Raw genomic sequence first — 72089 nt, 5'->3', positions numbered from 1 at the left:
GGAGTAGAAGCAGAAAATGATCCAACAATGCACAAGTCTATTAGGCCGCAAACGTCAGGTACACTTGGATACACACACACAACTTCTGTTCATCTGACACATCTGACAACTATTTATAGGGGGCAACCAACCGCAAACATGTTCACGGCCGTAAATAGGTTCACGGCCGTGAACACCCATACATCCGCAAACACAACCCTACACCCATTACATGACCAAACCCTATCAAGACCTATACAGATTGATGCCTAACCCAAACCAACAAAATGTGACCTAACAAAAAGTTTGGTTAATGATTCCTCAGTGGTTCTATTGGAGGATATTTAGATGGGCGATCGCCTAAATTATATCGAGATACCGATGGCGATTCATGATCCGAAGACGAAAACCTTGAGGAGCCAGGTTGTTGAGTTGGTGAAGGTGCAGTGGCAGCACCGCAATGGTTCAGAGTGGATGTGGGAGCCTGAGGGTGAGATAAGGAAGCACTACCCAAAGTTATTTTTGGCAGCGAACTTTGAGGATGAATTATGATTCAATTAGGGGAGAGTTGTAACAACTGATTCAAGGTATTTTCATTTTTGACACTTGGTATGTAAATACTTTGCAGAGTTGGTCCCTGAGGGGCAGCTTTGCCACTTTCAGAAAACTTATAGTAGACGAGGCGTACTCCTCGTATGTGGGGCATACGCATGCAGGGAGAAACGCTAAATTTTAGGGTTTGGACCTTATTTAAACTACATTATGAATATTGGACATCTTATTTCTCATCCTCCAAAGCCCTTTAAGTCACATTTCGAAACCCTAGCCCCTTTTGAAGAGATTTGACCCTCTTGTTTGTGTTTTAGTGTGTGTTCAAGAGATTTGAAGAAGAAGGACTTGGAAGAGGGAGCCTTGATAAAAGGAGAGCTTGTAGATCCAGATTTCTCACATCATTTCTAGCCTTATTGAGGTATAAAGCTTAGAACTTTCTCCTTGTATGCTTAGATCTAGACTTTATGAAGTTTTGGTCCCTTTTTTGGTCATAAGATGAGATCTAGTGGATTCCTTCCACTCAAGAAGTTAGGATTTGCTTCTCTTGATGTTTCTGAGGTCCTTAGTCCATAATGTTAGCATCTTGATGGTTGTGGATCAACCATGTTTGTGTTTAGGTCATTATGGTGAAAGTAGGATGCTAAAAGTGAGGTTTGGGTCCTTTTGAGCCATACAAAGGCTCCAAGTTCATGACTTGATGGATTATGACGTTTGATAAGATTTGGATATGAAGTTGGGCTTTTGGTTGCAAGTATTAAGCACTTAATGAAAAAATGCATAATAGGCACATATGATGGGCGTACGTATGTGTATGTTGTGCGTACGATGCCCGGTCCCCGATCATGCTCGCTTGGTAGAATGTTGGGCGTACGCAGCTCGTACGCAACATGTAATGAGGATCCTAGGAGAACGTTGGGCGTAATCCTGAGTATGCCGGACGTACTCAGCTGTTGTTGACGTATGTTGACTTTTTGGTTTGGTCTACATTTGGACTAGAGTAGTTTTATTCCTTCTTGGATTTAGGCCCATGATGGGTTTGGGCCCATTTTGGAAGTAATACCTTATTGGGCTTTTTGGTTTTATTGGTTTGGGCCAAGAATTTTGGGCCAAGTTTGGAAAGGATAAAATGGTCTTTTACCAGAGTGTTGGACAATTGGACCAGGATTCTAGTTATGGGTTGTAACCCAATTATTGATTGGATATTATTTGATGGTGTTAGCATGGAGATTTTTCCGGATCAGCAGTCTGAGTCTTTATTTCAGATATTCGACAGCTTGAGGTGTGTTTCCTCACTGTGCTTGGCCGGTCGAAAGCACCAATGCCGACCAATGGTTTATTATGATTAGGATGGTAGTCGTGTGCATGAATCTTTGATGTATGTGTTTATATGTATACCAGGAGGGGCCTGATGAGTATATTTTAGGTTATTTATCATTGTGATTCTTGCATGTGTTTATGTGTTATATATATATATATATATATATATATATATATATATATATATATATATATATATATATATATATATATATATATATATATATATATATATATATATATATATATATATCGGGCGAGGCCCGATGCCAGGCGGGGCCTGATGAATGCGATAAGGCGGGGCCCATCTCATATTTCTGAGAGATCTGTTTCGAGCAGGGCTCGATGTCGGGCAGGGGCTGTTATCTTTTTTATGTATGGTATGTGGTGTTTTGGGGAACTCACTAACCTTTGTGCTTACAGTTTTCAGTTTATGTTTCAGGTACTTCCGGATCCAAGGGGAAGAGCTCGGGGTGATCGTATCGCACACATCACATTTTTCCTTATTTTACTTTACTCTGATGTATTTTGATGTTTTGGTCATACTTGATTCTATTGTGGTTTTACGAACGTGTTTTGAAAGATGGTTTTATTATTTTAAAAAGTGAAATTTTTGGACTTAATTTTTTGGACGTTACAGAAGAGATCCGAGTTCCACTAGTTGGCATCGCATGTATGAGCCGAATTCCTTCCTTCATGCTCTTATCAAATGTGTTTATGATTATATGGTTGTGTGTGATACGCTATGTGCATTCTAACTAAGTATCCACCTAGAAAATTTGATTTTTCTTCATGATGGTCTTAAGAATCTTCAAATGCCATTTTTCATGTTGTGGGCCGTGTTTAGAAGAGGATTGAGTATTCTGAATAGGAGACCAGCAGCCGGTCTGATCTCTAGTGGTATCAGTGAGAATTTAAGGAATCCTCAAGGTAGGCATGCCGGGTTTTGAATGCCGGATGTGGAGGGTTTTTCATGGTTTCAAGGAAGTAAGGAATTGGTTCGGTCATGGGTGTAAGATCAGTAGTCTTCAAGTTCACACCTTTGAAGCAGGGTCAGTTGCAGGTTCTCTTGGGAATCGGTCTAGTGCAAGTAAGTTGTTGAACAGGTTGGGTACCTGTATCGATAACTGAAATTTTGTTCTTCGTCAACCGATCAGTCGTCGTGGACTTGTAGTGGATTCAACAGAAATTGCTTAAGGATCTGGAGATTCGTTGAGGTATTGGGAATGATCACCCGATCTTGGAATGTATAAGTGCTAGGCTTAGCGGGTCAAGGAAAGCTAGCGATTGTAAATCTCAGGTTTTTGACTACTACCATCAGTAGGAAATGAGCAGTGGTAATGTTTAAATCTTAAGTAATAGGAAAGTATTGTTTGCATGGGTTGATTCAGCCATTGGGATTGTCAGCAGAAATCGAATGGTATCTATTGATGAACTTTCAGTACATCATTCGTTCGGAAAGTGAGTTGTTAAATGAGTGATCCGTCCGTTTCGATCAACATTTCATCAGCAGATTGGGTTGTGAGTTGGTTTGGAACTCCAACGATTATGGGGTTGGCAAAGTGTAGTTGAATCCAAGTGGGGGACAACCGTTGGATTATTGGGAATAAATCCTGGCATGAAACAAGAAAGAATTTTATACCGCATGCAAGTACATGGCCAGTTCTAATTATGGTGTGGACTGAGATTTTCCCAAGGAAGGAGGATTCAGGTTATCTTATCCAAATATGTGAAGCATCATTCATGGCGCCTAGAGAAAACGTAAGCAGCTACAGGTGGAGGGATTTGTGTTAGAGCCTCTCTTCCTGTTCTTATCTGATAAAGGCTTTAGGGTTTGAAGCATAACCCAAACACCTGGTTCGAATTCAATCGATATGTTTTTTACTCGTGCTTGATTATGGCTAGTATGGTATATGGAAATTAAGAGCATGGGTTGGGTCCATGAAAATGATGGAAATGTTGTAAGGCTGCAACGTAGCCATAACATTCACTAGATTGGCAGATAGTGATGGAGGTGTTGTAAGACTGCGAGGTGGCCCGTAGCGTTCACCTGGTTCTTAACTAGCTGTGGGAGCGAGGTTAATCTATGGTTTGGTCTCATAGTTTCCTCTAGGTGGGATTAGTGTTGGATTACTGTCTAAGTCCATAACTATAATTGGTATGTACTTGACCCGACTTGGCATGGTCCATTTGGGTTGCACTTCACCGGAACAATTTATATGGATAGTCTTTTGAGAATAGTATGTTTATGATTTATATTAATATATTATAAGTTCTAATATATTAATATGGAATCATATTATTTAATTAGTATTGATCAAGAATTAATTTAGAATTAATTTAGTGATAAAAAAGGAACTAATTAAATATGGACTCTTATATATATATATATATATATATATATATATATATATATGTGTGTGTGGAATGGGCCAAGTTCATTTAGGTTGGGCTAAGCTTTCATGGATAGTCCATGGAGTGTTTAACCCATGGATCATATGGAAATGAAAGGTCATGGGTATTAGGGTTTACATGAATGTAACCCTAATCATCCATACTATATAAAGAGGTATTTGGGACATGAAATGGCACTAGTGTGTGAGGATACAAGAGTGGGCCAATTTCTAGTGTGCTTACTATTCTCTCAAGTTTTCCAAGGTGTTTTGGTGATTTGTGATTCCACTTGAGGCTTCCACACTATTGGGGCTAAGCTCTTAAAGTTCAAGACTTCAAGCTTTATTAAAAGGTATGTCATCTAAGTAGGCTTTTGTAGTATAGTTGCTTCATATTATGCTAGTTAGAATGAAACCTTGGAATATTGAATATTTGCATGAATAATAGAGAAAACATAGATCCAAGGTTTATAGGGTTGCTTGCATGTACACCATAGGAGTGTTAGAATGCTCAAAACCCATCAGTGGTATCAGAGCCTAGGCTTGTTTTCATTTATACTTGATGCAAATTGCTGAAAATCGAAGTTTGTATGCTGTCTGAACAGATGACTCGCCGAGTCCATTAAGGGACTCGACGAGTCCATGCCTAAATTCATCCAACTCGTCGAGTTGGTTCATGCACTCGACGAGTTGGACCCCCTGACAGCATACCTTCGAGTTTTATGGCTGGAATTGGTCTAGAATCATTACCCTTAAACAGTTTGGGACCTATAAAATCTGTTTTTGATGTGGTAATGATTATGGTAAACCAATTTCAAGGTTGTTATAAAAAAATTCAAGTTTTATGTGTGTTTATGTAATTCTTGAAATTGTTGATATGATTGTTCATACACTTATGAGTTTTGGTAGATCATAGGAATTATTTGCAAATTGGCTGTTAGTTAATTCTTGATCTAATTGTATTTTAATGGAGTCCATAATTTGTCCTCAAGTTATGGATTACCAAAAGACATTTCTTTTAAAGATTCATTAAAATGCATATGTTACAAAATTGAAGAGTCCTTTTGTTTTATGAACTCCGTAACTTGTCCTCAAGTTATGGATATTCAAGAGTCTCTTCATTAAAGTTTTTAAAACCTTAATTAAACTCATAAGTTATGAAAATCCAAAAGTTTTTGAATAGTTCAAAACTTGCCCTCAAGTTTTGGAATTTGTAAAGTCTCACGCACACTTTAATTCCAAACCCTAGAGTTTTAAAAGTTAAAATTCAACCCTTATACTTTATGGTATTATAAGTTTATAATATATATATATATATATATATATATATATATATATATATATATATATATATATATATATATATATATATATATATATATATAAGATCAAGTCAGTCTTATCGTTAGTAGGCCTCATTCACGAAGCCGGTCTATAAAGGGGGTATAAGGTTGTTGCCTATAAAATGGCAACTTAATGGGTGTCCACTCTCACCCACCGCTTCCTTGACTGGTGGAGGGTCGTTAGCCGAACGGGTAGGACAAGGACTATAATTCTCCCTTCATTAAAACTATTAATGATAGATACTAAGTAACTAAACTCTTATAACGTCCCAATCTTAGTTACTTAGGAAAATGTGAATTTGGTGCTAACCCATGAAATTACACTTTGCACTTTGCTTAAGTCGTTAGTGGAGCGTGTGTGGTTAACCGGCACACTAACCTGGATTTAACAAGGTAGGCAAAGGGTAACTTAATTTTTATCATAGGACCGGTGGAGCGTGTGTGGTTAACCAGCACATCGAGTAAGTGATAAATATTAAGGGTACCAAGTATATTTGCATGGTTATTCAGACCTTGTTTTGTGATCCTCGGCATCCCAGTCACAAAAACTGAGAGGGCACAATCGAGATTGAAACATGCCATTGAAAAGTTCAATGAATCTCAAAAGATCTAGGAATTTCAAATCCGATTAAAAACCTAATAAATTATTTCGTTTTCTTGGTGGAAATTGGTGAATCATCATTCCCCTACCTTCAAATATTTCATAGCTTGGATTACGGCATCCCTCTTCCAAGTTATAAAAGTATTGTGTTGGTTCCTAGCCTTAATATTTCATATTGGGTGTTATATTAAGGACTTAAATCAACTAACTTGAATACTCCCATTGTAGATGTCTGGTTCAGACAACTATGATCTTCCCAAATCCCTAGGAACAAGCTTTCCTAATTAAGATGATGTCCCATGGTTGGTTCATGGGAATCATACTTCTCTTCCTTTACCTCCTCTAATTATTCTCCCTAACCCACAAAGTTCTTGAAAAGTTCAAGGTCACTCAAGCCCTATTGGCAAGAAAGGTCTATGTGTGCTCACATCTTGGAGATGAAGTCACATATTGACTGGTCGGGATAGTTAGGTGTCAAAGTCTTGAGGAAGTTGGTTGTTGACTAGGTTCTTCAATCACTTTCTAAGTCACATATTGAGTTCCTTTGGGACTACTATGTAATAGAATATGACATGACCCTTAATGATCTTATCTATTTGCTTGGTGCTGCTGAATCAGCAATGATTTGGAGCACTGGTAAAGCAAATTTGATTAGAAGATGAACTTCCCAAACCTCCATGGATATTGACAATGGTAACATTGGATATCCAGAAAAGCTTTCTCTTCCCAATGGAAAGGGATTAGCCATAGTCAACTCGGTTGACCAAATGGAAAGGCTAAGTCTGAGATAGTCCCATGTACAATTACCAAAGAGTCCATATGTTTCTATTGCCAAAGGAAGGGGCATTGGTTGCAAAGCTGCCCTATTTACCTGAAATATCATAAGGTTGGTCAAGTCAAAAAGTTTGACTCTACTTCAGGTAAGTCCACTATCTAACTCTGTTAAGTTCCTATTTGGAGATTCTTATTACATGATGTGACTGGGTCACATGTTGAAGTTTTAAGAATCAAAGAAAAAAAAGGAATCTTAAAGAAGAGTAAGCTGATTCTGATCGCGAAGATGGTTTTCGATCGCATGGTTCGGTGATCAGAATTTTTGAGCTGCTGCTTAACTTAGGAATAGATAACAACATAGTTTTCATATGCATTTACATTGTAAGGATAAGTTTTTCCGCAAGTTTTAAATAAAAGAAACGTTTCGTTTTATTTATTTTAAATATCCTTACAGTGACATTTGTGAAAAATTGTTGTTTATATGATTCCATTGATAGCAGCATTGGAAAATGGATTTGATTCTTTCGTTTATGGTAATGTCATAATTTACCAAATAAGGAAAAACTCTCATCACCCAAGTTTCAATTAGATAGAAACTTGGAATCATGCAAGTTGTATTGTATGACAAATGAGAATTTTCATCTTTGGAAAAATTAAGACTAATTCCTTGTTGTAACGCCCGTGTTTCTAGGCTAGGCATTAATATTGACATGATAGTCTAGGTTAACCTTTGTGACTCATTTTGAAGAAATGAAAAGGAATTATGTGAATATTATGTGTTTTATGTGTTTTATGCTTAATTATTAGGGTTTAATTAATTAAGACTAAAAATGAGCGTCGAAAATAAATATTAGATAAATCCGATATTTATTAAGAAAGTTGTAGCGGTCGTGACAAGGATTGCGGATATATAAAGAATGCCGAAATCCGAGTTATAACGAAGAAGTTATGACCTATCGAAGTTTCGCGACAAAATCGGCACGGTGCCGAATGTCGTAAAAAGTGAGTTTTTGATAAACTACTTTTTAGCCTTAGTACTCTAAACGAAAGTCGTAGTGTTCGTTAAACCGAGAGTATGTATAAAAAGAACGTCCAAATCTGACTTCGTATGAGGAAGTTATGATTTTTCGAAGTTTCAGCTTAGTAGTAGACAGCTAAAAACTCGAATTTTAGATCGAGTGATTTTTAGCCAAGACAACCTAAATGAGAATCAAAGGTCTCGTCAATAGGAGTACAACGGTAAAAAGACAGACGAAAACGGACGTCGGATGAAGAAGTTATGAATTTTTAACGGATTTCCTGTCCCGGTCTGTTAAAAATAATAATATAAAAATTAAATTCAAAATTAGCCGAAGAATCTAAACGAAAGTTGTAGAGCGTAATTTTACCTACGCGTGCATATAAAGAACGTCAAAACCGGAGCTCGTATGCGAAAGTTATGGATTTTAGAAGTTTTGGCGCGAAAATCGAGAAATATTGTCAAAACCGGGAAATTTCGCATACGTGGACTTCGGCCACGTCACCCTCGCTTAAATCATGCCACGTGTCCGAAATTGATGTGTCATCAGAAGCGTGTCCGAACTGGAGAAGCCATCCGAAGTGGTCCAATGAAGTTACGACGCGTGCCCCTTTCCTCGTGCATCCGAGCTTCGTAGGGTGCCACGGACCCCCCCTCGTCGGACCCGGACTTCGGTCAAATCAGGAGCTGCGAGCGAGGCCCTCGCATGCGCAACCCACGTGACCTCTTCTCGCATCTGATGCCGCGTGGCTTCCTCTCAGCCGTCCGATCAGCAGCCTCGCATACTATAAATAGGAGGGTGCGAACCCTCCCGGCTAGAATTTAAGAATTGGCAATTTTGGCCCCTTTTTCAATATTTTGGCTATTTTCACATCCCCCGAATCCCCGGTATCGATTATAGCACCCAAAACACGTCCCAAAGTGCCTAAAGACCCGGAAAATTTATCTTTTCGGTTTTGAAGCCCGACCCTTGTAGAGCCCGGTTTCTCAATAAAACTCCCGGTTTTATTAGAAACGATCATTTTAGGAAACGAATTTATGCCCGATTTTCATTAACTCAGGTGAGTGTGTAGTTACCTTCACCTTACACATAGATATGAATTATTTTACATAAAATACGTGCTGTGTGAATATATATTGTTTGTTTATTTGAGATGGATGTTGAAGGAATGATTATACAGGTTTTTAAATAATTTAAATTGTATATGTATTTTTATCTACAATAAAATGTTGGGTAAAACATGGGTGGATGAAATAGTGGGTGTGTGATGAAAGGTGAGTTGGATAAATGAGATGATCAGTGATATTGATCATGAGTTGAGGGTGAGTGGTGAAATATGAGAGAATCACTAACCCAAACGTTGGCCCCCGTCATTCAGCAGAGTATGGATGACAACCATGGACTATTCTAGATGATCTGTGGAACACTAGCAGGCTCGCAACCTGTAAGTGTGTAAACTATATGTTCATCTGCTGTACTCTAAAAACCCATTGACATGTATTGCAGGGGGGATTCCTGTGAATAATACTGTCGATAAATAAGAGCTATGGACTTAGCACATGTTGAATAAACCTTGGCAGCTATGGACTTAGTGCCTGTTGTATAAACCCTGGCGACGATGTGACTTCGTGCTTGTTCCTTAGGATGAATCCTTAGGAAGGAGTGATAGTTGAATCTTAGGGTAAACCCTTAAGAAATAAATAAGATAATGGGGTTGGGGTAATTTGGTTGATTGATTGATGTTTAAGTACAATAAATTTATTTATTGTGGGTTGAAAACCCTATATGCTCACCAGGCTTCCAAGCCTGACCCACTCAGCTTTTTTTATGTTACAGGTAGTGGACCCCGAGCATAGTCAGATGATGATGATGAGTGATTTTTGGATTATAGGCCAGTAGTTGTAAATAACTGTTGAAAGGCTTATAATGTCTTGTTTATGCTTTTGACCTGTATCGGAACATGACATCCCGAGGTTTTGATATGAAATGAAATTATATATTTCTTCAAGAAAGGTTTTGACAAACTTTTATCATGTTTTGTATTGGGGACCAATTCCGCAACATCTTTTAAAAGGATTTCTCTGATTTTATTTTAAAAAGCATAAATTTAATCGGTCTTTTCTGGCCGAGAAATTAGGGGATGTCACACTTGTTCACATGTATATGTGAGTTAAGTGAAGGACTAAGGGATCGAGTACACATTCTTGTGCACTGGTCAAGTCCACAACAAAGATCGATAAGATTATATGTCATGATTTACTGGAGTTTAATAAATATGGTTATACTTACAAGTTTAAGGATAATTCTGAAACATTGGAAAAGTTTCAATGTATGGCAGAACAAATGAAAATAATCAAATTAGGCAGAAAGATAAAAGTTTCTCCAATCTGAAAAGATGGGAGAGTACTTTAGTATTGTGTTTTGTGATTATCTTAGTGATCATGAAACCATATCACAATTGATCCTCTAAGGACATCTTAGTACATTTGTTTGGCTAAGAAGAGGAATCATGGATTGTTGAAATGGTTAAATCAAAAGATGAATCATACTTCGTTCCAAAATTGAATCTTAGAGTAATACTGCAAGATTGTAACTTGAGTGACATAATCTTAAGAAGGTTTATAACACTTGTCAAATGTAAGAGTAAAATGTGTTCTACTCTTGTACATTTGAAATTGGTAAGTTGTGATGTTTTGGATAAAACAGAGACCAACTAAGGCCAATTGTGTGAAGTGTTTGTCTTGATAAGAATCCACACTAACTCCTGAATATTTGATTTGTCAAGGAATGGTTCTTGACAAGAGAATCTTATATGTCAAGATGTCAGTGGGAGTCTTAAAGATCTTGAAAAAGTTTCAAGAACTAATCAAGAATAAAACCTGTAGTTTATCACTAGCGCACGACTTGAGGTTTGTAACCTATCGTGTTGATATACTTCTATTTTTGTGTCCATTCCAGTTTAAATTGACTATACATCTAAGTTATACAAGTTCTCAGTGTTGGGACAACTACTTGGAAGCAATGGCAGGCCCTTGTGCTGCCAGGTGACAAGAAGTTAAGATTGCATAAGTTCGGTCCATATGAGTTTGGATTTGTCACTAACCTCCCCTTGTGGTTATGAAAAATTCACATGCATAGGAACATAGACACCATAAAATCTAAGTGTCATAAGGTTTCTCTCCGATTCATGAAAATGATGGTGAGGAAACGCTTTCACTAAGAGGTTTTAAATAGATAGCAATTATGATATTTGCATTCTCAAAGTCGTTAGTGGAGCGTGTGTGGTTAACCGGCACACTAACATGGACTTGTGAGGAATGGAAAAGGTCTAAACAATTGAGACTATGATTACGACATCTCTTTTCATAGTTCTGAAATTGTTTAGACACACATGTGAGCTATCTAAGGAAAGGTGTATGATTTTGATAAGTTTTTATCAAAGCATCTCGTATCAGGAATCTGAACTTCGGTAAGAAAGTCAAAAAAGTATTGATTTCTAGAAGTCCAGCTGATTTCTGAGTACATGTCAAAGCTAGTGGGAGCATAAGTGTTATGCTAATAATCCTCATGTTAGTGGGAGCATGATAATTATAATAAGTGTTGCAAGTTAGCAATGTTAATTATAGAAAACAAAAGTTTCAATTGGGAAAAAGTTGTTTTGCTATAATTAAGGGAGAGGAAACTATACTTCATTTCAAATCTAAAAGCTTACGTCGTGAGATTTTAATCAAAGTTAGTCAAGTATATATATGAATGTTATGTTGGAATGGTTCAACATAAGGAAATTCTATATATGGGAACATTATTTGCGTTCTAAAATTCGATTGTGATTACGGCATTCCTTTTCATAATCTGAATTATGAGAACATGGCAAATAGAAATAGAAATATTATAGCAAAACACTGGTCTAGTATCATGTCTTTATGTGAGACATCATGAATCGTGTCCCATATGCTTCGGATATAGGATCGATTGTATGTGCTATAATATTCATATGTTCTAAATTTTTCAAAATGCCTATGGCATTAAGAGGGAAAAAGTACTAGAACTGGACGTGACTAAAGTGATTAAGCAATTGACGAGGACAATCTAAGGTTTACCAAATATTGGTTGCTCAGTGACAGTTGGAAGTATAGTGTAAATTTTGGAAGGACCATATTGTAGCATATTCTGAAAGGAGGCAACTCTTGATAGTCAATATGGGAATATGGAAATATCTCCATGGGTGGAAACTATTCAATCTGTGTAAGATTCGAAAACTTAATGCAAGAAGGGTGTTCAAAGCAATGTACTTTGAATATGAGAATTCGTTTCCATGGAGTTGATCTCCATTGGAATACTCTGTAATGTCTGTTGACAAGTCTTTGTGACTTTGTGCATAATCATTACAGAGGATCAATGCATATAAGTTTAGAATCTAACAGATTTCGGTAAATGGCAGGAATTTGGAATTCCTGCATTTGCGGTAAGGATTTGGAATTGTGAAATGAGAATCATTGGAATTATGTTCAATCGATCTATTCCACAAAGTAAAGATCATAGACAAACATAGTGTGCATACTTGGTGTATGGCATGACTAGTGTTCAGAAAACACAGAGTACATGCTTGGAGCATGGGACAACTATTGTTTTAACTCAAGTATTAAGTTGACAAATTTGAAACATCATACAATGAATAATGTGTAATCAATATGGTGATAAATAAAAGGTGTTCTATTTATATTCATAAGTTCTGAGACCATATTGGATTCGATTATTCTTGTGTTTCACTTTGCATGTTTTGACTTCCAGAATAACTAGGTCATTCTTCCTGAATGACTAAGTTATTCAAACCATCCACATTCGATAATACGTTGGAAGTAGGTATTAAGGCAAGACTGCCATGAAATTAGTTTGTAGATGTCTAAGGTATTGGACATAGCAAGAGTTGCTACAACATTCATGAGTTCTCATAAGTTCTGAGTATTGGATTAAACCCACGCTCATTTGACTCACTTCATGGATTTTATCACGAGTGATCATGAGACGATAATATCTTATATTCTTCAAACCTAGAGATATGAGTTGTTGACTATGAGTTGGTTATACATTGATTGTACAAAAACGCATTGGTAACTCGATGTTATTAAACTTACCTTTGTGTATGATTCAAGAAGTAGTAGAACAAGCATATGAGTCGAAGTTTATCCATTCCTTTTACCCTTGATGGGATAAAAGCGATATTTGTGGGCCCCTCGATGATTTACTGATGACACCCCTAAGTGCTTGGCCAAGCCTGGACTGATTTGATTTGTTCAATTAGTCGGTCGTCATAAATCGGAAATCGGGAAACAACAAATGGACAGAGAGAATGATTATAGTCCATGTCTCAGTTCATATGATATCTAGAATGGAGGAATATATGATCCCTTATCTAATGGACAAGTCATTGACTAGGTCAGAGTTCGACAGCGGCTTTAAGAGCTACGATTGCTACTCGGGTTTTGGAGTCATACACAATAATAGTTTTAGACTTATCTAAGTGGGAGACTGTTGGATTAGTGTCTAAGTCCATAACTATAATTGGTATGTACATGACCCGACTTGGCATGGTCCATTTGGGTTGCACTTCACCGGAACAATTTATATGGATAGTCTTTTGAGAATAGTATGTTTATGATTTATATTAATATATTATAATTTCTAATATATTAATATGGAATCATATTATTTAATTAGTATTGATCAAGAATTAATTTAGTGATCAAAAAGGAACTAATTAAATATGGACTCTTTTATATATATATATATATATATATATATATATATATATATATATATATATATATATATATATATATATATATATATATATATGGAATGGGCCAAGTTCATTTAGGTTGGGCTAAGCTTTCATGGATAGTCCATGGAGTGTTTAACCCATGGATCCTATGGAAATGAAAGGTCATGGATATTAGGGTTTACATGAATGTAAGCCTAATCCTCCATACTATATAAATAGGTCCTTGGCACATGAAATGGCACTAGTGTGTGAGGATACAAGAGTGGGTCAATTTCTAGTGTGCTTACTATTCTCTTAAGTTTTCCAAGGTGTTTTGGTGATTTGTAATTCCACTTGAGGCTTCCAAACTATTGGGGCTAAGCTCTTAAAGTTCAAGACTTCAAGCTTCATTAAAAGGTATGTCATCTAATTAGGCTTTTGTAGTATAGTTGCTTCATATTATGCTAGTTAGGATGAAACCTTGGAATATTGAATATTTGCATGTATAATAGAGAAAACATAGATCCAAGGTTTATAGGGTTGCATGTACACTATAGGAGTGTTAGAATGCTCAAAACCCATCAATTAAACCATGGTTAGGCAGGCCGTGAGAATGTGGGAAGACCACAATCTTCGTGTAATTAAGGAAGGTTGTGGGTCGTGTGAGACTGGTGGTGATATAAGACTACAGTTAGGCATGTCGCATTCGTTTATAGCAAGGTGGATTTTTTTTTCATCGATGTAATGGTTGGTTATGTTATCCATTAGTTGGATCAGGAGGGCTGTTGGAGCCATTATAGCAAGCAAGCTAGGACAACTCTTTCCAGATAGACCCTCGGTCAGGAGACGCGTGGTACGACTGCGTGAGGCGATCAGCCTTAGCAACTGTTTTGGGATCCGTTTTATCGGTCAATTGATGGGTAAGTTTAAGACTAGGGAGGTCTTGGCTGCATCCGAAATGTAAATATAGGTCGACAAGATGAGTCTGGGATGGTACTAGTGTTGGAGACTCATGTTAAGAATCACCTTGTTATCAAGTGAAGGGTTTTGAACAATGATGAATGGTCATGGATTCTGTTTGCCAGCGGAAACAACAAGATTATCCAGGGTGGGAAGTGTGTATGCTCCATTTATATTGCGAAGTGGAATCAAAATGGAAGTGATTTAGAATGGTCTATCTATCGGGGAGTCATACAAGGTTTTAGGATTTCGGATTTCGGGTAGAGTAATGATGGTTCTTCTTTAGTGGTTAGCGCTAGTAGGGAAAGTATCCGTTCATCGTCGGGTTTTGAGAGCCATGTTACGGTTGCGTTCGGTTATTGCTTTAGAAGCTTGTTGTGTGTATGAGTCAACTTTTCAGTCTGTATCGAGGTTGTGAGAGTATCATCCAGGTTTTCTGGTGTATCTAGAAGGTAGTAAGGAGTGATTTCGAGGACGAAATCTAATTTAAGTGGGGAGAGTTGTAACACCCTGTTTCGGGTTGTTTCATAATTCCCTGTCGCGACCCGAAAATCGAGTATCATAAGGTTTCGAGCTTTGGGGAAAGAAAGGTTTAGACCTATTTGGTATTAGATAATGTAGGTTGTGGGTACCAAGTGTTCGGTTTATAGTTTTGGAGCCCAAGGGTATAACGGTAAAGTGATGGTGCTGGTTTTTCATGAAATTTGGATTTAAGTTCGGAAGGTTTTAAGTAAAAGGAGAGTTGATAAGATTGTCGAGCTTCTCATTACCTTTCCATTGATAACAGGATTGTCGAAATCGGAGTTAGAACGAAGAAGTTATGGCCTTCGGAAGATAAGAGGATTATGGGTTAGTCTAGTACGTCGGGCATACACAGGTATACGTTGGGTGTACTGGATTAAGTCATCGCAGGTTGGTCCATGGAGTACGTTGGGCGTACCAGGAGTACGCAGAGCGTACTCCAGTTAGGTGCAAACCCTAATTTAGGGTCTTGGACCCTATTTAATGACCTTACCTCATCTTCAAACCATTTTATCTTCACCTCTATCCCATTAAACCTAAATACGAAACCCTAGATTGTTCTTGAGTGTTCTTGAGCTTTGGTGGTTAACCTTTGGTGCTTTTTCTCACTTTGAAGAAAAAGGAGCTTGGTGTTCAAGCATTGGTTGGAGTGGAGCTCATAGATCCAAATTCTTCATCCATTTTGCTAGAATTTGAAGGAATAAAGTTCTATCTTGATAACTTTATGTGTTTGATCAATTCTAGGGCTTGTTTTGGGTATATTACGGTCCCTTGAGTTTTGCTTGTAAGTATGAGCTAAATGTTGGATCTTAGCATTTTTGTAGTTGGTGTTCAAATTATGGACTTAGTTGGATGAAAATGAGTTTTGGGTCCCATTAAGACATGCAATGGAGTAAAGTTTCCAACTTTATGGATTAAGAACTTCATTCAAGGTTAGATATGGGTTTGGACGTTTTTGTATTAAGCATTAACTGCTTAATGTGAATTTTGGTCACCTGGTGCGTACGCTTGGGGTACGTATGAGTACGCTCAGCGTAATACATAAAGTCCCTGTCTTCCCTGCTTTGGCGAGTTGTACCTTGTGCATCAAAGAGTTGTACGTGAGGCGTACTATTTGGTACGCATGGCGTACGCTGCATGGACTTTTCTTTATTTTGGTCCACCTTTTAGGAATTTAGGGTTTTGGGATTTTGTTGGGCCATAACTATTGTTGGATTGGGCTATTTTTAGTGGTTGGGACTCTATGGGATTGAGCCCGTATTGGGCCTTGAATGTTTTATGGATTTGGGTCATCATTAGGCTTTAAGTACCATTGAGTTTGGGTCTCAGTTAATTGGGCCAATTGAGGGAAATGGTAAAATAGTGTTTTATCCTAGGAGTTGGGATCAGTGAATTAAATCTTGATTATGGTTTGTGACCAAGTATTGATTATGTTTGTATTTGATTGGTTAGCGCGGGGATTCTCCGGTCCAGTAGCATGAGCATCATAGGATTGTCAACAGACTAAGGTGAGTTTGCTCGCTATATTGTAGGACACTAGGATATGTTATGTGCTTGTAGTCTTTCTGACTCCTGTTGTGTTTGTTGTATGCATGTGTGCCTGTTTGCTATATGTGTGTGGGGTGAAATAGACCCGGTACAGCCTTGTGCTAACATATGAGTTGAAATAGACTTGGGGGTGAAATAGAACCAGTATTGCTTTGGGCCAATGCATGAGTTGAAATAGACTCGGGGGTGAAATTTACCCGAGGGTGAAATAGACCTGGCACAGCCTTGAGCTGAAGTACATGTATGGAATGCGGTATTTTGCGGAACTCACTAAGCTTTTCGCTTACGATTTATGTTTAAAATGTTTTCAGGTACTACCGGTTCGAGAGGGAAGGGCACGGCTTGATCGCAACGCATCCACCCATGTTTCCTCACTTTATGATTTTAGGATTATACCCTGATAACTATTTTTACTCTGATATACCTTTGAATGATTGAAATGATTAAATAGTGTTAATGGTTGAATTAAAAATGAAACTTTTACTTTATAATTTTTGGGATGTTACATAACGACCCTCCACCACACAGGAGAGTGATGAGTGAAAATGACACTCATTCAACGATCATTTTATAGGTTGTTTCCTTATAACCTCTTTATAGCATGACTTCGTGAATAAGGCTTACTAACGATTCGACTGACTTTTCTTATACATATAATAATTAATCTTATGATATATATATATATATATATATATATATATATATATATATATATATATATAAAGATGTATTTTAAAACATTTAAAATTAATTATTTAATAAATTAATTAATTAATTATTTAAACCAATTATGGATTTAATATTTATCTTTTAATTAACCATTTAATTAAAATAATTATTATATCCATAGTGATAATATTAATTAAATTCATAATTAATCATTATCTTGTGAAAAGATATCTCCTAATATTTAGGGATTTTATTTACTCATCCAAAGCATGAAAAATCGGATTCTAACAATTTTCTAAGCTGATAAATATCAAATAACAATCAAAAAAATCAAATTAGGCAAGAAATCCTGAAATTCTGGATTTGTACTGAGTTCACGTCGAGAGTTCAGTTTATTCGAGAAAAATTGTTCAATTCAACTAATGTGCTTTCAATGCAAGACACACAAATTAGCTCTGATACCACTAAAGGGTTTATTAGGTTACAACAACATGCACAACGCGAAAAAAAACTTAACAATTAAGAAGGGCACATGAAAACTAAAAGGATCTATGTATTCACATTAAGGAGACATACTTTGAATAACAAAATCTAATATGCATCCTAGTAATTTCGAAAACTAGAAACTAAAGTGTAACATCCTGTTTGAGGACGTTTCTCAGTTCAGGATTTGGTGATTCAAACCCACAGCTGTCTACAAGGATCCAATTAAAATACCAGATGGAACGGTTACAAGGGCACGAGCTAAAGCATTCAAGGAGGCTTTAAATGGGATGATTAGAGAAGTTTGTACTCAAAAAAGTGCAAGGAGACCCATTCGACCTCATCAAAGTTGGATTACCATAATTCAAGTACAAGAATGATTTACAAGATCCAATAAGAGACTTTAGCAAGCCTATTTTGTTTTTTTTATTTTAATATGTAATTTTTGTTTTTATTTCTCATAAATAAGTGCTGGGAACCTAATAGGGTTTTAGGTTACCTGAACCTTGTGATAAACCGTGTCTAGATTCATAGTCTTAACTTGGGGGTTAAATGCCTTAAATTAAAGACATTTTTGTAATTCATGGCTCTTTAGGTGCTTTCCCCCATAAAAATGTGGTCTTGTATCCATTTTGGAACCAATCAAGTTTTGAATACAATTTGTGAGTTTTAACTCTTTTCTTTCTTTGTGAACTTCAGAACTTATCAGGTTTTTATAGCTTGTGGCGTTCATAACTTACCAATCAACTTGGTGGGTTGATTGTGGCATTTTTTACCAAGGTTCTTGTCTCTTTATAGACAACGGGTCACAGTTTGCACCTTTTACAATTCAGCAATTAATAGAACGATCGGGCAAAGCATGTTCAAACCTAATCTTCGGGTGAGATTACATCATTTAGGGACCATAATTCGACCATGTAAAGGCCTTGGGATTCAATGGAATGGAGTTTAGCCTCTATTGGAAGGGGCAAAAGGGTCTTTTGCCAAATGAGGATTTAGTTTTGGTATGTGGACTAGTTGAGCCGACATTATTACCTTAATTGTTGATTGGCGTTTGGTTATAGATGTGTTTAGTATGAGGAGTTCTTGTGCCAGCAACTTGTGTGCGCAAGATTATCTATCAACGGACTGAGGTGAGTCCTCTCAATATACTTACCTGTATGGTAGAATATATGTGTTGACCAGCTGGGTATATTTGTTGTTTGTGTGATATAAGTTACTCTGTGTGCTGAGACTTCATGTGGTCTCCAGGATTGTTGATAATCCACAAGGTGTGCTCTTTCCCTACTGAGACTTTGAGTAGTCTCCAGGGTTGCTGATAACCCATAGTAGTTTATTTGTGTTGTGTTGTATGTGGTATGTTAGGGGAACTCTCTAAGCTTTGTGCTTATGGTTTGTGGTTTAAATGTTTTCAGGTTTTCTTATATTAAAGGAGGGGTAGGACTCGATTACACACATCCATGGGAGAATTGTGCACATGATAACTTTTGACAATACTCTAATAATGTTTTGAGTTAAATAGTTTTATCTAATAGTTTCGTAGTTGTGAGTTGAATAAACACTTAAATTTTTAAATGAAAATTTTGTGTTGAAATTCAGGGCGTTACATAAACATACATCCCTCAAAATTGTTATAGTAAACAAGTTACTTCAATCCTTCTTTTAAAGAGCTTGGAAAGCTAGCACCAAAAGGATGATGCATCTAATGGCTCACACCCAAACCCTAAAAATAGAAGACACTTAAGGAGAGAGGAATAATTTTGTTCACCACCTTTGAGGGAACTGTGTACACGAATTTCAGGTCCCAAGGGGTCCTATTGATAATATAGGTAATTAGGAATAAAGCAAGATTTGAATAATTAAATAATTGATTTAATTCTAATTCATATCATTTCCATATCTGCTACCACGAGGCTTTTGGAAACCCTAAAAGTCCTCCCAAAACCGTCCACCTGATGGTAGGTTCTAGAATTGTCTTTCCTTACTCAAATAGGAACAATTATAATTCACCCATTGCACGTTTAATTAATTCCAATTAATCCCAAATAAATTTTAGATTAATTCTGATTAATAATAAATTAATTCTAATCTATTTCTCATTAATTTATTAATCATATAAAGTAACAAATCAATTATTTTAACAATTGATCTCATATTAGTTTATTAATCACATAATAAATTAATAAACCAACTGTCTATTTCCAATTAATATATTAATCATATAATATATTAACAAATTATTTCCTCATAATTTTCAGTTAGTTTATTAATCATATAAAAATCTAATAAATCATCATCTCTCTATAAATGCCATTCTAATCAAATTCTAGTTATGAGGTATAACCCAAAAATGATTTTGCTTCTAATTACAAGAGCATACCAATTTAGTTACTAGCTTAGACAACTTAATGCAACAGTTCCCAGAGGATTTGGGAGTGTGTAGTGAGGATAAAAGGATAAAATTCAAGACTATATATAGATGTTTTGAAAAAGCACGTCGCGCTTGGTGAGAAGGCCAATTCTTCTTCTGCCATGTGTCGTAGCCTGCTTCGTCCGCATCACCTTGTCAGCCACCTTCTACCAACCGCCACGTGTCACCATTTTATGGTGCCATGTGTTGCTTTTTTTCTTGGACAATGTCAAAATGTCACCCGAAGGAGTCGGCTTTCCGACCAGGCCACATGGCGCACTCCGGTGTTGCCACCTCATCAGCATAGGTAAATTTTCGCAGATCTTCGGACGGCCATAACTTTCGCATACAAGCTCCTCATACGAAGTCAAATTTTGGTGTTCTCTATATTCAGACTCTTGGTTTTAAGATTACCATGAATTTTGTTTAGATTTCTTAGTCTAATAAGAAACCTATCTAAAATTCGATTTTTATGTCGCGCACAGTCGTGTCGGCTTAATTGCGAAACTTCGAAGACACATAGCTTCTTCATATGAAGTCGGATTTCAGCGTTTTTGATATGTACGGAATCATTGTCACATATGCTATAACATTGGTTAATATTATTTATCCTAAATAATCTCCTATATAAATTTCATTTTTATCGCATATTATATTTAAGTTGTCTAGTCCGAATATACAGGCGTAACAAGATGACAAAGTCTTATTTCTCTCATTCGAGTGGAAGGGCGAGTGTTTTATTAGGCATCATACACACTGATCTATGTGGTCCAAGGTTGTAAAAATCGATCGACGGTATCTCGACAGTAGATGTCACACCCCCAAACCGGAACGACGGAAACGTTCGGGGGCGGAGGACGACATGTTTAGTATCACAAGACATGCATCATAGTAATCAAAGTAACAAACAACCATTTCATTTGAAAGAAAGTGTTTACAAAGTATGTGGTTTACATAACATAGAATACAAAATAAATAACAAAACAAGACATGAAGCTACTATGCTCCATCTTCTGAATCCCAGTGTGTGTACCTGTCTAGTAGTTTCCTGAGAATACAAGTTATTTCGAAAGAGTAGATCAGCATTTAAGCTGGTGAGTTCATAAAATTTTAGTGATGAAAGTAAGTTGAGAGTTCTTTTAGAAAAGTTCGTCTGTTCCTCCAGAAAATCCTATATTTCCTGCTTTGATGAAAGATAAGTAAAAATAACTCTACAATCCTTTCTATGAGTACTAAATGGATACAAGTTATATACAACCCAGATTAAACAAACAATCGATTGTGTGTATCTGCCCTAAGCCCACAACCAAACAAGGAACATGAAATGAGGCGGAAGGCACACATCCCATTGTTTCTTAGATCATCATTGTATATAACCCTGGCGTATTCACTTGGTACTCACGGAGTTAACTATAATAGTTCCTTTATATTTGATGAAAACGTTCTTTAAGAAGACCCTTATTTCTTTTAGTAAAAATGGTAACCACAATGGTTCCTTTTATAATCACTTAGTTTATACTAGCTATATATAATCTAATATCGAACGGATAGTTAATTGTGTGAATCTGCCCTAATCCCACAACCAAACAAGGAACAGGAAATGAAGCGGAAAGCACACATCCAACTACCTATCGGATATTATATATAACCCTGATGTATAAACTAAGGTATTATAGAATTAACCACTAAAGGTCCTTTCAGTTATACTGGTTTAATAAAATGGACTAAACCCTTTACTCGATAAGTTTCTAGTTTTGTCTACCAAATGTTCTATTTGAAAAGTATGTTTTTGTACTAGAAAACGATGTATTGAATTTGTATACTATGACCAGACCTATACCTGGTACTCCTTATGATTATTTGGTGTATACGGAATATATGTTTAACTAAGACTGGATAGATAGTAAAATGGGTGCATCTGCTGTAAGCCCACAACCAAACAAGGAACATGAAATGAAGCAGAAAGCACACATCCTACTATCTGTCGGACTCGATTAATATATATCCCTGATTTATAAACTAAGGAATCATAAAGTTAGCATTATAGGCCCCTTTCTACTGAATGTTCAAGTTACTGGGAAGTTATGTGGCGTTGTTCTATTGTTTGGACGACTACTAGAAGTAATGAAATCATGTACTCTTAACGCCTCAGTTGATACTGTTGTGATTTTTGTATATAATTATGTGTTTTATTTATTACCGACCGGTACTTTGTAGATGTACCCCTTTATAAATAAATCTGGTACTTTGTAGATGTACCCCATATATATATATATATATATATATATATATATATATATATATATATATATATATATATATATATATATATATATATATATATATATATATATAAATCATGGCATATTGTAGATGCACCATATATATATATATATATATATATATATATATATATATATATATATATATACATATATATATATATACATATATATATATATATATATATATATATATATATATATATCCTTATACCACTTTTATTATCATCTTTTGTTTAAAACAATGAGTTAATGATACTTTCCCTTCCTAGGTTACTGGGAATTATTATTATAAATGTGTTAATCATGATTTTGTCTTCTGTTTATAGTATATTGTATGTTCCTTCGTGTTTCTCTTTATAGTATGTTCCTCCCTGTCCTAGTTATAGTATGTACTGAACCCCTAAACTATACCGATTATAGTTTACTAGTATGTTTACATGAACTGATACTGACTTGAATAAAAGACTCATTTATCTACTAAGTTATGATTGTACTTTAAAAACGGTGTTTTATAAACAATAAATTAACATAATTTAAAAGAGCTTTTTGAAATGGTTTGATCACTTATAAAGGATAAGAGATCCTTTGAATATGATAGTTATCACAAATAACATTTACACAATTATCATTGTGTCCAACTTGTATTCCCCCCTTAAAATCATTTAAAACATTTAAAAGATTGATTATAGGGGTATGAACTCACGTGATGTGGGTGATTCAATCGAATATGCGCATAATGATGAGAAGTTGCACGAATGAACTCCCGAGACACAAATGGATCCTAAATGACATATAATGGAATATATATAGGCATGTAGTTAGTGTTTTACACAACTAACATGCAAGAAAACACCCTATGGGACTAGGAAACACTTGGAATAAGTGTTAGAATCACATTTGATTCATCAAAGGGGTGTATACGGCCACAATAAGGTGTGTACGGCCATGGAGTGTACGGCCGTACATAAATGGTCAAACATGCATAAGAGGGTGTTTGAACAATGGGGAAACTTGAGGGTCTAATGCTCAACAAGAAGGTGCACTAAGTTCTCATTTTGGAGGGCTTTTGGGAGAGTTTTGAGGGGTGTACGGCCATGCAAGGGTGTACGGCCGTACACTCCTTTTGTTCTTGAGTTATGGTCGTTTTTAGGGTGTTAAACAAGGTTTCCTAACGTATACTAAGCATAAGGAAAGGATACTTACATTATGGAGGCTTGAAAAGGGTTCACAGCCACCAAGAACAAGTGTGTGTTCTTGGTGTTCTTGGTGTTCTTGGTGAATGATGAAGATCTTGAAGATCTACCCAAAAAGATTATTTCCATGGATGAAATCAAAGGGTGATACATGATTAAGAAGGATAACAACTCAAAGCTGGAAGAAACACTTATGTTTTTGATGATCTATGATGAAGAACTCGATGATACCTGAGAGAGAATCCGATTTCTAGACTTGGAAATGAGAGGAATGACTAGAAATGGAATGATACTCTACATATGGGGGTGGGTGTACGGTCATGATGGGTGTACGGTCGTACACCCATGTGTACGGCCGTACACTCCCTTGGATGGAGTGTTCGACTCGATTTCAACGCGAAGAACTTTAGCTGAAACTTCCCTCGGCCCATAGCTTGATTGTACTGAGTTTTGAACCCTTAAACAGACTGTAAACAATGCTAAAAGATAGAAGAAACAAGTCTAACACTTGGTTGAATTGAATGGTTGGACATACAAGGAAAACAATTTTGGGTTGTCACATCATCCCCCCGTTAGATGGAATTTCGTCCCGAAATTAGCTTTCTTAGAAGTACTACTGGGGTTGTGCTCCTCTGATTAGAAGAATACCCACTCGTAGACCTGGGCAACTTTGCCCTACTGTCCATGATAGGATTCATACCTGGTCCATCTATCATTACCTCGTGTATACAAGTCGTATATAATTAAGATTAGTAAGACGGTCGGATGTGCGACTCTGCCCCAGGTCCACAACCAAACAAGGAACAGGAGATAGGGCGGAAACACACATACTAATCTGCATAATCATAATTATATACCACTCTAGCGTATACACTTATTAGTGATAGGTGGGTTGTATTCGTCCTTAGCCTCTGTGCTTGAACTTGATCTGCTGGACGAGTGGTAATTCGGAAGGTCTGCTGAATATACAGCGGAAAGGTTTCGTAGGGAAAAGTACTCTTCGCATGAGTACTTCGGGGTTTAGAATACGAGATAGATGATTTCGAGGTTTGGGTCGGACTATCGTTACGAATGATGAAGGTTCCGTGAATTTGACGGTCAAGGTGATGGAAACATATGAACTTAGTATCGTGAGGACAACACCAATCCATGACGAATGAAAGCAACAAACTCTTTATTGAACAAAAGTTAGGCCGATTTGAAAGAAACGTCTGATATACGATGATGTATCCCTAGTGTGCTCGATAATGTACTCTGTGTATACTTTCTACTGTTTTCTGTTTTCTCCTTGATGTTAACACTTCTACGTATCGTACTGCGATGAGCGAGTACATATCGTGAAAGTGCTTTGATAACTAGTGTCGATACTTTATACTACGATCCTCCTCGGTACCACTATGATCGCCTGGAATATACAAGTTATGACCAATTAAGATGAATAAGACAGTCGACTGAGTAACTCTGCCCCAAATCCACAACCAAACAAGGAACAGGAATTAAGGCGGAATCACCCACTCTAAGTCTGCAAAATCTTAGCTATGCACAACCCTGATGTACATACTAAGCCATCATAGCTTCTCTGAACGGATCTTTTAGTTCTCTTGAATACTGTGACTTGTTCTGAAAAGTGAGTTATTTACAATTACTTTTAAATGTTTTCCCCAATTTTTAATCATATATAAATATAAATTAATTTTTAAATTAATTATTATTTCGAAGACGTACCGCTGCTCGCTGGCGACTCCGTGGTAGATTTTCATGCGGTGATCATCAGAATTCGTCCATCCGCTCCTGAGTTCTTTGTTATCGGGCAGTCCATCCTATAGTGTCTAATCTCACCATAGCCATAGCAGGCTTGGTTTTCTTCAACATCGGGGACTTGGGAGATCGGTTGAGCCGGTGCCCTGCAGAAACGGACTGTGTGTCCCTTTCTATGGCAGTTTAGGCACTGCATTTCCTAACATACTCTAGTATGGTGATAGTTGCACTTTCCACACTTCGGGAGAGTTCCAGCATATCGATGCAGATGCTGGAGTAGCAAGTATTGTGGCGGCGTATATAGAACTCTTTTGTTGCTCCTGCGGGGTTTCCTAGGTTGTTCGCTCTTTCCTCTTTTTCCCCGACTTTCGTTTATGGTCTCCTCCCTTAGATAGCTCGGGAACGGGGACCACCACGCCATGGCGGACTCCATGGTTGATGAGTCGTTGGTCCAGGCGTTTGGCACTATCAAATGTAGTTGGGTTAGAAGACATCACATCTCCTTCAATCGGGGTAGATAAACCCCAGATGTATCTTTCTATATTCTTACTCTCCGTGTTAACCATCCCGGGACACATTATTGCCAGGTCGTTAAACCTGTCGGTGTAAGCCACTATGTCTGAGCCGACCATAGTGTGCTCCTATAGTTATTGTTCCAGCTTTTAAACTTCGCCCCACGGGCAGTATTCTTCCAACATCATCTCCTTCAGGTTTTCCCAACCTATGGAGTTAGCCACTGATAGGGTCAGTGACTTAACATGGCTATTCCACCATGTTAGGGCTCTGTCGGAGAAGGTGTAGGCAGCAAACTTAACTTTGCTCCCTTCTGGGCACGAACAGATTGCGAAGACCGAATCTGTTTTCTCGAACCATCGCATCAAAGCAATGACTCCCCCATTTCTATTAAAGGATTTGGGTTTGCAGTTAATCAAGTCCTTGTACGAACACTCCTTTGGGTGTCCGTGAGTAACTCCGGGGTTGGTTGTGTGGGTACCGCTACCAGTTTCGTAGGTACCACTTTCGCTGATATGAGCTAGAGCAGCTGCCACTGCGGCTGATATCGTTGCTTGGAGAGCAGCAGGATCGAACTGTGGAGGAAGTAGTGGAGTTTGAACTGGAGTTATCGGAGTAGTGCGTCTGTTTGATATACGAGGAGCGATCTTTGCTAAAAGAATACAAAGATGAGATGGAAATAAGTCTACAGCAGTAGATATAAGCCGAAAGCTGAAAGACTAAGTTATCCTAGTTCTTGATGTATCTTGTTCTGACTATCATGGGGTTCTGGAAACAATTCATAAAGGAAGTCTATATAAAATAAACTTTATGAATCAGAAGTGGCTATCCTCGAATGAATCTCTGTGAATTGAATAACTGATACCAGTTGCATGAAAAGAAATTGATTCTAACACATAGTGTGAGCAGTAAAATCACTAGCTCACTAATTCAAATAAGGTAATTATTTATTAGTGTGACGCATAAGATGTTTTAGTTTCTCTGGCTGATCACTTCTCTGAAAACTTCTCATGAACCTTCTCTTGTTCCTCCTTGACACTTCAGCTGATCGCTATGAGGGAGTGGTTACATCTATCTGGGTTTGTCGTGCGATAATGGAAGTGTATAAAGAATCTATGAAATTAAGTGAAACATTATGGGGTGATCCCTACTGGTTCCTCCTATAATTGCGCAATGCATACAAGTTGTATATAATTTAAGATTAAATAGACCTTCGAATAAGTGATCCTACTCCAAAACCACAACCAAATAAGGAACAGGTAGTGAAGCATAGATCACAAATTCTAAGTCTATAAAATCTCAATTATATAAAACCTTGGAAGTATACACTCCGGAATCATAGACCTACCAGAAGGGTCTTTAGGTTCTCACATAAGTTATTTGTAGTGCCTAAAATACTCCTATAGTATTTTATTATAATGTACTTGATATGTTTTAAACTTCTTGTTGTCATGTAGAATCATAAAATACTCCCATAGTATTCTAACTTTATGTACTGATCTAGAAATCCCTTGAATAGTGTTAGGTGAGTTTTAAGACTGTTGCAACACCACATCACTCCAAAACACATGTCGGTCACATATCGAATGAATATATAGTTGATCAGGCTATATTGATCCTAGATATGATTACATAACTGTCCAGGTTTGACCGCAGTGTTCAACCTTTAAATACTTTAGTTCTATTCTTCTCGTGATACTTGTTCTAGTATGTATATATGTATAAGCACGTATGTATACTTGTATAAGGTATTGTTATATCCTTAAAATATATAATTATCCAGAGCACTTAGGCCCCATTGTATTTATAGTTGTATATCTTTTATCGGTTAATATACTTAGTTCACTATAAACAATGCTCTGATACCAATCTGTCACACCCCCAAACCGGAACGGCGGAAACGTTCGGGGGCGGAGGACGTCATGTTTAGTATCACAAGACATGCATCATACTAATAGAAGTAACAAACAACCATTTCATTTGATAGAAAGTGTTTACAAAGTATGTAGTTTACATAACATAGACTACAAAGTAAATAACAAAACAAGACATGAAGCTACTATGCTCCATCTTCTGAATCCCAGTGCGTGTACCTGTGTACTAGTTTCCTGAGAATACAAGTTATTTTGAAAGTGTAGATCAGCATTTAAGGTGGTGAGTTCATAAGATTTTAGTGATGAAAGTAAGTTGAAAGTTCTTTTAGAAAAGTTCGCCTATTGCTCCAGAAAATCCTATATTTCCTGCTTTAATGAAAGATAAGTAAAAATGACTCTACAATCCTTTCTATGAGTACTAAATGGATACAAGTTGTATAAACCCCAGAGTAACAAACAATAGATTGTGTGTATCTTCCCTAAGCCACAACCAAACAAGGAACATGAAATGAGGCGGAAGGCACACATCCCATTGTTTGTTAGATCATCGTTGTATATAACCCTGGCGTATTCACTTGGTACTCACGGAGTTAACTGTAATAGTTCCTTTATATTTGATGAAAACATTCTTTAAGAAAATCCTTATTTCTTTTAGTAAAAATGCTAACCACAATGGTTCCTTCTATAATCACTTAGTTTATACTAGCTATATATAATCTAATATCAAACAGATAGTTAATTGTGTGAATCTGCCCTAAGCCTACAACCAAACAAGGAACAGGAAATGAAGCGGAAAGCACACATCCAACTACCTATCGGATATTATATATAACCCTGATGTATAAACTAAGGTATTATAGAATTAACCACTAAAGGTCCTTTAAGTTATACTGGTTTAATAAAATGGACTAAACCCTTTACTGGATAAGTTTCTAGTTTTGTCTACCAAATGTTCTATTTGAAAAGTATGTTTTTGTACTAGAAAATGATGTATTGAATTTGTATACTATGACCTGACCTATACCTGATACTCCTTATGATTACTTGGTGTATACGGAATATATATTTAACTAAGACCGGATAGATATTAGACTGTGTGCTTCTGCTCTAAGCCCACAACCAAACAAGGAACAGGAAATGAAGCGGAAAGCACACATCCTACTATCTGTCGGACCCGATTAGCATATATCCCTGCTGTATAAACTAAGGAATCAAAAAGTTAGCATTATATGCCCCTTTCTACTGAATGTTCATGTTACTAGGAAGTTATGTGGCATTGTTTTATTGTTTGGACGACTACTAGAAGTAATGAAATCATGTACTCTTAACGCCTCGATACTGTTGTGAGTTTTGTATATAATTATGTGTTTTATTTCTTATTGACCGGTACTTTGTAGATGTACCCCATATATAACTCCGGTATTTGTAGATGTACCCCATATCTATATATATATATATATATATATATATATATATATATATATATATATATATATATATAGGGGTATGAACTCACCTGATGTGGGTGATTCAATCAGATATGCGCGTAAGGATGAGAAGTTCCACGAATGAACTCCCGAGACACAAACGAATCCTAAATGACATATAATGGAATATATAGGCATGTAACTAGTGTTTTACACAACTAACATGCAAGAAAATACCCTCCAGGACTAGGAAACACTTGGACTAAGTGTTAGAACCACATGTGATTCATCAAAGGGGTGTATACGGCCACAATATGGTGTGTACGACCATGGGTGTACGGTCATGGAGTACATGGCCGTACACTCATGGTCAAAAATGCATAAGAGGGTGTTTGAACAATGGGGAAACTTGAGGGTCTAATGCTCAACAAGAAGGTGCACTAAGTTCTCATTTTGGAGGGCTTTTGGGAGATTTTTGAGGGGTGTACGGCCATGCAAGGGTGTACGGCCGTACACTCCTTTTGTTCTTGAGTTATGGTCGTTTTTAGGGTGTTAAACAAGGTTTCCTAAGGTATACTAAGCACAAGGAAAGGATACTTACGTTATGGAGGCTTGAAGAGGGTTCACAGCCACCAAGAACAAGTGTGTGTTCTTGGTGTTCTTGGTGAATGATGAAGATCTTGAAGATCTACCCAAAAAGATGATTTCCACGGATGAAATCAAAGGGTGATACATGATTAAGAAGAATAACAACTCAAAGATGGAGGAAACACTTACGTTTTTGATGATCTATGATGAAGAACTCGATGATACTTGAGAGAGAATCCGATTTCTAGACTTGGAAATGAGAGGAATGACTAGAAATGGAAGGATACTCTACATATGGGGATGGGTGTACGGTCCTGATGGGTGTACGACCGTACACTCCCTTGGATGGAGTGTTCGGCTCGATTTCAATGCGAAGAACTTTAGCTGACACTTCCCTGAGCCCATAGCTTGATTGTACTGAGTTTTGAACCCTTAAACAGACTCTAAACAATGCTAAAAGATAGCAGAAACGGGTCTGACACTTGGTTGAATTGAATGGCTGGACTTACAAGGAAAAAAATTTCGGGTTGTCACAGTAGACTGGTGTTAAAGGATTTATCGGTCTTGGCGGGGATTAATCGTGTATTAATTGGGGACCATAGATTATTACTAAAATATTAAAATTAATCAAAGATTAATATAATTTAAGAAAGATAAGTACTTCAAAATTAGAAAATAAGAGAATTTGTAATTTGAAATTTGAAATTAAAATACGAGAATATGAACATTTTGTTATAATATTTGAAATTTTGGAAATTTGAAAATTTTGGAGTGAAAAAATTTTAATTTTTTGATTTTTTTTTTACTTTTTTTTTACTTTTGTTGACTTTTATTGACCGATTAATCCCGCCAAACCATACCAATCCTTAAACACACTAGTCCTAGTAGGTTGGAAAACGCCAAACGATTAATCCACAATTAATCCTGATTTTTACAACCATGATGTGGTCCTTTCAAAATAATGTCAAGATAAGGTGAACTATATTACATCACCTTCACTGACAACTTCAGTAGTTCTGATTATATGTATTTGATAAAACATAAACATGAAGCATTTGAAAGTTTAAATTGTTTTTATGGTGAAGTTGAAAATGAACTCGACAAGATAATCAAATCGTTCATTTGGATAGAGGTGTCGAGTACTTGAGCCAAGAGTTCCAAGATAATCTTAGGATGTGTAGGATTATCTCATAACTTCCTCCACCCAGAACACCACATCTTAATGGTGTGTCTGAGAGGAGAAATCAGACGTTACTTGATATAGTTCGATCCATGATGATCAAGAGTACTCTCCCTTTATCATTTTGGAGTTATGCCTTACTCGCCTCAATCCAAATGTTGAATATGGCACCAAATAAAAAGGTAGATAAGAAAACTTATGAGATGTGGTATGGAAAGCTCCATCCTTATCTTACATGAATGTTTGGGTTGTGAAGCTTATGGTAGACAGTAAAGTTCAAGCAAACTCGAACCTAGTTCTATCAAATGCATCTTTGTAGGATATCCTAAAGATTTTTTAGGATATTAATTTACATCCCTAATGAGAATACGGTCTTTATTTCAAAAAAAAAAGATGAGTTCTTAGAAATCAAATTTGTGATCGATGAGGCAAGTGGGAGGCACGTGGAACTTGACGAAGATAAAGAACCACAAACTAATGCAACTCGAGTTGGCACTAGTACTAAACAGTAGCTTGTTGAAAATGAATAGATCGTTATCCTTTAACCTACTGACACACAAGTCATTCGTAGATTTGGTTGAATTTGTTAGGAACCTGAGAGATATGGATTTATCATTGATGAATGTTGATGAGCCCGTCAGCTATCGATATGCAATGGCATTTTATGAATCTGACAAATGGATTGAAGCCATGAATGCAGAGATGCAATCCATGAAGGAAAACCAAACATGGGATTTGGTTGAACTTCCTCCCTATTGTAAGACTTTTGGAAGTAAGTGGGTCTTCAAGAAGAAGACTAACATGGATGCCAATTTACACAAATTCAAAGGAAGACTTTTTTTAATGGATTCGCTTATACCCAAGGAGTTTATTATGATTAAATCTTTTCACGAGTCATTATGATTAAATCTATTTTGATACTGCTTGCCATAGTCGCATATTAAGACTATGAGATATGGAAAATGGAAGTCAAAATTGATTTTCTAAATGGACACTTGGAAGGAGATGTCTATATGGTTCCACCTAAAGGTTTTGTTGATCAAAACCATCATAATAAGGTGTCCGATCTCAAGAGATTCATTTAGGGGTTTTAGAAATCATCTCAAAATTGGAATCGCTGTTTCGATGATGAAATTGCAAAGTATGGTTTTGTTAGAAATGAAGATGAATCTTTGTGACAACCCGAAATTTTTTGCCTCGTAAGTCTAGCTATTCAATTCAACCGAGAGTCAGACTCGTTTCTCCTATCAATTAGCATTGATTAGGACCATTTTAAGGGTTCTAAGCTCAGTACATTCAAGCATTGGGTATAGGATTGAGCTGCTTAGGTTATACGCGTTGAAATCGAGCGGAACACTCCATCCAAGGGAGTGTACGGCCGTACACCCATGTTGACCGTACAACCACCCCATATGTAGAGTATCCTTCCATTTCTAGTCATTCCTCTCATTTCCAAGTCTAGATATCGGATTCTCTCTCAACTATCATCGAGTTCTTCATCCTAGATCATCAAAAACGTAAGTGTTTCTTCCATCTTTGAGTTGTTATCCTTCTTAATCATGTATCACCCTTGATTTCATCCATGTAAATCATCTTTTTGGGTAGATCTTCAAGATCTTCATCTTTCACCAAGAACACACACTTATTCTTCGTGGCTGTGAACCCTCTTCAAGCCTCCATAACGTAAGTATCATTTCCTTATGCTTAGTATACATTAGTAAACCTTGTTTAACACCCTAAAAACGACCATAACTCAAAAACAAAAGGAGTGTATGGCCGTACACCCTTGCATGGCCGTACACCCCTCAAAACTCTCCCAAAGGCCCTCCAAAATGAGAACTTAGTGCACCTTCTTGATGAGCACTAGACCCTCAAGTTTCCCCATTGTTCAAAACACCCTCTTATGCATGTTTGACTATGATTGTATGGCCGTACACTCCATGGCCATACACCCATGGCCGTACACTCCATGGTTAGGCCGTATACACCCCTTAAGTTAATCACATGTGATTCTAACACTTAGTTCAAGTGTTTCCTAGTCATGAAGGGTGTTTCCTTGCATGCTAGTTGTGTAAAACACTAATTACATGCCTATCTATTCCATTATATGTCATTTAGGATTCGTTTTTGTCTCGAGAATTCATTCGTGGAACTTCTCATCCTTACGCTCATATTCGATTGAATCACCCACATAAGGTGAGTTCATACCCCTTTAATCAATCTTTTAAACTATTTTAAATTCTTTTAAGGGGGGAAAACAAGTTGAACACAATGATAATTGTGTAAATGTTTTTCTATAAACATCATTTTAATAGATTGCTTATGTATTTATAAGTGATCAAAACATTTCAAAAGCTCTTTTTAAGTTATGTTACTTTATTGTTTATAAAACTCCATTTTTAAAGTCGAGCATAACTCGATAGATAAATGAGTCTTTTCAACAATTCAGAGTCAGTTCAAGTAAACATACTAGTAAACTATAATAGGTATAGTTTAGGGGTTGAGAACATACTATAAAGAGAAACGGGGAGGAACATACTATAAAGAGAAACAGTGAGGAACATACTATAAAGAGAAACAGGGAGGAACATACAATATACTATAAACAGAAGAACAAATCATGATTAACACACTTATACTAATAATTCCCAGTAACCTAGGAAGGGAAAGTATCATTAACTCATTGTTATAAACAAAAGATGAATAATAAAATTAGTATATGGTTATTTATATATGGGGTACATCTACAAAGTTCCGGCGTTATATATGGGGTACATCTACAAAGTACCGGAAGTATATATGGGGTACATCTACAAAGTACCAGATTTATTTATAAATGGGTAGATCTACAAAGTACCAGATATTAATAAATAAAACACATAAATATATACAAAACTCACATCATTACAAGAGACAAACAGAACAGTCGAGTCTGGTACATTCAGTAGGAAGGGGCCTATAATGCTAACTTTATGATCCCTTAGTGTATACATCAGGGATATATATTAATCGATCCGACAGGTAGTAGGATGTGTGCTTTCCGCTTCATTTCTTGTTACTTGTTTGGTTGTGGGCTTAGAGCAGATTCACCCAACCTACTATCTATCCGATCTTAGTTATATATATATATATATATATATATATATATATATATATATATATATATATATATATATTCCGCATACACCAAGTAATCATAAGGAGTACCAGATATAGGTCAGGTCATAGTATACAAATTCATTACATCGTTTTCTAGTACAAGAACATACTTTTCAGTTAGAACATTTAGTAGGCTAAACTAGAAACTGATCAGAAAAAGGACCTTTGGTGGTTAATTCTATAATACCTTAGTTTATACATCAGGGTTATATATAATTAATATCCAATAGGTAGTTGGATGTATGATTTCCGCCTTACTTCTTGTTCCTTCTTTAGTTGTGGGCTTAGGGCAGATTCACACAATTAACTATCTGTTCGATATTAGATCATATATAGCTAGTATTAACTGAATGATTATAGAAGGAACTATTCTGGTTACCAATTTTACTAAAGAAAATAAGGCTTTAATCTATCTTACTAAACCAGTATAACTTAAAGGACCTTAAGTGGTTAATTCTATAATACCTTAGTTTATACATCAGGGTTATATATAACTAATATCCAATAGGTAGTTGGATGTGTGCTTTCCGCCTTACTTCATGTTCCTTGTTTGGTTGTGGGCTTAGGGCATATTCACACAATTAACTATCTGTTCGATATTGGATTACATATAACTAGTATAAACTAAGTGATTATAGAAGGAACTATTGTGGTTACCATTTTTTCTAAAGAAAATAAGGTTTTTTCTTAAAGAATGTTTTCATCAAATATAAAGGAAGTATTACAGATAACTCCGTGAGTACACCAGGGTTATATAAAACGAAGACCTAACAAACAATGGGATTTGTGCCTTCCGCCTCATTTCCTGTTCCTTGTTTGGTTGTGGGCTTAGGGCAGATACACACAATTGATAGTTTGTTTACTCTGGGTTTTATATAACTTGTATGCATTTAATACTCATATAAAGGATTGTAGAGTCATTTTTACTTATATTTCATCATATCAGAAGATATAGGATCTTCTGGAGGAACAGGCGAACTTTTGTAAAAGAACTTTCAACTTAATTTACATCACTTAAATCTTATGAACTCACCAGCTTAAATGTTGATCTACTCTTTCAAATTAACTTGTATTCTCAGGAGACCAGTAGAAAGGTACACGCACTGGGATTCAGAAGATGGAGCATAGTAGCTTCATGTCTTGTTTTGTTATTTACTTTTGTAGCCTATCTTATGTGAATCACATACTTTGTAAACACTTTCTTTCTAATGAAATGGTTGTTTGTTACTTTGATTACTATGATGCATGTCTTGTGATACTAAACATGACGTCCTCCGCCCCCGAACATTTCCGCCGTTCCGGTTTGGGGGTGTGACAGATTGGTATCAGAGCATAGTTTATAGGGAACTAAGTATATCAACCTATAAAAGATATACAACTATAAATGCAATTGGGCCGAAGTGCTCTGGATAATAATATATTTTAAAGATATAACAATACCTTATAAAAGTATACATACGTGCTTATACATATATACATACTAGAACAAGTATCACAAGAAGAACATAACAGAACTATTTAAAGGTTGAACACTGCGGTCAAACCTGGATAGTTATGTAATCATATCTAGGATCAATATAGCCTGATCAACTATATTCATTCGAGATGTGACCGACATGTGTTTGGGAGTGATGTGGTGTTGCAACGGTCTTAAAACTTACCTAACACTATTCAAGGGATTTCTAGATCAGTACACAAAGATAGAATACTATGGGAGTATTTTATGATTCTACAAGACAACAACAAGTTTAAAACATATCAAGTACATTATAATAAAATACTATAGGAGTATTTTAGGCACTATAAATAACTTATGTAAGAACCTAAAGACCCTTCTGGTAGGTCTATGATTCCGCAGTGTATACTTCCAAGGTTTTATATAATTAAGATTTTATAAACATAGAATTTGTGATCTATGCTTCACTGCCTGTTCCTTGTTTGGTTGTGGTTTTGGAGTAGGATCACTTATTCGAAGGTCTATTTAATCTTAAATTATATATAACTTGTATATACATTGCGCAATTATAGGAGGACCCAGTAAGGATCACCCCATAATGTTTCACTTAATCTCATAGATCCTTTAGACATTTCCATTCTCGTACGACGAACCCAGATAGATGTAACCACTTCCTCATAGCGGTCAGCAGAAGAGTCAAGGAGGAACATGAGCAGGTTCATGAGAAGTTTTCAGAGAAGTGATCAGCCAGAGAAACTAAAACGTCTTATGCGTCACACTAATAAATAATTACCTTATTTGAATTAGTAAGCTAGTGATTTTACTACTCACACTATGTGTTAGAATCATTTCTTTTCATGTAGCTGGTTTCAGTTATTCAATTCACAGAGATTCATTCGAGGATAGCCACTTCTGATTCATAAAGTTTATTTTATATAGACTCTTTTATGAATTGTTTCCTGAACCCTATGAAAGTCAGAACCAGATACACTCAGAACTAGGATAACTTAGTCTTTTAGCTTTCGGCTTATATCCACTGCTATAGACTTATTTCCATCTCATCTTTGTATTCTTTTTAGCAAAGATGCCTCCTCATAGATAAAACAGACGCCCTACTCTAATAACTCCAGTTCAAACACCACTGCCTCCTCCTCAGTTTAATCTTGCTGCTCTGCAAGCAGCGATATCAGCCGCAGTGGCAACTGCTCTATCTCATATCAGCGAAAGTGGTACCTTTGGATCTGGTAGCGGTACCCACTTAACCAACCCCGGATTTACTCACGGACACCCAAGGGAGTGTTCGTACAAGGATTTCATGAACTGCAAACCCAAATCCTTTAATGGAAATGGGTGAGTCATTACTTTGATGCGATGGTTCGAGAAAACAGATTCGGTCTTTGCAATCTGTTCGTGCCCAGAAGGGAGCAAAGTTAAGTTTGCTGCCTGCACCTTCTCCGACAGAGCCCTAACATGGTGGCATAGCCATGTTAAGTCACTGACCCTATCAGTCGCTAACTCCATAGGTTGGGAAAACCTGAATGAGATGATGTTGGAAGAATACTGCCCGAGGGGAAAAATTCAAAAGCTGAAACAAGAACTATGGGAGCACACTATGGTCGGCTCAGACATAGTGGCATACACTAACAGGTTTAGCGACCTGGCAGCACTGTGTCCCGGGATGGTTAACACGGAGAGTAAGAAGATAGAAAGGTACATCTGGGGTTTATCCACCCCGATTCAAGGAGATGTACTGTCTTCTAACCCAACTACATTCGATAGTGCCAAACGCCTGGCCCAGCGACTCATTGACCACGGAGTCCACCATGGCGTGGTAGTCCCTGTTCCTGAGCCATCTAAGGGAGGGGACTATAAACAAAAGTCGGGGAAAAGAGGAAAGAGCGAACAACCCAGGAAACCCCGCAGGAACAACAAAAGGGTTCTATATACGCCGCCACAACACCTGCTACTCCAGCATCTGCCAGTCGATATGCTGAAACTCTCCCGAAGTGTGGAAAGTGCAACTATCACCACACCGGAATATATCGGGAAATGCAATGCTTGAATTTCCACAGGAAGGGGCACACTTCCCGGTTCTGCAGGGCACCGGCACAACCGATCTCCCAAGTCCCCGGAGTTGAAGAAAACAAAGCCTGCTATGGCTATGGTGAGACAGGACACTACGAGAGGGACTGGCCGATAACGAGGAACTCAGGCGCGAATGGAATGATTCTGATGATCACCGCATGAGAAGCAACCCCGGAGTCCCCAGCGACCAGCGGTATGTTCTCGGTTTATAAATTGCTTTAAGAATTTAATTTATATTTATATAATATTAAAACTTGGGGAAAACATTTAAAAGTAATTATAATAACTCACTCATATGTAACAAGTCACAGTATTCAAGAGAACTAAAAGATCCGTTCAGAGAAGCTATGATGGCTTAGTATGTACATCAGGGTTGTGCATAGCTAAGATTTTGCAGACTTAGAGTGAGTGATTCCGCCTTAATTCTTATTCCTTGTTTAGTTGTGGATTTGGGGCAGAGTTACTCAGTCGACTGTCTTATTCATCTTAATTATTCATAACTTGTATATTCCAGGCAATCATAGTGGTACCGAGGAGGATCGTATTGTAAAGTATCGACACTAGTTATCAAAGCACTTTCACTATATGTACTCGCTCATCACGGTATGATACGTAGAAGTGTTAACATCAAGGAGAAAACAGAAAGCACTAGAAAGTATACACAGAGTACATTGTCGAGCACACTATGGATACATCATCGTATAACAGACGTTTCCTTCAAATCGGCCAAACTTTTGTTCAGTAAAGAGTCTGTTGCTATCATTCGTCATGAGTTGGCGTGGTCCTCACCATACTAAGTTCATATGTTTCTATCGCCTTAACCGTCAAATTCGCGAAACCTTCGTCAATTCGTAAAGACAGTCCGACCCAGACCTCGGAATCGTCTACCTCGTATTCTAAACCCCGAAAGTACTCGTGCGAAGAGTACCTTGCCCTCCGAAACCTTGTCGTCGTATGTTTAGCAGACCTTTCCAAAATACCACTCGTTCAGCAGACCAAGTTCAAGCGCAGAGGCTAAGGACAAATACAGCCCGCCTATCACTATTAAATGTATACGCGAGAGTGGTATATAATTATGATTATGAAGATTTAGTATGTGTGTTTCCGCCCTATCTCCTGTTCCTTGTTTGGTTGTGGACCTGGGGTAGAGTCGCACATCCGACCGTCTTACTAATCTTAATTATATACGACTTGTATACACGAGGTAATGATAGATGGACCAGGTATGAATCATATCATGGACAGTAGGGCAAAGTTTCCCAGGTCTACGAGTGGGTATTCTGCCAATCAGAGGAGCACAACCCCAGTAGTACAGCTAAGAAAGCTAATTTCAGGACGAAATTCCATCTAATGGGGGGATGATGTGACAACCCAAAATTTTTTGCGTTGTATGTCCATCTATTCAATTCAACCGAGAGTCAGACTCATTTCTGCTATCAATTAGCATTGATTAGGACCATTTTAAGGGTTCTAAGCTCAGTACATTCAAGCATTGGGTATAGGATTGAGCTCCTTAGGTTATACGCGTTGAAATCGGGCCGAACACTCCATCCAAAGGAGTGTACGGCCGTACACTTGGGTGTACGGTCGTACACCCATGTTGACCATACACCCACCCCCATATGTAGAGTATCCTTCCATTTCTAGTCATTCCTCTCATTTCCAAGTCTAGAAATCGGATTCTCTCTCAACTATCATCGAGTTCTTCATCCTAGATCATCAAAAACGTAAGTTTTTCTTCCATCTTTGAGTTGTTATCCTTCTTAATCATGTATCACCCTTGATTTCATCCATGGAAATCATCTTTTTGGGTAGATCTTAAAGATCTTCATCTTTCACCAAGAACACCAAGAACACACACTTGTTCTTTGTGGCTGTGAACCCTCTTCAAGCCTCCATAATGTAAGTATCCTTTCCTTATGCTTAGTATATGTTAGGAAACCTTGTTTAACACCCTAAAAACGACCATAACTCAAGAACAAAAGGAGTGTACGGCCGTACACCCTTTCATGTCCGTACACCCCTCAAAACTCTCCCAAAGGCCCTCCAAAATGAGAACTTAGTGCACCTTCTTGATGAGCAATAGACCCTCAAGTTTCCCCATTGTTGAAACACCCTCTTATGCATGTTTGACCATGATTGTACGGCCGTACACTCCATGTCCATACACCCATGGCCGTACACTCCATGGTTAGGCCGTATACACCCCTTAAGTTAATCACATGTGATTCTAACACTTAGTCCAAGTGTTTCCTAGTCCTGAAGGGTGTTTCCTTGCATGGTAGTTGTGTAAAACACTAATTACATGCCTGTATACTCCATTATATGTCATTTAGGATTTGTTTGTGTCTCGAGAATTCATTCGTGGAACTTCTCATCCTTACGCGCATATTCGATTGAATCACCCACATCAGGTGAGTTCATACCCCTATAATCAATCTTTTAAACTATTTTAAATGCTTTTAAGGGGGGGAATACAAGTTGAACACAATGATAATTGTGTAAATGTTTTGCTATAAGCCTCATTTTAACAGATTGCTTATGTATTTATAAGTGATCAAAACATTTCAAAAGCTCTTTTTAAGTTATGTTACTTTATTGTTTATAAAACTCCATCTTTAAAGTGTGAGCATAACTCGATAGAGAAATGAGTCTTTTCAACACTTCAGAGTCAGTTCAAGTAAACATACTAGTAAACTATAATAGGTATAGTAACAGGGAGGAACATACTATAAAGAGAAACAGGGAGGAACATACAATATACTATAAACAGAAGAACAAATCATGATTAACACGCTTATACTAATAATTCCCAGTAACCTAGGAAGGGAAAGTATCATTAACTCATTGTTATAAACAAAAGATGATAATAAAAGTGGTATAAGGTTATTTATATATGGGGTACATCTACAAAGTACCGGCGTTATATATGGCGTACATCTACAAAGTACCAGAGTTATATATGGGATACATCTACAAAGTACCGGATTTATTTATAAAGGGGTACATCTACAAAGTACCGGATAGTAATCAATAAAACACATAAATATATACAAAACTCACATCATTACAAGCGACAAACAGAACAGTCGAGTCTAGTACATTCAGTACGAAGGGGCCTATAATGCTAACTTTATGATCCCTTAGTGTATACATCAGGGATATATATTAATCGCATCCGACAGGTAGTAGGATGTGTGTTTTCCGCTTCATTTCCTGTTCCTTGTTTGGTTGTGGGCTTAGAGCAGATTCACACAACCTACTATCTATCCGATCTTAGCTATATATATATTCCGTATACACCAAGTAATCATAAGGAGTACCAGGTATAGGTCAGGTCATAGTACACAAATTCAGTACATCGTTTTCTAGTACAAGAACATACTTTTCAGTTAGAACATTTAGTAGGCTAAACTAGAAACTTATCAGAAAAAGGACCTTTGGTGGTTAATTCTATAATACCTTAGTTTATACATCAGGGTTATATATAATTAATATCCAATAGGTAGTTGGATGTGTGATTTCTGTCTTACTTCCTGTTCCTTGTTTGGTTGTGGGCTTAGGGCAGATTCACACAATTAACTATACGTTCGATATTAGATCATATATAGCTAGTATAAACTAAGTGATTATAGAAGGAACTATCGTGGTTACCAATTTTACTAAAGAAAATAAGGGTTTAATCTGTCTTATTAAACCAGTATAACTTAAAGGACCTTAAGTGGTTAATTCTATAATACCTTAGTTTATACATCAGGGTTATATGTAATTAATATCCAATAGGTAGTTGGATGTGTGCTTTCCGCCTTACTTCTTGTTCATTGTTTGGTTGTGGGCTTAGGGCAGATTCACACAATTAACTATCTGTTCGATATTGGGTTACATATAACTAGTATAAACTAAGTGATTATAGAAGGAACTATTGTAGTTACCATTTTTACTAAAGAAAATAAGGGTTTTTATTAAAGAATGTTTTCATCAAATATAAAGGAACTATTACAGTTAACTCCGTGAGTACCAAGTGAATACAGCAGGGTTATATAAAACGAAGACCTAACAAACAATGGTATGTGAGCCTTCCGCCTCATTTCCTGTTCCTTGTTTTGTTGTGGGCTTAGGGTAGATACACACAATCGTTGTTTGTTTACTCTGGGTTTTATATAACATGTATCCATTTAGTACTCATAGAAAGGATTGTAGAGTCATTTTTACTTATCTTTCATCAATCAGAAGATATAGGATCTTCTGTAGGAACAGACGAACTTTTCTAAAAGAAATTTCAACTTACTTTACATCATTAAAATCTTATGAACTCACCAACTTAAATGTTGATCTACTTTTTCAAAATAACTTGTATTCTCAGGAGACCACTAGACAGATACACTTACTGGGATTCGGAAGATGGAGCATAGTAGTTTCATGTCTTGTTTTGTTATTTACTTTTGTAGCCTATCTTATGTGAATCACATACTTTGTAAACACTTTCTTTCTAATGAAATGGTTGTTTGTTACTTTGATTACTATGATGCATGTCTTGTGGTACTAAACATGACGTCCTTCGCCCCCGAACGTTTTCGCCGTTCCGGTTTGAGGGTGTGACAATCTTGTATTTACATGAAAACTAGTGGGAGCTCGATGACCTTCCTGGTCCTATATGATGTTGACATACTTATCAAGGGAAATCATATTCCAAATTTACAAGGTGTAAAGCCTTGTCTTGGAAACTGTTTCTCAATGAAGGATCTTGGTGAGGCATCATACATTCTTGGTATAAATATTTATAGAGATAGATCGAAATGATTAATAAGTTTAAGCTAAAGTACATAAATTGACAAAGTCTTGAAACGGTTCATGATAGAAAACTCCAAAAAAGGATACTTACCAATGAAACATTGAAATGTACTAAGTTCATCTCAATGTCCTTGCAGAAAGGTTGAGCTATACAAGATGAAAGATGTTTCATATGATTTGACAGTTGGATCCATGATTTATGTTAGGAATTAAAATAGACCTGCTGTTCCTTTTTCTATGTTTATGACAATCAAGTACCAAAAAAATCCATGGGAGAGTCATTGGATAGATGTGAAAAACATCCTTAAGTACTTGCAAAGAGCTGAGTATATGTTCCTCTTCTATAGAGGTGTGCAAGAAAACTTAAGTGTAAGGTGTTACACTGATTCTTTGTTCATAACAGATCGACATGATTGTAAGTCACAATCAGGATATGTTTTCATTATCAATGCGGAGGCAGAGGAAAGTGTTATAGTACAAGCACCACTATAGAGTCAAAATACATCGTTGCTTCAGAAGCTGCACAAGAAGTTGTTTGGACGAAAAAATTCATTGGAAATCTAAGCGTTGTTACTTCCATTCAGGATCCCTTAGAAATATTTTGTGATAATGAGGGTTCTATTGCTTTGGCCAAAGAACCCATATCACATAAGAAGACCATGCACATTAACATGTGTAATCCTTGAGTAAATTTATTCACTCTAAATTCCATTGTCGATATTATTATGGGAGAAATAACGAAGTGATAATAATATGAATTGGAGTGGTTGAAAAAGCGTTGTAACTAGTTTCATAGGTAGTTTCTAGAGAATAAGTATTGGATAGATCCGTTCAAGATCACTTCATATATCGATGTCATGAACGATTCTTGATAAAGGTAATATATGTATATCATTTATACCTTAGATGTATATATGTGACTTGAGTATGGGGAGTGTTACGCTTTGATGTAATAAAATGTTTTTCTTTAAGAAGATAATTATAAAAGCTATTACCATTTATGATGCGAGTCGTGCAAGAGGCGTAAGTAGACAAGATGGGACCTATTCCTCCTATTCGTTGAGAGTTAGACATCTAAGGCATTATCTAATGTTGAACACTTAAATGAGATTGACCATGATTCATATATCATGTTCAACGTGATGTTTTCAATAAAGGGATAATAGATAACTTACTTATAGACCTGTTTTGGTTTTAGGCTTCTGGGAATTGGATGTTGATAGAATGGAACAAAGTCATATATTGTTGGGGGAAATGAAATGTTTCTAGACGTTCACCATTGTCTCTGTCAATCTAATATGAGTCTTGTGCAAGTGGAAGATTGAATGATCTTGTTTGCTCAAGTGTCATATTAGAATGATATTTCTGAGTAACATATGATCCTAAAGGGTCACACCAACAACAACTCAATACAACTGATTATTTATTAGAAATTGATTTTAATAAATATTCATAAACTCTTATAACTAACTGGAAATTGTTTATATCATGGATATAAAAACTTTCAATGGAAAATAACATAATATCATATAGTATGATTTATTGAGTCTTCTACAACATTTGGACTATAGATGCTTTTGTCTTTTAGCCAAAGGTTAAGGTTTATAAATTATAAATGTTTTCTAAGATTTATATAAACTTTTTCTTATTCTTTTTTTTTTGTGGTGATTGTCGAGAACTAGAAAGCTAGTAAATGCATGGGATCTTGAATTGTTTAATTAAAATAACCCACCCTAAAACGGATTGCATGGACAACCTGATGAAGTATGGGTGACTAGGCACATGGTATCTCTAAAGTGCTAAGACCTTATGGTTAATAGATTTAGCTGGAAAGCTTTCATTAGGCTTGCATTCTCCTGGGTTGAAGCTGTATGCACCTCTTCTCTCTCTCTCTCTCATGTTTCTCTTGCAAAGTGTTAGACGTCTTTTGCTACTTGATTTCATTCTCTCTTTAGGTCACATTTGGTTTTAGCTTAAAGCTTAAGAGGCTAGCTAGCATCTTATTGAAGGGTTTTATACATAACAAAAATCATATTTTTAGGCGGAAAAATAACACCCTAAGTTTGCATATAGCCTAAAGCATCTATGTTCTCACTGTGATTTGAAAACAACAATTTATATTCAAGAACCCTAAACTAGATTGCTATTTTCGAAATTGAGAAGGGTTATTAGAAAAACATGCATTTAAGTTTATTGTTTTAAATAAACTTGAATTCCTTCTTTGTAGAAATTCAGAAAGCCAGCACCAGAAATCTCGTGCCTCTAATGGCTCACACCCAAACACTAGAAGTTGGAGGCTATTGAAGAGATAGAGGAGAAGGGAGAGGATTTTTGGTTCTTCCTTGGTATATGGGATGGCTGAAAATATGAAGATGGAGAAGGGTTTATATAGGTGGAGAAGGGGGCTCGGATAAGGCAGGTTTCCTTAGATAAGCCTTATCCTTCCCCCCCCCCCCCCCCAAGTTTCCTTAGATCCCAAGAAAGGCTCTAGAAACTCTAGAACTCCTCTAGAATTTTCGTCCCCCCCTACGGACATTCTAGAGTTGCTCAATGTTCAACTTTTGAACATTGTCACCTTTAGTCTTTCCACTTTAAATTATTCCAATTAATCCTAAAATTAATTCGAATTAATTTCAGATTAATTTATAATTAAACAATATAATTTCTAATTAATATATTTTTATGAAAACATATCAATAAATTATTTATTTTGATTTCTACTTAATTTATTAATCATATAATAAATTAATAAATCAGTCTCTTTCTCCAAATAGCATTCCTGTCTCTTACTCAGTGTGAGGGGAACCCAAGAGGACTTTGTTAATAATTTAAGTTTATAATAATTTAGTTAATGGCTTAGACACTAATCCAACGGTCTCCCACTTGGATAAGTCTATAACTAAATTAAAACTTCCAAATTAAACAGCAAAATGTGCTTTCCGAAGCAACCGCCAAACTCCGATTTAAACAGACATTGGTCCTTAGATAAATGATCAAATATTCCTATGTTCTACTAGATATCATATAGACATGATACATGGATTAAAATCAATCCAATTGTCCAAATTTTGTTTCCCGATTTCCTCATTTGTGATGACGGCATAAGACTTCAAATTGAACACATCAGTTGAGTCCTGGCTGGGCCCAACACTATAACTCAACACCAAATCACCGATGATCCCAAAAATATTGCTTTTCCTGTTAGGCAAAAGGAACAAATAAACTTTGACTTATATGATTGTATCCTTTACTCACCAAATTATGCATGACACTGCGTTTTATAACATCTTGTTACGGATGCGTTTACGCAACACCAATGCACAACCGACTTGTAGATTACAACTAATATATCTTTGTTTCAAGAATATAAGATATTATCGTCTGATAATTACTTGTAATATACTCCATGAAGTAATTCTCTGAGCGTGGGTTTATCCAATTCTTAAATCTCCATTTCTAAGTATTCATGAATGTTGTAGCAGTACAATTGCTATGTCTAACTCCCTTAGACAATCTACAATCCAATTAATGAAAGTATTAATTCACTACTTACTTCCCAAAGTATAAGTGACTATGGAATTTGAATAATTAAATTATTTGGGAAGTAAAATATGCAAAACGAAACACAAGAATAAATAATTGACCAAGGCAGTAACCAAACTCATAAATAATCTCTATTATTTAATCACCAAAAGTCAATTACATTTATTTTGTTACAAGTTTCAAAATGATCATCTAACTACTAAAATCTAATATCTTCTCTCAATCCAATGCTCCTAGCATGCTGTCTGTGCTTAATCCCACTCATCGCCTTTGTGAGAAGATCTGCAGGATTATCTTCTGATGAGATTATTTTCGCTATGAGATGAAATTCTTTAAATCTATGTCTGATATAATTGTATTTTCTATCGATATGTATTGATTTTTCATGATCCCTCGGTTCTTTAGTTAAAGCAACTGCTCCTTCATTATCACATAAAAGTTCCATTGGTTCCTGAATGGTTGGAATAACTCCAAGATCTCTGATGAAGTTGTTCAACCATGTTGCTTCCTTTGATGCTTCACTTGCTGCTATGTACTCTGATTCATAGGTAGAACCAGTCAATGTGTCTTGCTTGGAACTTTTCCAAGTAACTGCTCCTCCATTTAATGTAAATATGCAGCCAAATTGAGAACGAAAGTTGTCTCTATCTGTTTGAAAGCTGGCGTCACTATACCCAATCACTCTCAACGTATCACTACCACCAAGGACTAGAACCATGTCATTTGTCCTTCACAAAAACTTGATAATGTTCTTAATTGTTGTCCAATGTCCTCTTCTAGGATTTCCCTGATAGCAACTGACCACGCTCAAAGCAAAGGACACATCAGGGCGAGTACAAGTCATAGCGTACCTGATCGATCCTACATCCGAATCATAAGGGACTTGACTTCTATCAAGTATCTCTTCATCTGTACTTGGGCTTTGAGTTTTACTCAATTTGGCATTTCTTTGAATAGGTAGTTCTCCTTTCTTGGAATTTTCCATACTAAATCATTTTAGTACCTTGTCCATGTATGTACTTTGACAAAGTCTAATTAATCTGTTCTTTGTATCTCTCAAAATTCTTATCCCGAGAATATATGCAGCCTCTCCTAGATCCTTCATAGAGAAACACTTTCCAAGCCAAGATTTTACTTCTTGCAAGGTTGGAATGTCATTTCCCATGAGTAGTATGTCATCAACATACAACACTAGAAAAGTTAATATACTCCCACTATCTTTGACATACACGCAAGACTCATCCTCACTCCTAGAAAAACCAAATTCTTTAACTTTTTCATGGAAGCAAAGATTCCAGCTGGGAGATGCTTGTTTCCATCCATAGATGGATTTCTCAAGCTTAAACACTCTATTGATAAACTTTGCATCAATAAAACCCTCTGGCTGACTCATGTAAACCTATTCAGTCAACTTCCCATTAAGGAAAGCGTTTTTGACATCCATCTGCCAAATTTCATAATAATAAAATGCATCTATGGCTATCATTATCCTAATAGATTTTATCTTAGCCGCTGGTGAGAATGTCTAATCATAGTCAACCTCGTGGGTTTGAGTATAGCCCTTCGCAACCAATCGTGCCTTGAAATTGTGCACATTTCCATCCATGTCGGTCTTCTTCTTGAAGATCTATTTGCAACCAACCGTCTTTCGACCAGATTGTTGATCAACCAAATTCCAAACTTGGTTGTCATACATGGACTTGATCTTACTGCCCATTTCCTCTTTCCATTTAGCACCCTCAGGGCCTACCATAGCTTCCTTGTAGTTAACCGGTTCATCCAAATTTCTCAGTGTTTGATCACTGATAGACGTATCACCATCTAAAGTTATATGGAAACCATAGAACTCAGGTGGCATGCTAACTCTTCTGGAACGACGAAGAGGTAATGAATTGTCAACTGGATCAACTAGAATTTCTTCCTCTAGTTTAGTGCTAGTGTCTTCTAAGGTTCCTTCATTGGTTAACTCTTGAATCTCTTCAAGGTCAATTGTACTCCTACTGTCCTCTTTGCATATGAGCTCTCTCTCTCACGAAAGACTCCTCTTCGTGCTACAAAGTACACATTTTCACTAGGTCTATAGAACAAGTATCCAAAAGAATTTTGTGGGTAGCCAATCCAAATATATCTCTCACTTTTAGCTTGTAGCTTGTCATGAGTCTATCGTCAAACGAAAGCTTCACAACCCCAGACTTTGATATGTAACAATGTGGGAACCTTACCTATCCACATCTCGTGAGATGTTTTGGCAACCTTTTGAGTAGGGACAAGATTAAGGATATGTGCGGCTATCTCTAAGGCATACCCCCAAAAGGAAATGGAAAGAGTGACTCGACACATCGTGGAACGAACCATGTCTAGTAAGGTTCGATTGCACCTCTCAGCCACACCATTAAGTTGTGGTGTTCTAGGAGGATTCAATTTTGAAATTATTCCACATTCCATGAGGTAGTCGTGAAACTCGATACTAAGATACTCTCCTCCTCTATCAGATTGGAACATCTTTATCTTCCTGCCTAATTGATTCTCGACTTCACGCGTAAACTCTTTGAACTTTTCAAAGGTTTCTGATTTATGTTTGATCAAGTATACATAAACATATCTAGTATAATCATCTGTAACATTACATAAAATCGATTAGCATCTCTAGTGGTGGATCTGAAGGGACCACACACATCTGTATGTATAAGATACAACAAACCTTCATCTCTCCCACAAGATCCATTGAAAGTTGATTTTGTCATCTTGCCCAAAAGACAAGATTCGCATTCATCATTTGGACATAACTCAAATGATTCCAAGTCTCTATCCTTTTGGAGTTGGGCGATGCGTTTCTTGTTAACGTGCCCAAGACGACAACGCCACAACCATGCCTTGTCTAATCCATTAGAAGAATCAATATGAAATACACTATTGTCTAAGATATCAATACAAGTCATAGTTTCATACACACCATTACAAGGTAAAGCTTCAAATATATAATACCATTTTTATAAACTACAATTGAACCATTCAAATCATCAAAGGAGTAGCGAAAACCTTGTCTAAACAATGCATGAAAAGAAATAATGATTCGTGTCATTTCTGACGAGTAACAAAAATCAATTAAACTAATCCTAACATCACTACTAAGAACAAGATGATAAGCCCCAATCTTGGTAACTAGAGAAGATTGCCTATTTTCCATGATCAGATTCATCTTCCCATGCTCCACCTCCTCACTTTATTTTAGCCCCAGTAAATTAGAACAAATGTGTAAACCACATCCTGTATCAAGGACCAAAAATGTAGATGGTGAGTTATTAGTTTGAATAGTGTATATACCTACCTACGATGGCTTCACCTTGCCATCCTTGATGTCTTGCAAGTATTTGGGGCAGCTCCTCTTCCAATGGCCCTTGTCATTGTAATAGTAACAACTGGACTCTTTGGGGTCACTAACAACTGGAATATCTGAGTTGGGCTTCACCCTTTTCCTATTGCTTGATGACCCTGCATCGTCCTTGTTCTTATAGTTAGCTTTGGAAGCAGCCTTCCTTTTCATCCCTTTTCCCTTTTCAATCGTGAGAATGGCAGTATTAGCATGAGGGGCCCTATTCTTCCCCTTCAATCCCGACTCAACAGTCTTTAGTAAGTTATGGAGTTGGTCCAACGTGGTTTCTGTGTTGATCAAATGATAAGCTAATATAAACTGATCATAACAACTTGGCAAGGAGCTTAAGACCATGTTAATGGCCAGCTCCTCGTCAAAGTGCACATTAAGCTTAACCAGGCGCTCCACGTATCTTTTCAATCTCTGCACTTGGTTACAGACAGACTCTGCCTCTTTCATATTGCAAGCCATGAGGGACTTTACCACTTCAAATTTCTCTTGACGAGCTCTCTTGTGGTACTTTTTCAAAAGGTCATTGTTCATCTCAAATGGTCAGTATTCCTCATAGAACCTCTGTACTTCAGGAGTCATTATGGAGACCATTCTGCAAGCAAATTTTGTGGCATTATCGTAGTGTTTTCTGTAAGAGGCTAGTTGTTCAGTAGTAGCCGTGTTTTCATCGACTCAACGAGTTTATCTTCAAGGACATATTCTTTGACCTTGAATCGAAGAGCCATTCTTATGTTGCACATCTAATCATTGTAGTTGGAGCCATCAAAAGTTACTTTGGACACGATGGAAATAAGAGAGAAAACTGAGTAGTGGGTTCAAGATGATGGATCAGAAGCATCAACAGGAGTAGACATCTATAGAGAAAAAGAATAGTTTTAGTTAGATGACAATTATCCTTAATATTTTAACCTATAATAAATGATTATGGCTAGGATCCAAAATAACAATTCACAACTAAGAAGAGGGATATCATAATCTTATTGCAAATTTACGAAGGTAGGTAAAAACAATTCACCAATTTCGAACTATGAAGTTCCTAGATCTTTTGAGATTCATTGATTCTATCAATGGCATGTTTAATATCAGATTATGCTCTACTATTTGTAATTGTGATACTGAGGATCATAAACTAGATCTGAATAACCATACAAATATGCTTGGCACTCTCGATGTCATTTATCATCTCATTTTAACGTGCCGGTTAACCACACACGCTCCATTAATCAATGATAATTTTTGAGATGCCCGTTATTACTCTTTATTGTCAATATTAGTGTGTCAGTTAACCACACGTGCTCCACTAACTACTATAAAGTATAATGTGTAATTTTATGGATTAAAATACTTTTCACATTTTTCTAAAGTAACTAAGAGTGGGATTTTATAAAAGATGTTTTGGTTACTATAATACGATTATACTTATTAAGGAGGTTATGTCATACCAAATCCGTTCGGCTAACGACCCTCCACTATACAAGAGAGCGATAGGTAAGAACGGATACCCAATGACAGTCATTTTATAGGCCGCTTCCTTAACCTCTCCTTATAGTATGGCTTTGTGAATGAGGCATACTAACGATGTAACTGACTTAGTCTTAAACATATAGTAAATATTAAACTTTTTAATTTTATATATAGTATAAGATGTATTTCGAAACTTTTCAAAATAATAGGTTTAATTTATAAATTTCGAAATTAATAAAATTAATTCAATTAAATTAAACCAATAAGGATTAAACAATTTATTTAGTATTAATCAACTAGCCAAATAAATTTAATCTTAATCCAATACCCTCTAATTTCGAAATTAAGGTTTGGGATTTACCAAATTTATAATTATCCAAATTAAGACATTTAAAACTAATAATTATCAAAACAAGGAAACCCTACAAGAACCCTAGCATTTTTCGAAAATCAAAGAAGGAGACTAGGGTTTCTAAAACCCTTTCCCAAATCAAAAACCATCAAAACGGTTATTGATCTAATTCAACTTTGTGCAAGATCACATAGAACATACACTCTGATACCGCTGATGGGTTTTATACATAACAAAAATCATATTTTTAGGCGGAAAAATAAAACCCTAAGTTTGCATACACCCTAAAGGATCTATGTTCTCACTATGATTTGCAAGGTTGTAAAAAACGCTCGACGTTAGCTAGACGGTGGACTGGGGTCAAGGGATTAATTGGCTAGGCGGAGATTTATCGGGGGATTAATCGGGGACCATTAATTGCTAATTTGTTGAATTTTTTAAAATTAAATATGACTAATATCATATCAAAGTTCGTAAATACCACTAATATGATAACAAAATAGGTTAATATGATTAATAAAACACTAATCATGCCTCAAATAGTTTCCATTGAAATAAAACTTCTTCAAAATGTTAAAATTTCGTTGTTTTATAATGTTTCACTCATTATTTATGCAGGGATTAATCGCTAGGTGCCCTCTAATCGGTCGAGTAGCGCCTAGGGATTAGTCGGAGATTAATCGGGACCTACTCGGGATTTTTACAACAGTGATGATTTGCAAACAACAATTTGAATTCAAGAACCCTAAAGTAGATTTCAATTTGAGAATGGTTATTAGAAAAATGTACGTTTAAGTTTATTGTTGTAAATAAACTCTAATTCCTTCTTTGTAAAACTTCAGAAAGCCAGCACCAGAAATCGCGTGCCTCTAATGGCTCACACCCAAACACTAAAAGTTGGAGGCTATTGAAGAGAGAGGAAATGGGATAAGATGTTTGATTCTTCCATGGTATAGGGGGTGGCAAAATATATGAAGGTGGTGAAGGGTTTATATAGGTGATCAAGGGGGCTTTGATAAGGCAGGTTTCCTTGGTAAGCCTTGTCCCTTTTACTTTCCCTCAAAGTTTCCTTAGAGCCCAAGAAAGACTCTAGAAACTCTAGAACTCCTCTAGAATTTTTTTTCCTCCTTAGGGACATTCTATAGTTGCTCAATGTTCAATTTTTGAACATTGTCACCTTTAGTCCTTCCACTTTTAGTTATTCCAGTTAATCCCAAAATTAATTCGAATTAATTTCTGATTAATTTATAACTAAACAATATAATTTGTAATTAATATATTATTCAAAAAACATATTAATAAATTATTTATTTTGATTTATATTTAATTTATTAATCATATAATAAATTATTAAATCAGTCTCTCTCTCCAAATAGCATTCCAGTCTCTTAATAGGTTTCAGGGCAACCCAAAAGGAGTTTGCGAATAATTTAAGTTTATAATAATTTCGTTAATGGCTTAGACACCTAATCCAAAACTTATGTCAATTTGGCTTCTTGTTGGTGTCCACAAAGGAAAGGATTTCGTCCACATTCTTCTACAACTTCCAAGCCTCCCCTTGAGGAACAAAAGATCTAAAAATGTTTTTAATTATTACACCTTCTATGGTTGTTGTTTTTCTTTCCAAGCTCTTGCAAGATGATCCTTGGTGGGTATAACTTGTTTATTTTTATTCAAGATTTTAAGTCTTCTATTGCTAATATCTTATGTTTTTGAAACTATTTTTTAATAAAAACTTAACAAAGGCTCCATCCTTATCTTACATTTTTTTTTTGAGGATTTGAAGCCTATTCAAGACTAAAGATTCTAAATTAAAAATCTACTAAATATATATTTGTAGAATATTCTAAAAGGTTACTTAGATTATTATATATAAACCTACCAATTATCAGAAAGCAAACTTCTAATGACAAAGCAAGTAGGAGGCACATGGAACTTGAAGTAGCTCAAGAACCATAGCTTGATGTAGCACAAGTTGCCACTAGTTTTAAAAAGAAATTGTCAAACATGAATAATAGTTATTTGGAAATGCAAATTGCTCACATATATGGTAGGAATCATCTAGAACATGTGAAATATGGAATCTCTTATTGATGAGTTCTTCTTGATGGTTTTTGGAGAATCCATCAATTACCAAAATGATATATCATATCTTGAACCTGATGAATGACTTATAAAGTTATAGTCATGAAAATTGAGATGTAATCCCTGTACAATAATCAAATGTGGGTTGATTAATCTTCTTTCCTATAGCAAGGCGAAAAAGAGTAAGTAATTTTTTTTAGAAAGAATACATACATGAAAATGTATATACATTTAGCAATACTTGTTAAAAGCTTTAATCACACTTATGTAAATGACTATGATCAAACCTTTCCTCAAGTAGTGTTGATTAGATCAACAAGGATATTATTTACCATAATTACATATTCTGATCATGATATATGACAAATAGATTTCAAGAAAAAAGTACTTTTCTTAATAAACACCTGCTTGAAGATGTCTATATAGCTTAGCTTCGAGGTTTTCTTAATCTAAGTTATCCTAACAAAATGCGAGTCTTAAGATCCATTTGTGTAGATAAAGCAAAGATCTCAAGTTTAGAATCGTTATTTTAAAATGAAAACACACCATATGTTTTTGTATCAAAATAAAGTTAACATATGTATTTACTAAGAACTAGTGGGTGCAACCGTGATATTCCTAATCTTGTATGAATGAGACATACTTAATAAAGGTTAAAATCATGCTATGAACACATCGTAAGGTACAAATTAGATACATGGGAAAGTTATTGGATGACTATAAGGGCATTCTAATAGTACATAAGAAGAAGTAAAAAATGTATATGAGTTAATCAATTTAAAAGAAGATCTTTATGTAAAGAGCTACACAAGATGCTAACTTCAAAACAGATAAATATAATTATGAATTATAATTGGATTATGACTTCATTATGAAGGGTAATTTTTTTTTGGAATGATGTCCAAGGAAAACATAATTGCACAATCTACTAAAAAACCAGAATACATTACTGCTTCAAAACTTGTAATCAAATTTGATTAGATAAATGAGTTTACTGAAAATATAAGTCAAATCCTAATTCAAGGATGACCTAGAAATCTTTTATGAGTTCAAGAGTGTAATTAGTAAAGCTAAATATACTATAAACCACATCATAACACAAATCATATTCTCCAAGATATTTTACTATGCTTAAAATAAAGTTAAATATGGAGATGATCGTATTAAATTTAGTCAGACCTATGAATAAGTTCATTCCTTTGAGTTAAGCATGAATGGTCACACTTGAACTATCAAACTTTTTTATTCTAGAAATGAGATTTGATTTAGATTTTGTATTTGGATTTTTGAACATTGTAACAAAAACTATTGTACTATTTTGATATATATGGATATGATCATCACATTAATATTTGTTGTCTTCTATATTAATAGGTTTAATCTATGAATAATCTTATTATTCTAAAAGTTCATAGTCGGTCATAAATTGTGGGAAAAATTATGAAGTAAGACTAATATGATTTAGATTAGTTAACATTCATAAGATGAAAGCGAGAAAGTGGTTGTAACAAATATTCATAGATACTTGTCAGAGAACTGGTATTGGACAGACCCACATCAAAATCACCTCATGGATCGTTGTCGTGAGTGATACTTGATAAAATGTTACTATCTTTGCATCATTAATAGATGAGATACATTATGGGAATTAAGTATGCGGAGTGTTACTCTTTGATATGGTTAAATGCTGATCCTTAACCTGGAAGATATAAAGGTTATTTTCAGGTGCGGTGTAAACTATGCCAAAGTCTTATGTAGTCGAGATGCGATATGTTCCTCTTATGTGCTGAGAGCTAGACATCTAATGTAACACCCAGAATCAGGAAGACCAAGAAAGGAAAGAAAAGCCCTAAGTCAAGGGAGTCAACTCATCGAGTCTAAGGAGGAACTCGACGATTCGGAGTGTGACCCGTGTCGCGGATTAAGTGACCGACTCGGCGATTTAGGGATACTGACTCGGTGAGTCTGGTCTGGGTTGGGAAACCCTAATTTCGGGACTTGGCACCCTATTTAAGCATCTCATTCTCATTTCTAGGGTTTCATTTATAGCCTCCATTGTTCAGAGACGAAACCCTGGCCACCCAACTTCACTCTTGAGCTTGTGTGAGAAGATTAAGGCCTTTGGTGTGCATCTTGAAGATTGTGGAAGAAAGGGAGCAAGGAAAGGAGTATAGATCCAGAGTTTGGGTGACATTCCAGATCATTTGAAGGTATAAAGCTTATACCTTGGTTGTTAATCATCTAGATCTCTTTTCTAGCTTATCTTTTGTTACATTTGGACCATTTCCAAGTGGAATCCGGGTGATAAGCCTTGGAGGATGGATTGGACATTAGATCTGGACACTTTTGAGCTCTAGAAGCTTAGATTTGTTGGCTTTATCTAGCTAAGGCTCCATGTCTTGACCTTGAACTTCTTTTTAGCTTGGATTTGGTGTTCTAGCCTCATAACCCCCTTGCATGCACGTGAAATAAGCAACTTTACGTACAATGCTAGCATAAGGAGTTCAGATCTATGAGTTGGAAGTGTTGGAATAGACTGAAATCGACAGAATAGAGTTGTCACATAGAGGACTCGACGAGTCAGCTCATGGACTCGACGAGTCGGGTCGTAAAACCCAAACCCTTCTGTTATGAGTCGGATCAGTAAGTGGGGTTAGAAAAGGACTCAGCCAGTCTGTGTCCATGATGGACATGAAGATCATGGTGCTCGACGAGTTCAAGGAGGAACTCGGCAAGTCCAAGGCAATCTCCTTAGCTGATGAAGATGGACTCAGCGAGTTGTAGAACAACTCGGCGAGTCGGTTGAAGATAGTATCGAAGTGTTAGATGAAGGAGAACTCGTCGAGTTTTCGCTAGACTCGACGAGTGGAGTCGGGGTTGTTTGGGATTTGAGGGGCATGGACTCGGCGAGTTGGTAGAACAACTCGGCGAGTCGAGTCAACTGGAAGGTTGACTTTGACCAGAACTTTGACTTTGACCAGAGTTGACTTAGTTTGACTTCTAGAGTTCAGTTTGGGACTAAGCGTTATATTGATATTAGTAGCTCGGGGAGCTAGTGGAGCAGCGGTTCAGAGAGTTATCGGATAGCAGCCAGAGGGTTATCAGCAAAGTTCAGCAGTACATGTGAGTTTTCCCTTTGTGTGAATGGGTCTACGGCCACAATGTCGGCCCATGTAGTTATGAGTAGGAAGACCAGGGGGTTAGCCCTAGGCATTGTTTGCTAGTATGATATTCAGGACCAAGGTCCAATATCGGGCGGGTGCCCAAGGAATGGTCTGCATGATAGAGTATACTTTTTGTCTGTGTGATACTTGTATGTGCCTAGTAGGGAGGTGAGCGTGGGCGAGGTCCCGTATCTCATTATTAGCAGAGTATGGATGGGGTTCCATATCTCATCAGTAGCCGAGCAGGGGCGAGGCCCAAGTCGGGAATGGAGTGAGTGTGGGTTGGGCCCGTATCTCACTATCAGCAGGAGTGTGGACGGGGTTCCATGACTTATTAGTAGCAGGACAGGGGTGGGGCCCAAGACAGGCGAGGCCTTAGCATAGGAATGCAGTAGAGTAGTTATGGTTTACGTGTTATACGATATGTTATATGTTTGTATATGACTAGCGGGCAGGGCCCAGAGACAGGCGGGGCCTAAGAGAAACAGATATGTACCCGAGCGGGGCTCGAAGTCAGGCGGGGTCTGGAGCGGCGGGGCCGTTGTAGCGGGCGAGGCCCAAGGTAGTGGACGAGGCCCGAAGTAGCGGGCGTGGCCCAGTATTTGCAGTATGTGATTATGCAGGGTATGTGGTAGGTTGGGGAACTCATTAAGCTTCGTGCTTACAGTTTTCAGTTTTGGTTTCAGGTACTTTCGGTAGCGGAGGGAAGAGCTCGGGATGATCGCATGGCACACACTATAGTTAGTCAGCCTGGGATGTTTTACTCTGATAATAAGAACATGTTTTGAATTGATACTCCGAACTTATGTTATGACTTATAATATGGTTTTATAAATATGGTTTTTATTATTAAATTAAACGAAATTTTCAGACCGTGTTTTTGGGATGTTACAAGTTGGTATCAGAGCCTTGGTTTGAGGGTTTCGGGCACACTTTCGGGTGTGTCTGAACTCAAACTAAGGAAGTGGTATAAAGTTTTCAAAAGAAAAGAGTTTTAGAAAAGCGAAAAAGAAATTTGAAAGGAAAGAACTTTGAAAGGAGAATAGGGTGTGGTGCATGCAATCAGCCGAGCTCAAGTAAGTACCCCAAAATACCCATACAAGTTTATGTTATGTTTATCAGTTAGTAGAATAGCATGCTAGATTAGGGCTAAGGATATAAGAAGGATGCCTTATGTGCCTGTTTTATGTGTATGAGCTTTATGAATTGCATGCTAGTACAGATTCCTGTGTAGAGGATAGAACAGTTTGATTGAATTATGTTATGGTTAGATTTTTCCTTTGTCTGAATGCTGCTTGCTCTGTGCCTTGTAGGATTCTGAGTGATGGGAGTTAGTCATTTGATGAATACGTTAAGTCAGATGTGATCAGGGTTGAATAATCTCAGAGTTCTGGATTTGACCCTACTGCGCAGCTCTCGTTTGAGTCTAAACGTTGTAGGGACAAGTCCTTTACTTGAAGGATTATCTGAGCCTCGTCACATGTGATGATATTCAGTTAATGGCTGATTGGCATTACGAGGAAACCTTCAGCAGCTGAGGACTGGTTGGGTCAGGGGTTCCCTAGGGTAAGCCTGGGATGAGAATAGTGATGGGAGCAGTGTTAGTAGCAGTGGAAGGGACTTGGTGTAGCCGAGGCAATTCTTGAGGAAAGTACGGATAGATGTGGAAGGTAGTAGGGGCCCATACTACTAAAAGCAGAGGATCTATACTCGATTCAAGAAGGGCTGAGATGAAACCGGGGAACTTGTAGTGTGAGTGTGATCCCTCGGTAAAGATGTGTATGTTGATGATAGTTATGATATGTTGCAGAATGGTGACACTACGGGGTAGACCAGTTGGCGGATCAGGCGCTGGAGAGGGATCATGCTCAGGATCAGGGACCGAGCAGCTCGAGGAGCGGATGAGGGAGTTTGTATCAGTCGAGGTTACGCGCAACATTCTAGATCACACTCCTGTGATCTTTGTCACGGTCAAGGATGGCATACTGGAGATATTAGATGAGAGGCTAGGAGCCTTACACGCTGAGATGATGGCTTTGGTTGGGGCGCGTACCTTGACATTTCGAGAGTTCATAGCTTGTGGAGCACCGGATTATCATGGGGCTAGGGACCCCATTGCTAGCAGCAGGTGGTTGGCCGAAGTTGCCAACGCTTTCCGTACGAGCCGGTGTCCCGAGGGGGACAAAGTCAGACTCGCTTCCTGTCTTCTAAAGGACAGAGCGCAAGATTGGTGGGAGGAGGTTGGTCAGGCCATGGGTGATGATGCCGCGTTGGACGCGATGACATGGGGTGATTTCTCAGCCAGGTTCAGGGCCGAGTTTGCACCAGTTATTGAGGTGCAGCAGTTGGCACGGGAGTTTCAGGACCTGCAGCTGACGACTGAGACTGTGGCGGAGATCATCGCCAAGTTCAGGGAGAGGGCCCTTCTGGTTCCTCAGTACGTGGTGGACGAGGAGATGAAAAAGTTCCGATATCACGAGATGCTGAGGAGTGACATCAGGCAGTTTGTGAGAAGGTCTAGCTGCAAGACGCTAGAGGATATGATTGCTCGAGCCAGAGAAAGGGAGATCGATTTGGAGACTGAGAGGAAGAGGAAGTCGGATGAGGTTCAGGCAGCCACAGGTTCAGGCAAGAGGCCCAAGGGGCCAGATGGGAGATCGAGGCATTTTCGGGGCCGCAGTCGTTGTGGCAAGTGTGGCAGGACGCATGAGGGTGCGTGCAGGAGTGGTAGTGGTGGTGATTCTGGCTGCTTCAAGTGCGGTCGGACTGGTCATTTCAGCAGGGATTGTACTGCTACCACCGCCCAGGGATCAGACTTGATATGTTTCCATTACAGTCAGAGGGGCCACAAGAAGGCCCAGTTTCCGAGTTTGCTTTGAGGATCACCGACGGCCGTCAGGGCCGCGCGGAGGCGCCTGCGATGGGGAGCAGAGCTTTTCAGTTGTCTACAGTGGAGCCGAGAGCAGCACCGGACAGTGCAGGTGCGTATCTTTTGCTTTCCTGTTATCTTTTATTCATGATTACATTGTTATGGTAGTGCATCGGTGATAGGGTATATATATATATATATATATATATATATATATATATATATATATATATATATATATATATATATATATATATATATATATATATATATATATATCGGAGTATTATATTATCTTTTTTCGATTAAGTCATATGTCATCTGCATACCTTGGATGTTAGTGTAGTAGTTCGAAGATATTCTTTTAGAGCAGGTTCTCACGATGCAGTCACTGTAGCAAGTATGTGGTTGGGGCTCTGGAAGGATTCTATTAATCTTCAGCAGTGAGTCAGATTCGATACTAGTGGATTTTGGGTCACTAGCAGCAGTAAGCGTTGAGTTATCAGTAGGAGGGTCATTAGATGGTAGAGAGGATTGGAAATCCTATCCCAGTAGTGAGTCGTGAGGATCTAGCAGAATCGAAGTAGGGGAGAAACCTCCAAGTATTTAGGAGCAGCGACATGCGAAACCTGGAGGAATTAGTGACCTTTGAGAAGGAGAGGAAAGCAGTCTGAGGGGCTGTGTGGGTAGAGAAGTGCAGGGTTGGAAGTTTGGGAAACTTCCCAACATTGGGTTCATATAGTTATGATTAGTAGATGATTGGTTTGGGAAACCAAGCCGGAGATTATCTCGGCAGAATGTGAGTATAGCTAGGACGTAAGACTAAGGGATAGTCGTAGCATTCATCAGTAGAGAGATAGTGTAGGAAGTGTGGTGAGACCGCGGGATGGCAGTAGCATTCGTTAGTAGCCAGTTAGCGGAGTGTGGGCGGAGGCCCGTATCTCCTAGTTCGCGAAGTATGGGCGGAGGCCTGTATCTCCTAGATAGCACGATAGGGATCAGGAAAGGCTAAGTCGTTGAGGCTTAGTATGGAGTTGGCCTATATAGCCCTTGATAGGTGAGGTCACTCCAGTATGCAGTATAGGTGAGACCTGGGAACAGGATTGCTCAGTAGTATGGTTTGGGTCAGACCCGTGGGCGAGGCCCGTGCGACAGTAGCTAGACAGGTGGGACTAGAGGGGAGGACCGCCCTAGGATATAGTCGGATGAGACCCGTGGGCGAGGCCCGTGAGATTATAGCAGCACAGGTAGGAGCTGGTAGGGACCTTTGAGTCAAGATAGGGGATCGAGGATCCCAAGACTGGTAGCGCCAGAGTGGCAGGATAGATAGAGCAGTTTAGACAGCCGAAGTTCCTTCAGAAGTCGCTGGGAGCGACTAAGAGATTATGGTAGTTGTAGTGACCGGTGAGTATCCAGTAACCCAGTTATCGGCAGAATCAGTTGGGACCAGGGTGGTCTCGTTTCATTCGAAAGGCAGATGAGGCAGTAGAACTTTGAGGCAGGAGAGTGATGATAGAGGGGTATGGTATGAGACAGTTAGTGGACCGAGGAGTGCTACGCCTCTCACAGCAGGGTGGGATAATCTCAAAGGGAAGGGTTTGACCCTGTTGCGCAGCTCTCGTTCGAGTCTAACCATTACAGGGATGAATCTTTTACTCGAAGGATTATCTGATCCATACGCTGGGTTGGGTACTCAGCGCTAAGTTATAGTAGCAAAAAGTATTCGGTATGTATCGGCAGTAGTGGCCAGCACTGGGAGTGGCTGGAGTGATGGATACCGTGAAGGGTATGTCCTTCACAGTGGTAGAAGAGGTGATTAGTTGTGGAACGTTGCCTTGGGAAGGCCAGAAAACGCGCGGGAAAAAGGGGGTGAACCCCTAGGATCTCAGCATAAGTACTCGGGGAGTACTGGAAGGATTGTCAGTTGAGTGAGTTGTGTGCTCAGGATTGGCGGGATTAGAGTGCACTTGAGGATTGTTATCTACAAGGACTAGTTTTATTCTGAGTGACCGGGCGAAAGGTCCATGGAAGTGGTCGGCCGGAGTTATATTCATCAGGCAAGGGTGATGCGAGCGGATTGCAGGACAGTTGGCCGTAGCGGACTTCGAGGACGAAGTCTAGTTTAAGTGGGGGAGAGTTGTAACACCCAGAATCAGGAAGACCAAGAAAGGAAAGAAAATCCCTAAGTCAAGGGAGTCAACTCGTCGAGTCTAAGGAGGAACTCGACGAGTCGGAGCGTGACCCGTGTCGCGGATTAAGTGACCAACTCGGCGAGTCTGGTCTGGGTTGGGAAACCCTAATTTCGGGACTTGGCACCCTAGTTAAGCATCTCATTATCATTTCTAGGGTTTTATTTATAGCCTCCATTGTCCTGAGACGAAACCCTGGCCACACAACTTCACTCTTGAGCTTGTGTGAGAAGATTAAGGCCTTTGGTGTGCATCTTGAAGATTGTGGAAGAAAGGGAGCAAGGAAAGGAGTATAGATCCAGAGTTTGGGTGAAATTCCAGATTATTTGAAGGTATAAAGCTTATACCTTGGTTGTTAATCATCTAGATCTCTTTTCTAGCTTCTCTTTTGTTACATTTGGACCATTTCCAAGTGGAATCCGGGTGATAAGCCTTGGAGGATGGATTGGACATTAGATCTGGACACTTTTGAGCTCTAGAAGCTCAGATTTGTTGGCTTTATCTAGCTAAGGCTCCATGTCTTGACCTTGAACTTCTTTTTAGCTTGGATTTGGTGTTCTAGCCTCATAACCCCCTTGCATGCACGTGAAGTTAGAAACTTTACGTGCAATGCTAGCATAAGGAGTTCAGATCTATGAGTTGGAAGTGTTGGAATAGACTGAAATCGACAGAATAGAGTTGTCACATAGAGGACTCGGTGAGTCAGCTCATGGAATCGACAAGTCGGGTCGCAAAACCCAAACCCTTCTGTTATGAGTCGGATCAGTGAGTGGGGTTAGAAAAGGACTCAGCCAGTCTGTGTCCGTGATGGACATGAAGATCATGGTGCTCGATGAGTTCAAGGAGGAACTCGGAGAGTCCAAGGCAATCTGCTTAGCTGATGAAGATGGACTCGGCGAGTTGTAGAACAACTCGGCGAGTCAGTTGAAGATAGTCCCGAAGTGTTAGATGAAGGAGAACTCGTCGAGTCTTCGCTAGACTCGACGAGTGGAGTCGGGGTTGTTTGGGCTTTGAGGGGCATGGACTCGGCGAGTTGGTAGAACAACTCGGCGAGTCGAGTCAACTGGAAGGTTGACTTTGACCAGAACTTTGACTTTGACCAGAGTTGACTTAGTTTGACTTCTAGAGTCCAGGTTGGGACTAAGCGTTATATTTATATTAGTAGCTCGGGGAGCTAGTGGAGCAGCGGTTCAGAGAGTTATCGGATAGCAGCCAGAGGGTTATCAGCAAAGTTCAGCAGTACAGGTGAGTTTTCCCTTTGTGTGAATGGGTCTACGGCCGCAATGCCGGCCCATGTAGTTATGAGTAGGAAGACCCGGGGGTTAGCCCTAGGCACTGTTTGCTAGTATGATATTCAGGACCAAGGTCCAATATCGGGCGGGTGCCCAAGGAATGGTCTGCATGATAGAGTATACTTGTTGTCTGTGTGATACTTGTATGTGCCTAGTAGGGAGGTGAGCGTGGGCGAGGTCCCGTATCTCACTATTAGCAGAGTATGGATGGGGTTCCATATCTCATCAGTAGCCGAGCAGGGGCGAGGCCCAAGTTGGGAATGGAGTGAGTGTGGGCTGGGCCCGTATCTCACTATCAGCAGGAGTGTGGACGGGGTTCCATGACTCATTAGTAGCAGGACAGGGGCGGGGCCCAAGACAGGCGATGCCTTAGCATAGGAATGCAGTATAGTAGTTATGGTTTACGTGTTATGCGATATTTTATATGTTTGTATATGACTAGCGGGCGGGGCCCAGAGACAGGCGGGGCCTAAGAGAAACAGATATGTACCCGAGCGGGGCTCGAAGTCAGGCGGGGTCTGGAGCGGCGGGGCCGTTGTAGCGGGCAAGGCCCGAGGTAGTGGGCGAGGCCCGAAGTACCGGGTGTGGCCCAGTATTTGCAGTATGTGATTATGCAGGGTATGTAGTAGGTTGGGGAACTCACTAAGCTTCGTGCTTACAGTTTTCAGACTTGATATGTTTCCATTCCACAGGTGTTGGCACCTGCCCCTGCAACTTTGAGGATCACCGACGGCCGTCAGGGCCGCGCGGAGGCGCCTGCGGTGGGGAGCAGAGCTTTTCAGTTGTCTACAGTGGAGCCGAGAGCAGCACCGGACAGTGCAGGTGTGTATCTTTTGCTTTCCTGTTATCTTTTATTCATGATTACATTGTTATGGTACTGCATCGGTGATAGGGTATATATATATATATATATATATATATATATATATATATATATATATATATATATATATATATATATATATATATATATATATATATATCGGAGTATTATATTATCTTTTTTCGATTAAGTCATATGTCATCTGCATACCTTGGATGTTAGTGTAGTAGTTCGAAGATATTCTTTTAGAGCAGGTTCTCACGATGCAGTCACTGTAGCAAGTATGTGGTTGGGGCTCTGGAAGGATTCTATTAATCTTCAGCAGTGAGTCAGATTCGATACTAGTGGATTTTGGGTCACTAGCAGCAGTAAGCGTTGAGTTATCAGTAGGAGGGTCATTAGATGGTAGAGAGGATTGGAAATCCTATCCCAGTAGTGAGTCGTGAGGATCTAGCAGAATCGAAGTAGGGGAGAAACCTCCAAGTATTTAGGAGCAGCGACATGCGAAACCTGGAGGAATTAGTGACCTTTGAGAAGGAGAGGAAAGCAGTCTGAGGGGCTGTGTGGGTAGAGAAGTGCAGGGTTGGAAGTTTGGGAAACTTCCCAACATTGGGTTCATATAGTTATGATTAGTAGATGATTGGTTTGGGAAACCAAGCCGGAGATTATCTCGGCAGAATGTGAGTATAGCTAGGACGTAAGACTAAGGGATAGTCGTAGCATTCATCAGTAGAGAGATAGTGTAGGAAGTGTGGTGAGACCGCGGGATGGCAGTAGCATTCGTTAGTAGCCAGTTAGCGGAGTGTGGGCGGAGGCCCGTATCTCCTAGTTCGCGAAGTATGGGCGGAGGCCTGTATCTCCTAGATAGCACGATAGGGATCAGGAAAGGCTAAGTCGTTGAGGCTTAGTATGGAGTTGGCCTATATAGCCCTTGATAGGTGAGGTCACTCCAGTATGCAGTATAGGTGAGACCTGGGAACAGGATTGCTCAGTAGTATGGTTTGGGTCAGACCCGTGGGCGAGGCCCGTGCGACAGTAGCTAGACAGGTGGGACTAGAGGGGAGGACCGCCCTAGGATATAGTCGGATGAGACCCGTGGGCGAGGCCCGTGAGATTATAGCAGCACAGGTAGGAGCTGGTAGGGACCTTTGAGTCAAGATAGGGGATCGAGGATCCCAAGACTGGTAGCGCCAGAGTGGCAGGATAGATAGAGCAGTTTAGACAGCCGAAGTTCCTTCAGAAGTCGTTGGGAGCGACTAAGAGATTATGGTAGTTGTAGTGACCGGTGAGTATCCAGTAACCCAGTTATCGGCAGAATCAGTTGGGACCAGGGTGGTCTCGTTTCATTCGGAAGGCAGATGAGGTAGTAGAACTTTGAGGCAGGAGAGTGATGATAGAGGGGTATGGTATGAGACAGTTAGTGGACCGAGGAGTGCTACGCCTCTCACAGCAGGGTGGGATAATCTCAAAGGGAAGGGTTTGACCCTATTGCGCAGCTCTCGTTCGAGTCTAACCGTTACAGGGATGAATCTTTTACTCGAAGGATTATCTGATCCATACGCTGGGTTGGGTGCTCAGCGCTAAGTTATAGTAGCAAAAAGTATTCGGTATGTATCGGCAGTAGTGGCCAGCACTGGGAGTGGCTGGAGTGATGGATACCGTGAAGGGTATGTCCTTCACAGTGGTAGAAGAGGTGATTAGTTGTGGAACGTTGCCTTGGGAAGGCCAGAAAACGCGCGGGAAAAAGGGGGTGAACCCCTAGGATCTCAGCATAAGTACTCGGGGAGTACTGGAAGGATTGTCAGTTGAGTGAGTTGTGTGCTCAGGATTGGCGGGATTAGAGTGCACTTGAGGATTGTTATCTACAAGGACTAGTTTTATTCTGAGTGACCGGGCGAAAGGTCCATGGAAGTGGTCGGCCGAAGTTATATTCATCAGGCAAGGGTGATGCGAGCGGATTGCAGGACAGTTGGCCGTAGCGGACTTCGAGGACGAAGTCTAGTTTAAGTGGGGGAGAGTTGTAACACCCAGAATCAGGAAGACCAAGAAAGGAAAGAAAATCCCTAAGTCAAGGGAGTCAACTCGTCGAGTCTAAGGAGGAACTCGACGAGTCGGAGCGTGACCCGTGTCGCGGATTAAGTGACCAACTCGGCGAGTCAGGGAGACTGACTCGGCGAGTCTGGTCTGGGTTGGGAAACCCTAATTTCGGGACTTGGCACCCTAGTTAAGCATCTCATTATCATTTCTAGGGTTTTATTTATAGCCTCCATTGTCCTGAGACGAAACCCTGGCCACACAACTTCACTCTTGAGCTTGTGTGAGAAGATTAAGGCCTTTGGTGTGCATCTTGAAGATTGTGGAAGAAAGGGAGCAAGGAAAGGAGTATAGATCCAGAGTTTGGGTGAAATTCCAGATTATTTGAAGGTATAAAGCTTATACCTTGGTTGTTAATCATCTAGATCTCTTTTCTAGCTTCTCTTTTGTTACATTTGGACCATTTCCAAGTGGAATCCGGGTGATAAGCCTTGGAGGATGGATTGGACATTAGATCTGGACACTTTTGAGCTCTAGAAGCTCAGATTTGTTGGCTTTATCTAGCTAAGGCTCCATGTCTTGACCTTGAACTTCTTTTTAGCTTGGATTTGGTGTTCTAGCCTCATAACCCCCTTGCATGCACGTGAAGTTAGCAACTTTACGTGCAATGCTAGCATAAGGAGTTCAGATCTATGAGTTGGAAGTGTTGGAATAGACTGAAATCGACAGAATAGAGTTATCACATAGAGGACTCGGCGAGTCAGCTCATGGAATCGACGAGTCGGGTCGCAAAACCCAAACCCTTCTGTTATGAGTCGGATCAGTGAGTGGGGTTAGAAAAGGACTCAGCCAGTCTGTATCCGTGATGGACATGAAGATCATGGTGCTCGATGAGTTCAAGGAGGAACTCGGAGAGTCCAAGGCAATCTGCTTAGCTGATGAAGATGGACTCGGCGAGTTGTAGAACAACTCGGCGAGTCGGTTGAAGATAGTCCCGAAGTGTTAGATGAAGGAGAACTCATCGAGTCTTCGCTAGACTCGACGAGTGGAGTCGGGGTTGTTTGGGATTTGAGGGGCATGGACTCGGCGAGTTAGTAGAACAACTCGGCGAGTCGAGTCAACTGGAAGGTTGACTTTGACCAGAACTTTGACTTTGACCAGAGTTGACTTAGTTTGACTTCTAGAGTCCAGGTTGGGACTAAGCGTTATATTTATATTAGTAGCTCGGGGAGCTAGTGGAGCAGCGGTTCAGAGAGTTATCGGATAGCAGCCAGAGGGTTATCAGCAAAGTTCAGCAGTACAGGTGAGTTTTCCCTTTGTGTGAATGGGTCTACGGCCGCAATGCCGGCCCATGTAGTTATGAGTAGGAAGACCCGGGGGTTAGCCCTAGGCACTGTTTGCTAGTATGATATTCAGGACCAAGGTCCAATATCGGGCGGGTGCCCAAGGAATGGTCTGCATGATAGAGTATACTTGTTGTCTGTGTGATACTTGTATGTGCCTAGTAGGGAGGTGAGCGTGGGCGAGGTCCCGTATCTCACTATTAGCAGAGTATGGATGGGGTTCCATATCTCATCAGTAGCCGAGCAGGGGCGAGGCCCAAGTCGGGAATGGAGTGAGTGTGGGCTGGGCCCGTATCTCACTATCAGCAGGAGTGTGGACGGGGTTCCATGACTCATTAGTAGCAGGACAGGGGCGGGGCCCAAGACAGGCGATGCCTTAGCATAGGAATGCAGTATAGTAGTTATGGTTTACGTGTTATGCGATATTTTATATGTTTGTATATGACTAGCGGGCGGGGCCCAGAGACAGGCGGGGCCTAAGAGAAACAGATATGTACCCGAGCGGGGCTCGAAGTCAGGCGGGGTCTGGAGCGGCGGGGCCGTTGTAGCGGGCAAGGCCCGAGGTAGTGGGCGAGGCCCGAAGTACCGGGTGTGGCCCAGTATTTGCAGTATGTGATTATGCAGGGTATGTAGTAGGTTGGGGAACTCACTAAGCTTCGTGCTTACAATTTTCAGACTTGATATGTTTCCATTCCACAGGTGTTGGCACCTGCCCCTGCAACTTTGAGGATCACCGACGGCCGTCAGGGCCGCGCAGAGGCGCCTGCGGTGGGGAGCAGAGCTTTTCAGTTGTCTACAGTGGAGCCGAGAGCAGCACCGGACAGTGCAGGTGCGTATCTTTTGCTTTCCTGTTATCTTTAATTCATGATTACATTGTTATGGTAGTGCATCGGTGATAGGGTATATATATATATATATATATATATATATATATATATATATATATATATATATATATATATATATATCGGAGTATTATATTATCTTTTTTCGATTAAGTCATATGTCATCTGCATACCTTGGATGTTAGTGTAGTAGTTCGAAGATATTCTTTTAGAGCAGGTTCTCACGATGCAGTCACTGTAGCAAGTATGTGGTTGGGGCTCTGGAAGGATTCTATTAATCTTCAGCAGTGAGTCAGATTCGATACTAGTGGATTTTAGGTCACTAGCAGCAGTAAGCGTTGAGTTATCAGTAGGAGGGTCATTAGATGGTAGAGAGGATTGGAAATCCTATCCCAGTAGTGAGTCGTGAGGATCTAGCAGAATCGAAGTAGGGGAGAAACCTCCAAGTATTTAGGAGCAGCGACATGCGAAACCTGGAGGAATTAGTGACCTTTGAGAAGGAGAGGAAAGCAGTCTGAGGGGCTGTGTGGGTAGAGAAGTGCAGGGTTGGAAGTTTGGGAAACTTCCCAACATTGGGTTCATATAGTTATGATTAGTAGATGATTGGTTTGGGAAACCAAGCCGGAGATTATCTCGGCAGAATGTGAGTATAGCTAGGACGTAAGACTAAGGGATAGTCGTAGCATTCATCAGTAGAGAGATAGTGTAGGAAGTGTGGTGAGACCGCGGGATGGCAGTAGCATTCGTTAGTAGCCAGTTAGCGGAGTGTGGGCGGAGGCCCGTATCTCCTAGTTCGCGAAGTATGGGCGGAGGCCTGTATCTCCTAGATAGCACGATAGGGATCAGGAAAGGCTAAGTCGTTGAGGCTTAGTATGGAGTTGGCCTATATAGCCCTTGATAGGTGAGGTCACTCCAGTATGCAGTATAGGTGAGACCTGGGAACAGGATTGCTCAGTAGTATGGTTTGGGTCAGACCCGTGGGCGAGGCCCGTGCGACAGTAGCTAGACAGGTGGGACTAGAGGGGAGGACCGCCCTAGGATATAGTCGGATGAGACCCGTGGGCGAGGCCCGTGAGATTATAGCAGCACAGGTAGGAGCTGGTAGGGACCTTTGAGTCAAGATAGGGGATCGAGGATCCCAAGACTGGTAGCGCCAGAGTGGCAGGATAGATAGAGCAGTTTAGACAGCCGAAGTTCCTTCAGAATTCGCTGGGAGCGACTAAGAGATTATGGTAGTTGTAGTGACCGGTGAGTATCCAGTAACCCAGTTATCGGCAGAATCAGTTGGGACCAGGGTGGTCTCGTTTCATTCGGAAGGCAGATGAGGCAGTAGAACTTTGAGGCAGGAGAGTGATGATAGAGGGGTATGGTATGAGACAGTTAGTGGACCGAGGAGTGCTACGCCTCTCACAGCAGGGTGGGATAATCTCAAAGGGAAGGGTTTGACCCTGTTGCGCAGCTCTCGTTCGAGTCTAACCGTTACAGGGATGAATCTTTTACTCGAAGGATTATCTGATCCATACGCTGGGTTGGGTGCTCAGCGCTAAGTTATAGTAGCAAAAAGTATTCGGTATGTATCGGCAGTAGTGGCCAGCACTGGGAGTGGCTGGAGTGATGGATACCGTGAAGGGTATGTCCTTCACAGTGGTAGAAGAGGTGATTAGTTGTGGAACGTTGCCTTGGGAAGGCCAGAAAACGCGCGGGAAAAAGGGGGTGAACCCCTAGGATCTCAGCATAAGTACTCGGGGAGTACTGGAAGGATTGTCAGTTGAGTGAGTTGTGTGCTCAGGATTGGCGGGATTAGAGTGCACTTGAGGATTGTTATCTACAAGGACTAGTTTTATTCTGAGTGACCGGGCGAAAGGTCCATGGAAGTGGTCGGCCGGAGTTATATTCATCAGGCAAGGGTGATGCGAGCGGATTGCAGGACAGTTGGCCGTAGCGGACTTCGAGGACGAAGTCTAGTTTAAGTGGGGGAGAGTTGTAACACCCAGAATCAGGAAGACCAAGAAAGGAAAGAAAATCCCTAAGTCAAGGGAGTCAACTCGTCGAGTCTAAGGAGGAACTCGACGAGTCGGAGCGTGACCCGTGTCGCGGATTAAGTGACCAACTCGGCGAGTCAGGGAGACTGACTCGGCGAGTCTGGTCTGGGTTGGGAAACCCTAATTTCGGGACTTGGCACCCTAGTTAAGCATCTCATTATCATTTCTAGGGTTTTATTTATAGCCTCCATTGTCCTGAGACGAAACCCTGGCCACACAACTTCACTCTTGAGCTTGTGTGAGAAGATTAAGGCCTTTGGTGTGCATCTTGAAGATTGTGGAAGAAAGGGAGCAAGGAAAGGAGTATAGATCCAGAGTTTAGGTGAAATTCCAGATTATTTGAAGGTATAAAGCTTATACCTTGGTTGTTAATCATCTAGATCTCTTTTCTAGCTTCTCTTTTGTTACATTTGGACCATTTCCAAGTGGAATCCGGGTGATAAGCCTTGGAGGATGGATTGGACATTAGATCTGGACACTTTTGAGCTCTAGAAGCTCAGATTTGTTGGCTTTATCTAGCTAAGGCTCCATGTCTTGACCTTGAACTTCTTTTTAGCTTGGATTTGGTGTTCTAGCCTCATAACCCCCTTGCATGCACGTGAAGTTAGCAACTTTACGTGCAATGCTAGCATAAGGAGTTCAGATCTATGAGTTGGAAGTGTTGGAATAGACTGAAATCGACATAATAGAGTTGTCACATAGAGGACTCGGCGAGTCAGCTCATGGAATCGACGAGTCGGGTCGCAAAACCCAAACCCTTCTGTTATGAGTCGGATCAGTGAGTGGGGTTAGAAAAGGACTCAGCCAGTCTGTGTCCGTGATGGACATGAAGATCATGGTGCTCGATGAGTTCAAGGAGGAACTCGGAGAGTCCAAGGCAATCTGCTTAGCTGATGAAGATGGACTCGGCGAGTTGTAGAACAACTCGGCGAGTCGGTTGAAGATAGTCCCGAAGTGTTAGATGAAGGAGAACTCGTCGAGTCTTCGCTAGACTCGACGAGTGGAGTCGGGGTTGTTTGGGATTTGAGGGGCATGGACTCGGCGAGTTGGTAGAACAACTCGGCGAGTCGAGTCAACTGGAAGGTTGACTTTGACCAGAACTTTGACTTTGACCAGAGTTGACTTAGTTTGACTTCTAGAGTCCAGGTTGGGACTAAGCGTTATATTTATATTAGTAGCTCGGGGAGCTAGTGGAGCAGCGGTTCAGAGAGTTATCGGATAGCAGCCAGAGGGTTATCAGCAAAGTTCAGCAGTACAGGTGAGTTTTCCCTTTGTGTGAATGGGTCTACGGCCGCAATGCCGGCCCATGTAGTTATGAGTAGGAAGACCCGGGGGTTAGCCCTAGGCACTGTTTGCTAGTATGATATTCAGGACCAAGGTCCAATATCGGGCGGGTGCCCAAGGAATGGTCTGCATGATAGAGTATACTTGTTGTCTGTGTGATACTTGTATGTGCCTAGTAGGGAGGTGAGCGTGGGCGAGGTCCCGTATCTCACTATTAGCAGAGTATGGATGGGGTTCCATATCTCATCAGTAGCCGAGCAGGGGCGAGGCCCAAGTCGGGAATGGAGTGAGTGTGGGCTGGGCCCGTATCTCACTATCAGCAGGAGTGTGGACGGGGTTCCATGACTCATTAGTAGCAGGACAGGGGCGGGGCCCAAGACAGGCGATGCCTTAGCATAGGAATGCAGTATAGTAGTTATGGTTTACGTGTTATGCGATATTTTATATGTTTGTATATGACTAGCGGGCGGGGCCCAGAGACAGGCGGGGCCTAAGAGAAACAGATATGTACCCAAGCGGGGCTCGAAGTCAGGCGGGGTCTGGAGCGGCGGGGCCGTTGTAGCGGGCGAGGCCCGAAGTACCGGGTGTGGCCCAGTATTTGCAGTATGTGATTATGCAGGGTATGTAGTAGGTTGGGGAACTCACTAAGCTTCGTGCTTACAGTTTTCAGTTTTGGTTTCAGGTACTTCCGGTAGCGGAGGGAAGAGCTCGGGATGATCGCATGGCACACACTAT

This window comes from Lactuca virosa, chromosome 8 (assembly GCF_052849685.1).
Source record: "Lactuca virosa cultivar CGN04683 chromosome 8, Lactuca_virosa_CGN04683_v6, whole genome shotgun sequence".
Lineage (NCBI taxonomy): Eukaryota > Viridiplantae > Streptophyta > Magnoliopsida > Asterales > Asteraceae > Lactuca > Lactuca virosa.
This window is presented reverse-complemented; position numbering follows the sequence as displayed.